General features: G+C 36.3%; 2 protein-coding genes across 13 annotated transcripts; both read left to right on the top strand.

The window, feature by feature from the left end:
- The first annotated feature begins 18641 nt into the window (after positions 1–18641).
- On the top strand, positions 18642–26027 carry LOC114310019 (uncharacterized). Of its 5 annotated transcripts, none has more exons than XM_082874979.1 (11): positions 18642–19033; positions 20814–20941; positions 22686–22823; positions 23120–23321; positions 23703–23984; positions 24060–24118; positions 24429–24465; positions 24563–24634; positions 24719–24869; positions 25038–25169; positions 25341–26027. In XM_082874979.1, the coding sequence occupies exons 2-11, from the start codon at positions 20821–20823 to the stop codon at positions 25758–25760; spliced, it is 1614 nt and encodes a 537-aa protein (XP_082731105.1). In that variant the 5' UTR covers positions 18642–19033; positions 20814–20820; the 3' UTR covers positions 25761–26027. The 5 variants fall into 5 exon arrangements, with proteins under 5 accessions (XP_082731105.1, XP_082731104.1, XP_082731106.1 ...); XM_082874978.1 differs by having other exon boundaries at positions 18729–19823; XM_082874980.1 differs by having other exon boundaries at positions 18732–19679.
- Positions 26028–34962: 8935 nt separating this feature from the next.
- Positions 34963–60471, top strand: LOC114310016 (RNA-binding ASCH domain protein). Of its 8 annotated transcripts, none has more exons than XM_082874987.1 (12): positions 34963–35364; positions 42226–42416; positions 42519–42579; positions 42714–42762; positions 44227–44281; positions 44664–44751; positions 45027–45145; positions 50016–50141; positions 50694–50787; positions 58444–58598; positions 58889–58978; positions 60355–60471. In XM_082874987.1, exons 1-11 carry the CDS (start codon positions 35142–35144, stop codon positions 58946–58948), a joined length of 1221 nt encoding a protein of 406 aa, XP_082731113.1. In that variant the 5' UTR covers positions 34963–35141; the 3' UTR covers positions 58949–58978; positions 60355–60471. The 8 variants fall into 8 exon arrangements, 7 of the variants coding, with proteins under 7 accessions (XP_082731113.1, XP_082731112.1, XP_082731111.1 ...); XM_082874986.1 differs by having other exon boundaries at positions 60334–60469; XM_082874985.1 differs by having other exon boundaries at positions 60320–60459.
- The last annotated feature ends 477 nt before the right edge of the window (positions 60472–60948 follow it).

Raw genomic sequence — 60948 nt, forward strand, 5'->3', positions numbered from 1 at the left:
CCATACCAGTTTCTATATTGTTGAGTCATACATTTTGTTCGGTGTTGGCCAAATGTGACATTCACAAAGGGCACTCCGAATTCAGAGGCTTATTCAACCCAAACGTGTCATTTACGGATAGGGCTCCGAATTCAGAGACTTTTTGTGTTGGCCAATCGTGATATCCACGAAGGGCGCTCTGAATTCGAAGGCTTGTTTAGATCAAATGTGGCATTCACAGATGGGGCTCCGAATTCGGAGACTTTTTGTGTTGGCAAATCATGATATCCACGAAGGGCGCTCCGAATTTGGAAGCTTATTCGACCCAAACGTGTCATTTACAGATAGGGCTCCGAATTCGAAGACTTTTTGTGTTGGCCAATCGTGATATCCACGAAGGGCACTCCGAATTCAGAGGCTTATTCGGCTCAAACGTGGGCATTCACGGATAGGGCTCCGAATTCGGAGACTTTTGTGTTGGCCAATCATGATATCTACGAAGGGCGCTCCGAATTTGGAGACTTATTCGGCCCAAACGTGTCATTCACGGATGGGACTCCAAATCTAGAGACTTTTTGTGTTGGCCAATCATGATATCCACGAAGGGTGCTCCGAATTCGGAGGCTTATTCGACTCAAACATGGCATTCACGGATGGGGCTCCGAATTTGGAGACTTTTTGTGTTGGCCAATCGTGATATCTACGAAGGGCGCTCTGAATTTGGAGGCTTATTTGGCCCAAACGTGTCATTCACGAATGGGGCTCCAAATTTAGAGACTTTTTGTGTTAGCTAATCGTGATATCCATGAAGGGCGCTCCGAATTCAGAGGCTTATTCGGCTCAAACGTGGCATTCACAGATGGGGCTCCGAATTCAGAGACTTTTTGTGTTGGCCAATCGTGATATTCACAAAGGGCGCTTCGAATTTGGAGGCTTATTCGGCCCAAACGTGTCATTCACGGATGGGGCTCCGAATTCAGAGACTTTTTGTGTTGGCCAATCGATATCCACGAAGGGTGCTCCGAATTCAGAGGCTTATTTGACCCAAACGTGTCATTCATGAATAGAGCTCCGAATTGAGAGACTTTTTGTGTTGGCCAATTGTGATGTCCACGAAGGGCGCTCCGAATTCGAAGGCTTATTCGGCCCCAAACGTGTCATTCACAAATAGGGCTCCGAATTCGGAGACTTTTTGTGTTAGCCAATCGTGATATCCACGAAGGGCGCTTCGAATTTGGAGGTTTTTTGTGACCAAACCATTATTCACAAGACAAGAAAGAAAAGGCATTGCATTAGAAAAATGAAAGATATATACAGCGAAAATTCAAAACAAGCTATCATACCGTACAAGTTTGCTTAGTGATAAAATTTGCTCAAATGTGTGGAATTCCAAGGATGTGGCAAACTTCTTCCAGCCATGTCTTTGAGCTGATATGCCCATGTTCCTATGATTGAGTCAACCTGATAGGGGTCATTCCAGTTGGGACCTAACTTTCCGTCAGCAGGATTCCTAGTAGCGGGAAGCACTTTCTTGAGGACCAATTCTCCAAGTGTATAACGACGTAGTTGTACGCGTTGATTATACGATTTAGTGAGCTATTGCTGATACTGCACCATGGAAGCAAGGGCACGGTCTCGACGTTCTTCAATCAAAGTCAAGTCTAAGGCCAACATCATGTCATTACGGCCCATGTCACAAACCTTCGATTTCAGAGTGGGTAGGCCAATCTCCAGAGGGATGATTGCCTGGGTTCCAAAGCATAGAGCGAACGGTGTTTCCCCAATGGATCGCCTTGGAGTAGTGCGATGAGCCCACAACACACTGGGCAGCTCTTCGACCCATCTACCTTTAGCTTTCTCCTACATTTTTTTGATGCCATCCAGAATGACTTTGTTTGAGGCCTCTACTTGACCATTGCTTTGTGGATAAGCCGAGGAGGAAAAGTAGGGCTGAATACCATACGTGTTGCATAATTCTCGATAGACGCCACAATCAAATTGTGTGCCGTTGTCTGAGACAACTACTCTTGGTATGCTGAATCGAGTTATGATGTTTTTCCTTACAAAATGCTTATAGTCGGTATCTCGAATATGTGTTAGTGCCTCTGCTTCGACCTATTTTATGAAATAATCTGTTGCGATAATCAGGAATCGCTTGTTCTCTGGAGCCCGTAGCAGTGGTCCGATGATATCAAGTCCTCATTGAGCGAACGGCCAAGGACTGGTGATAGAGTTTAACTCCTCGGCAGGCAAATGAGTTAAAGGGGACAACTTTTGGCATTGTTCACATTTCTTAACATAACATTCGGAATCTATTCGCATAGTCGGCTAATAGTATCCCTGTGTTACGGCTCGATGGGCCAAAGAACGTCCGCCAGAATGGGCACCACAGCTGCCTTCATGTATTTCAGCCAAGAGTTCCTCGACTTTATCCAGGTGAACACATTCTAAGTACGACCCAAAAAAGGATTTTTTGTAAAGTTTCCCCTGTGGATCCAAGTAGTATCGCATGGCTTTGTTTCGCAGTTTGTATGTTTCTTTCTTATCCATCGGGAGCTACTCTGAGGATAAGAATGCAGCAATGGGGTCCATCAAACTTGGACTTGTTTCAATGGTGTTAATCTGAACTGATTCAGAAAAGGCAATACTCGGCTCAGGAACGAATCCTACTTCGATTGTTCGTTTAATTTCTGAGTTGATAGCGGAGGCTAGGCAAGCCAGGGCGTACGCATGCATGTTCTGATCCTGGGTTATTTGATTCAATTCATGATGATCGAATTTCGCGACCAAAGAATTTACCATTTTCATATAGGCTGCCATGCGGTCATTTTTGGCTGCATATTCCCCTTTCAACTAGTTAATGACTAGTCTCGAGTCACAGAAAACAAGCAGACGCATCGCACCGAGGTGAAGTGCATTTCTTAGGCCGGTTAACAATGCTTCATATTCGACTTCATTTTTTGACGCATCAAGCCCAGTTTGACAGCTTGCTCGATTAGTGCCCCTTCGAGGGTCATGATTACTACGCCGGCCCGACTGCCACGTTGGTTGGATGACCCGTCACAGTACATCTGCCAAATGTCTCCAATATATATTCTCCAATTGGGCTTAGGTTGTACTTGATCAGACTTAAAGTCGGCGAGGCATCCCGTGAATTCAACTACAAAGTCAACGAGCACTTGCCCCTTGATGGAAGTTCTAGGCAAAAATTGGATATCATACTAGCCGAGTTCCAGAGCCCATTTCGAAACGCGCCCCGATGCCTCGGCGCTGCGGAGCGCCGACCGGAGTGGATAGTCTGTTAGTACCCCAATAGTATGCCCTTAAAAATAATGCATCAGTTTTCTTGCAGCCATAGCGAAAGCAAGAATGAACTTTTCCAAAGGAAGATAACGTGTTTCGGTGCCAGCCATTGCTTTGCTCACATAGTAAACTGGTCACTGCTCCCCAAGTTCTTCTCTTAACAGTACGACGTTGACCACCCGATCGGATACTGCCAGATATAAAATAAGCAGATCGTCTGCCGAAGGTGTTGCCAAGAGTGGTGCTGATCAGAGATAAGTCTTTAAGTAGTCCAAAGTGGCCTGGCACTCGGGAGTCCATTCAAAAGCCTTACCTTGCCGAAGTGTGTGAAAGAATTGTCGGCAGCGATCTGTGGAACAGCTAATGAACTTGTTGAGATTCCCATCAGCTTCTGAACCTCTTTGACCGACTGAGGAGAGCCAAGTTCTAGAATTGCTTTGATTTGCTTTGAGTTGGTTTCAATTCTGTGATGGTTAATGATGTAGACAAGGAATTTGTCGGATCCGATGCCAAAAGCACACTTCAAGGCGTTCAGCTTCATTTTGTACTTTCGAAGCATGCTGAATGTCTCTGCCAAATTCGCTAGATGGGTATGCTTTTCCTTGGATTTGACCACCATATTGTTGATGTATATTTCCATGGTACGGCCGAGTTGTTCCTTGAACATGGCAGTCACTAGTCTTTGGTAAGTTGCTCTCGTATTCTTCAGCCCGATAGGCATGACCTTGTAGCAATAGGTTCCTCTTGGGGTGAGGAATGCAGTTTTTTCTTGGTCCTCTGGATGCATGGCAATTTGATGATAACCTCTATAGGCGTCCAAGAAACTCATACGTTGATGATGTGCCGTGGCATCTATGAGTTGGTCTATTTTGAGGAGGGGAAAAAAGTCCTTGGGACAAGCTTTGTTTAAGTCCGTGAAATCCACACAAACAAGCTAAGATCCATTCTTCTTCTTTACAACCATGGTGTTGGACAGCCATGTAGGATAAATTACTTCACGAATTTCCCTGGCATCAAGTAATCGATCAACTTCTTTAACAACGGCCGAAGTATGCTCCGCGGCTGATCTCCGACTTCTCTGAATAATTGGCTTACATTTCGGATTAGCGTTTAAGCAGTGCTGGGCCACAAACAGATCCACCCCTGGCATCTTGTATGGTGACCATGCAAACACATCAAGGTTGCCGAGTAAGAAGGATATAAGCTCTTGCCTTTCAACTTCGTTCAGGGAAGCACCGATCATGAAGAACTTGTTAGGATTCCCATTAATTTCGACCCAATTCAGGGCTTCGGTTTCCTTTTCACATGGGGTCTTCCCAATGTCCTCAAGGCTCTCCCGATCCGATACCTTAATTGAATTCACTTTCAGCTCTTTTGGTCTCTTTGCAACAAGAAGTTAGCATGCCTGTGCCGATTTCTAAGAACCTCGAATTTGTTCGATACCGTACTCAGTCGGAAAACGAAGTAGTTGGTAGGTGCTCGGCATGGCTTGCATGGCACGCAACCAAGTTCTTCCCATTATGAGATTATATGGTAAAGGAAGTTTGACAACTAGAAATTCTACATGTACTGATCTAGTGTCCGCCCGAACTGGTAGTGTGATTTTGCCCAAAGGATACTCCGGGTTAGCATTGAAGCTGAATAATGGGTAATTGGCCGGAGACAGATCCGATTCAGTGAAGCCGAGTTTAACAAAAGTTTTTTAATACATTACTTCCGAAGTACTTCCTTGATCAATGAGAACACATTCAATGGTGAATTTGTTCACGCGTAGCTCGATGACAAGGGGATCAGTGTAGGGAAGAGTTACTCCAACTAAGTCAGTGTCATCGAAGCTAATCCTCCTAGTTTCATCGGGCCGTTTCGCTGCGCGTGATTGGCCTATATGGGCTAGTTTGCAACTGAATTGTATGCACCTCGGATGACGTCGGCAAGTTGTATATCATATGAATTACACCAAGTGAAGGTGAATCCGGCCGTAAGGCTACTGTGTTCGATGAATTATTCTTCCGGACGTGATGCACCAGCTGGCCATCTTGCACTAGCTCCTCCAGATGATCCTTCAGTGCATAACAACTGTCGGTGTCATGACCGTGGTCTTTGTGATACTCACACGTTTTATCCCGTCTCCTTGTATCGAGAGGTCCCATCATCTTGGGCGGCCACTTAAAGAACGGAAGATGTTAAACTTTTGACAAAATATGGCTGATCGGCTCGGTTAACTCCGTGTATTTCTTGTCTGAGCTCCTTGTGCGCCTGCTATCCACTTAATATTGTTCATTCGCTCGATGTGAACATTGATCATTTGATCGGTGCGGGTCATACCTTTTGTCTCGTTTAGCCTGATTTCGCGACTCGGGGCTCCTTGATGGCATGACACTTATCAGCTGAACAATTCCCGACGAAGCCGTCTCAACGACTTTCTGCCCGGCTTGGACCCCCAGGGCATCATCTTCCATTTTGCAATACTCTTCGACTTTCTTCATTAATGCCCAGACCGTTTTGAGGGGCCATCTGGCCAATAAACTGTGGAGGGACTATCAGGATGCAATCCCATCTTAAAGGCGGTGATGACCATGGCGTCATTGCAAGCATCATCTACCAGATTAAAGCATTTCCAATAGCGTGTCGAATATTCACGAAAGGTTTTTTCTCGTTTAATTTGCATTGCCCAGAGAGAATCAACTTGCTTTGGCTGGATCTCATTAGTGATGAATCTTGCCTTGAACGACTTTTGGAGTTGATGGAAGCTTTTAATCAATGTTGGCTCCAGTTTATAATACCATCTGACGGCCAATAGTCCCAGACTGCTTGGAAATATTCTACACATGAGGGCTTCATCGTCAGCGTGAAGTGTTATTGCTTGCTTATAATGACGAATGTAATCAGTGGGGTCCGATTTTCTGTCGTACAGGTGAACGACGGCACTTTGAACTTTTTGGGTAACTGTCACGACCCAAATCCGCCCTTATGGGTTTAGCACCGTAACCGGCCAGTAATCCGTGATTACCGAAGGCCTGCTTAACAGTCAAACAATAATACAGAGTACAGGGGCATGGCGGAAGCCAAAACAATAAATAGACAATGTCCAATGAGCTGTGACAGTCTGTATGCAAAAGGACTTTTCATATAGATTCACATTCAGAAACGAAACAGTATGTACAATATATACAATCATTCAAGACAGGGACTTAATCCCTATTAGAACAGTACAGTACAGTAACATTCAGTCTATACAGATTATAAGCAAAAAGGGAAAATCTAAAAATCCCCAAGCAGCCTCAGCTTGAACGGAACAGGAACCTCAAAATGAGGCACAAAGGTTAGCTTGACAAAACTGGAGTTTACCCTGACGCTTCTAGCAACGGTCCAGTGCCTGTACACCTACATATATATATGAGCAGTGAGCTAAAGCCCAGTGAATAACATAATGCGTAAAGAGGTTAAAAATGAATGTCCTTTCAGTATTCAAAACAGTCAATTGATTCAGTATATCAGTCATTCAGTCATAACAGTCATATGTGGTACATCTATTAGCAGAACAGTACAGTAAACAGTAGGTCTTGAAAGACCGAACAGTCAATGATGGGCATTACATTAGTAAATAGTAGTTGTTCCAACATGGGAACCGATAGAGATCTCTGTAACAATAACAGTAACAGTAACAGTAATTGCTAAGGATGCCAAATACAGTTCAGAATAGAGGACAAACATTCATTCAGTTAACAGTAAACAGTTCAGAAAATAGTTCAGTTAATCATTCAGAAAATATTCATTTTCGAACATATCTTTACAACATTGTTACTCACAGAGTTCTGGGCTACAGATAAGCTAGAGTGCATCTCCGGATGCCAACCCTACACAGTTACAGAGTGAACACACACTAAGCTACATAGTTGGGAAAATAGTAACTTAATCCTTATCTTGACTCGGTGTGGTTCTACATCAATATCCTCATTAAGATGCCTTAAACTAGGCCTAAGAATGCCTAGAATGGAATGAGGATGCAAAGATGCACTTTAAAAACATTTTCAGAAAACAGAGTTCCTGCTCGAGCGTCACTTACCCCGCTCGAGCGGACATGCAAACAAAAGTCTCCACTCGAGCGTAAGATTTCCCGCTCGAGCGGACTGCAAAAGTACTGGATGTGTGAAAATCACGCTCGATTGGGCACTCGATACCCGCTCAAGCATGTGACACAAGTCCTCGCTCGAGCGTCCAATACCCCGCTCGAGCGGACTGTAAAACAGTGCAAAGTGCTGGGAGCACGATTTTCCCGCTCGAGTGCCAGTAACCCCGCTCGAGCGGAAGTCCAAATTCTGGAAATTCCAAATTCGAACCTCAAGCTCAAAACCAAGTTTTAATGTACCAAATTCGATCCTTTTGGGTTAATTTTCTGGAAAACACTTCAAAACCCATAGTATAACATGTTTCAAAGATCAATTTGAGAAATCAAAGCCCAAAGGTAGTTCAATTAAATCCAATTTCAAGCCAATTTTCATGAACAAAGCTCAAACATGACATGCATGAGTTTAAACCAATTCAAAACTTCAATTCCATGCTCTAATGAGCCAATTTCTTCTAAAACATGGTAAAATCATGAACTATGATCAAAAGATGAACATGCATGAAGCAATCTCATGAACAATAACTTCAAAACTCAAGAATGGCAACATGCATGCATGAATTAAGCTACAATACAACATTATAAGCCATGTCTTGGCTCTAACCTTTAACAATCCTCTAAAACATGCTAGAAGTAACTCAAATCAAACACAAGAAGGTAAAAGTTCTACCTTATGTCTTGAATTAAAGGTCTAGAAGCCCAATTATGCACTTAACTTCCAAATCCCCTAAGCCTCCAAGCAAAATCAAGGTGAAAATAAGTTGAACTCACTTCTCTCACTCTCCCTCACTCTCTAGCCGGTTATACACTCAACAAGGCTGATGAAATGTACAAAATAGAATGAAGGCAAGTCTCAAATGTTCCATGTAGTAGGCCACTAAGTGGCATTTTGGCAAATAAGTCCAACCAGTGCAATTTAGTTTATTTTAATTTAGTTTAATCATACCAAATCACATTTCAAATAAATATGCCATAAAATCACATAAATTATGATTAACACATAACACTAATAAATTTTAGATTCGGCCACTGATAAGGCATTCTATTTGCAGTTTAAAGCATAAAACATGAACAGATAATTTAACAGTCAACAGATAGATATGCATTCAAACTAGCACAACCAATCAATCAATTTAGTGATTTTAGTTAATTCAGTCAATTATCATAATCAGTCTCAGTTTAACAGTGATCAGTGGTTTATCAGTAAACAGTGGTGAGGGTTATTACAGTAGCACTGCCCTTGCAATTCGTCGTACAAAGGAGTCATGTTTATCTTCCTCATCCGAATCATCACTCCTCCCTTGCTTATGCCGTACATACGGACTTCCTTCAGATGAGCTGGATACATCAACTCGTCCTTTCTTTCTAGGTTCTGGGGATGGTGAGTCAGAATCACTGTCATTATCGCGTTTTCGAAGTCTTTCTTTCCCGAAGGTCGACCCCAATCTTAGCATGTGGCCTGTTGGGATTTCGCCACCTCCAAGGCCAAATCCTGGGGCGAGCGCTTGTTCTCAGCCATCATGTTCTCCAGCTGCTGTTCATTTTGCTTTGCTTGATCCATAATCGTCTGCATTGTCTCATGCACTGATGTTGAGGGTGAGGTCTGAACTACTGAATCGAAGTTCAAGGCCCGTCGTGCGGCGATATTCTCCAGTCCAAGCATATTTCTTGGAGTGAAGTCGTCTCTTGGCATAATTTCGTCAGCGACTATCGGAGGATCTTCCGTTACACCTGCCATAGATGTGCTTGAGTATTCCCACAAACGGCGTCAATTATGGAGAGGTGGTTTGAAAATACTCTTGGATCTTGTAGAACGTTCTTGATCCTCTGATTGCCACCTGAAAAAAGATGAACACTCCAGTTGGGGGTGCCGAAATTAGCACTCCGACGAACAAGTTAGTATATGCTCTCTAATTAGCTTTTATCTCAAGTTTGTTTTATCTATTCTCGCATACCTCTCTTTGGTTGATGTTCCTCTTATTTATACTCGTGTCTAGTCCCAGGGATCCGGCCCACTTTTAATCCAGTGCACAACTGCTCACTCGGCCTTTCTGTCGTATGCCTATTCCCACTCGACTTATTGTACGGCTGATTCTATGGCCGATTTAAATATTTGGCTTCAGGACCCCCCAGGACAGAGCCGAATAGTATTTGTCCTGATTTTCTTCAAATATATTTGGCCTTCCTGAATATAAATTTATTCATCTCCCACAGGGACGAATTTTGCTTCCCCGCCCCGCTCCAACAGAACCTACCTCGATTATATTTATTAAATATATTTATATGTATATAATATATATTCTTTATTTATTTTTCATTATAATAAAGTTAAAATACTAAAATATTATACTTAATATTAATTTTTATTCATTTTGATTCTATCTTATATAATATAATTTTCAATAAATATAAATTATTATTCCTAATATACTATCTTATCAATCATTTTTATTAATATTTTCATTTTTTAACTTAAAAAATTAACCTGCCTCCCACTCCACACCTGCCCCGCTTCCATTACCTCCTTGATTTACCCCGCCCCTATTATGATACAAAGCGGGAATGGATTTCTATAGACCCGCCTCAAATCCAACTCGTGAGTATTATCCTTACATGTTTCATTTAGGAAGTTACAATTGTTAATTGAAGATTTAAAATACGAACAATGGTGGAGTATGAGAATGTCACGTTGGGTTTGTGATTTTACATGTTACATTTAGAAGGTTACATTATTCATAATTCAATGGTGGAGTATTGGAATCTCACATTGGGTTTGGGATGAAAAACATATGGGAATATCACGGTTGGTTCGAGATGTTACATGTTACATTTAGAATGTTACATTATTCATAAGTCAATGGTGGAGTATTGGAATGTCACGTTGGGTTTGAGATCAAAATCATATGGGAATATCACGGTGGGTTTGGGATGTTACATGTTACATTTACGTTGCGTTTGAGATGAAAAGCATATGAAAATGTCACGTTAGATTTGAGAATGTCACATTGGGTTTAAAATGTTACATGTTGTATTTAGGTTTTGAATTTCAAATTTCCAACCGTATAGATATGATCATAATCTATGGTAACATTGGATTTCCCATATATGTTATTGTCATTAATCAAGTTATTTTGAATTTCAGAAGCATATGAGAATGCCACGTTGGGTTTAGAAATGTCACATTGGGTTGGGATGTTATATGTCACATTTACATTTTGAATTTCAAAATTCTAACCATATAGACATGATCACAATCTATAGTAACATTGGATACCATTAATTAGGTCATTTTGAATTTCAAATTTCTAACCATATAGATATGATCACAATCTATGGTAACATTGAATTTCCTATATACCGTATTATCATTAATCAAGTTATTAATTAATTAAGATTGGGATTAGATGTATCCATAAAAAAAACCACACGACCTATTAGGTTACAAATTTTTTCATAGGACCATATCTTATATAGGTCTTCCAAATAGGACTTACAAATAATTTACCCATAATTTTATTTAATTGGCTAACTTCATCATTTTCATATGAAAAAACTCTAGGAACCCAGACTTACTCAGAATTTTCTGAGTGAGTAATTGTATGGTAGGAATTAAATTTGTATAGTATGGAGTTCATGTGTAAAATAAATTAGAATCATAAAATAAAAATTTTGAATAATTTCTAAATGTAAGGGTGGTTCTTAGTATTACTATTTTTATATACCCAAGTGGCCTATCTATTATGAGCTATGTTATTGTGGGGACATATTTTTTGGGTTGTCCACGTGGCTGAGGTTGTTAGCCTAGGTGCCACATGGATGGACCAAGTTGTCGAGAAATGATGTGATCATATCTGAACCCGAGATATTCGGATAGAGGACAAGAGTCCTATATGACATCATGCTACCTATTTGGATAGAAATGAGACTCTTGAGGAAGTTCATCTTAATCTGAATAGTGTGAGTTGTGATAGATGTTATCTTTGTAAAGGATAGAGTCCCATGAAGTAAGACTTCTAGGGGAAGTTAGACACTGATCATTATAAAAGTAAGACACCTTCGTGGGTCCAAGGTATGTTTTTATTTGTGATGCTCTTACTTATGCATTGAGTACTTAATATCTTTGAGAGATAAATTGACTGACTTGATTGTCGGAGTGCCCCCGAGTGGACGTGTAACGCCCAAACCTTCACAGGTCATCGATATTGTCTGCTTTAGGCCATGCCCGCACAGATTTGTTCTTCCCAGTAGGTCACCCATCCCAGAACTACTCCAGCCTAAGCATGCTTAACTAGGGAGTTTTGCTAGGGATTTCACCACTCGGGAAAAGGCCTCGATACTATACAAGGGTCAGGTTTTTACTTTTTTAGCCTAGGAACTCCCCCTCAATTCCCGATGTGGGACACCAGGACCTTACAATCCACCCCACTTAGGGCTGCACATCCCCGTGTAATAGCCTGCCAGCTCACAAGCCTACCTACATGCACTGAGAAAAGCCAGGGGCCCACACTTGGTACTCTTGAGAGTCGGCTCTGATACCATTTGTAACGCCCAACCCTTCACATGTCTTCAATATTGTCCGCTTTTGGCCGCACCAACACGGATTTGTTCTTCCTAGTGGGTCACCCATCTCAAAACTACTCCAGCCTAAGCACGCTTAATTGGAGAGTTCTCCTAGGGATTTCACCACTCGAGAAAAGGCCTCGATACTATACAAGGGTCAGGTTTTTACTTTTATAGCCCAGGAACTCCCCCTACATTCCCGATGTAGGACACCAGGACCTTACAAGACGAACCACCGCGGTATTCTCGTCTTCTTGTTACAGGTTATTGGGTTTAATCCATTCTGTCAGTGCTTTCTAACTGAGTTCCTCGTTTGATTATGTGGTCAAAAATTAACACCCATAGTTATGTTATATTTATCATCTACTTTGATAATTTATATTCATTACACTCTAATAGGTACACATAACCAAAAAAATAAATAACTATAATTGTCAGAAACTCAGATATTTTTTGTATTTTATTTTTAAAAAATTAATTTACAAACAAAATTTTCATAAATAAAATTCATACAGAATAAAATTCAGTAGCATTTCTACAATTTTAGACCATAAAAATAAATGAATCATATAAAATCACATCATTTTATATAATCGTTTTTATATAAAAAATTTAGAAAAAATTACCCAAAAATCCCATTTGGAAAAATGTTGCTCCATTTAGTCCTAAAAGTTTTCTTTCAAATCAATTAGTCTTTTTGTTTATGGTATATTGTGGGGTTTACTTGTTTATCCTTAAGTGTGATTTTGGTTGTAATTTTTCTTAATGTTTGGGTGGATTGGTTATGGTATGGTGTTAATTTTTGAAATTTTTGTGAAGGATTGTGTAGAATGATTTGTAGGGTTAGTGATGTTTAGCTATTTGATATGGGGGCTGATGTGGAATCATGGTGTTGTTGGTTGTTATTTATTTTTATTTTTTTGGTTTGATTTTGTGACTGATGTTTGGCTAGGTTTATTAAGGTATGATGTTATGTGTCTAATTTTTATTATTCGAATTGCGTAGAGTGATTTTTGAGGTTGATGTTATGTGTCTAATGTTATTGTGTTCTACCCATTAACGTCACACACACAAAAGAATACAAACATCACATTGAATGTGCACACTCACATACCAATCAACATACACCTAACATACCCAATTTGGCTAACTACACCTATGAACACTATCACAAAGACAAAAAAAATTCCCATAGTCATACAAAGAATCTTCAACTCTTGTTGCATTGCGTGTTTCTCCAACCAGCAACATATGCGTATGTGTTGCCCATAGACAACATCACAAAATGGAATGTAATGCACAGCAACACAACCTTCAAACCAATACATACATCAGCAACCAATAAAAAAAAAACAACACATTAACACTACCATATACATTTTCACCAATCCATACCCAAAAAACCAATACATACATCAGAAAACCATATACTACACACTTGTCGCCATGTGTTCCCGCAACGATCTCCGACATCGATATTGTGTAGATGTCGTATTTATTGCTAATGCATAGACGAAATGGTTATCACATCCAATGTCATGAAAACTGCAAAGTATTACTATAAATGAGGTTTTGAGAGGTATGCTAATGTTAATTTGGGAAATTAACATCAACATTACCAAACCAAACACGAATCCCAGAAATCACGTCAGTAAATCGCTGCAACATCGGAACAAAATCCAAAACCTTCCAACTTTACCGTCATAGTTCCGATCACGCAAGAGGGACAACAACAAAACACTACTTTTCGTTGTTGGACACTTTAGTAATTTTAACATTAACACAAACTCATATTTACCTTCATTATTTCAAACCTACATGCATAAATCTTGGGTTATAAAGTCTTTAACATTGAAATAGGACCTATCAATCTTTTAAAAAAAACATAGGACCAAATGATTTAATATTTTTAAATTTAGGATTTAATGATGTTTTATCCAAAATTTTATTTATATAACATTAGTTTTTTTGTTTTTTTGTTTTTCTGTTTTTCCTATGGTTTCCCCTACACTTCATTAAGATGGCTACAAATGGCATTATTTATTTGAAGGTGGGTGTCACAGTGTGCGCCGACTTTATGTCTGGGCCAATGAATCTTATGCGAAAGCCTTGTAGTTCCATTCTATCCAAGAAACTATTAAGGCCTTATTTGGGTTAAATTATATTAGTGTATTTTTTTACATAAGTATATTTAGGTCATATCAATTAATATTATTTTTCTATTTTTTTTACACATGTTTTTATAAAAAGTCAAAAAATACACTTATTTAAAACATTCCAAATCAATCCTAAATTGTGTAAGGTTTTTTTTTTTTTTTTTAAGTTTTAATGCAATTAAATTGTGTTAGTTATTATTATGAATGTTGTTAACAAAACACATGAGATTTTTAAAATTTTAAATATTGTATTTTGCATATTTTGATATAAATTGTACATGCTTTTTAAATTTAAATTATTTACCATATAACAAAACTCAATTATAGCAAAAGAAGTGATTATATTACATGAAAACCTTTTAAGTGTGGTGATTGAGAACCTTATTAATTAAGGCATACTACTGTATGATGGAAGGTTATGAATTCAACTCTTATGAAAAGAAGTTTAATGTTTATTCTCAAGTTTGATTTTAACATAGAGGCTATAATAGAATCAGATCTTTTACTCGTAATATTGAGAAGAAACAAATATCCAGAATCTGAAATATAAACAAATAGCTCAAAATATGATCACTTTAACAATTTCCAAATTCAAAATCCACATTGATTTGCTCAAATTCTCTTCTAAATCCATTTGATTAGAAAGAAATAAATGATAGAAAGTGAAAATGATAGAGAGTGAAGTAAAAATATATATATAATATAATATATTTTCTTGTATAAATTTGATTAGAATGAAAATTGTACAAGAAAATAGGAATTCTAATTATAACTAACTACTTTTATAACATATTCTAACTTTCTTGTATTTTTCAGTGTTTTTTGCAAGAAACTATAAGCTTATTTACCATGCTATTATAATCAACTTTTTTGTAACTTCCACCATTTTCATACTAAACAAACTCAAAAAAATATTATTTTTTTTTTCCATTTCTTTCACTTTCCACCATCTCCATTCTAACCAAATTAAGCCTATGACTCTTAAACTGCAACTCATTTCCATTCCAAGCTTTTTATCATATCAAAAGGATTACTTAAAATAAAGCTGCACAGCCAAATAATAATAACAGAAAATTAGCACATCATGTTAATCGATTCTCACAAGAAATTCCATTCAACTAAATGTCATTGTATCAATACTCCATGCCCATACCATATCATGCGCACCTAACAGTGTACAAACAGTTCCTTCAATTTGGGCTGTATCTTTTTGACTGTGCTTTAGTTTGACAAATTTAAGGAGAAAAGGTGGAGCACTAATGAACCATTTTTTCTTCGTTACTTTAAATTTAATTGCTCAATTTCTCAAATTTGGTGTGCTTTTGTGGTGTCTGCTTTTGCACATATTTGACGTTAACTTTTTGGATTTTTTTGGATAATACATATCTTGGTTAATTGGTAAGAGATTAATTATATAAATTTAATATATATATATATATATATATTCAATTGAACAACACAAAACTAAAAATCTAACAGCCACCAAACCCAATAATCACCACAACAAATAGTTTATACTTAAAAAAAATAAAAATAAAAATAAAAACCAACATAATGCATTAATTTGGGGCAAAACCCTAATAGCTCAATCGGAGGGACGGGTTGAATCGGCAAAGGTATCTGAGACGCCGTACCACCGCTGCTGCTGCTACTGCTAGCTATCGTCACTCGCTGCTCACCGTCGTCGCTCGCTGCTCTCCATCGTCCCCCCTTGCTGCTGCTGCCACTGGCGCTACTTGCAGACGTGAGAGTGAAAGAGAGAGAGAGAGAGAGATGGTACAGTATTTTGGAGATTTTTGAAATTGGCGATTTTTGAAATTGGGGATTTTTTTTGTTTAAGGGATTAGGGATTGGAGATTTGAGTTGGTGAGAAACAAAAGGGGGGGAATTTGGATAGAAAGAGGGGGAACGGAAAGAAAAGGAGAGGAGAGGCGGTGTGAATGATGTGGTTTTATTTTATTTTATTTTATTTTTTTTTGTAGTTAATGATTTTTTTTTATTTTTTATTTTTTTTTAGTTACTAAGGTTGAAATTTTATTTTTTTTAATTTTATTTTAATGAAAAAAATTATTATTTTTTTATTTGGTAGAAGTTGGGGTAATATTTTAATGAAAAATATTTTCCATTAAAATAAAGTTAATTTTTTTGGTCAATTAAAAATATTAAAATATTAATTTGGCGACTAACTTTTTTTTGGTCTGAAAAAATAAATATACGATGACTAATTTTTTTTTGGTCGCTGAAAATAAGTTTTTGGTGACCAAAATTTTGGTCGCCAAAGATAAAAAATTATTTTTTATTTTCCATTCGGCGACTAAATAGTTTTAGTAGCCGAAACTCAATATACGGCGACAAAAATATTTTTTATCTCTAAAAATAAGTTTTTGGCGACCAAAATTTTGGTCGCCAAAGATAAAAAATAATTTTTTATTTTCCATTCGGTGACTAAATAGTTTTAGGAGCCAAAACTCAATATACGGCGACTAAAATGTTTTTAGTCACTAAAAATAAGTTTTTTGGATATCAAAATTTTGGTCGTCAAAGAATAAAAAATAATTTTTTATTTTCTATTTGGCGACTACATTATTTTAGTAGCCAAAACTTAATATACGGCGACTAAAATATTTTTTGTTGCTAAAAATAAGTTTTTTGGCGACCAAAATTTTGGTCGCCAATTTCACAACCAACTTATTTTTTATCTTCCGCAACCAACTTATTTTTTGGTCGCAAAAATGTGACCTTTCGCGACCAAATTTGTAGTTGGTCGCCAAAACCATATCACTTTTTGCGACCAACTCATTTTTTGGTCAACAAAATATGACCTTCTGCGACCAACTCATATTTGGTCACCAAAAATAATGATCATTCGCGACTAATTAATATTTGATCGCCAAAAAGTAACTTTTAGCTATCAACTTTTATATTGGTCGCGAAAAGTGGTCGCTAAAAGTATAAATTCTTGTAGTAATGGAAAGAACTAATTTGCCATTAATAATGATTAACTCTCTAACCTCCTGAATAGAAATATATACAAATGACCGACTAAGCTAACTCATATTCCAGCAAATAGCTCTACATACACATAACATACCGCATAATGGATCACAAAATATTTGTACCGGTGTGGGTGCCATAGTGAGTCTCATCATTGTAAATGTTTCATAAATCTATTTTGTACAAGCATTTTTATAAGAACAATATATTCAAGTGGGCTAGTACGTGTAAAATATGTAGCTCATGAGACTACTTAGCATTAATTCGACGAATTATAAAATTTAGTAAGTTTGGGATTGAGAAATTGGGTCTAAATGTTTGTCCCAATTCAAGTGTGTAATATTGATGTTTTTGAATTTAGGTAAACTACCAATGGGTTCTAAAAAATCGACTTAATTCCCATCAAATTTTATTGAAAATAAGTCTTAATAAAATCATCGTTAAAAATAAATTTTTGTGAAGATTTTTTGCATATGTCATTAAAAATTGACAATTAGCAATTTTTTCATCACAATTTTTATAAATTGTCGCTAAAGTTTACAATTAGTGGCGTTTTTCTATGACAAATTTTCCAAACTATCACTGAAAGTTGAAAATTAATGACAATTTTATATAATTTTTTTAAACTATCACTAAAACTTATAATTAATAACTTTTTTTGTGATAAAAATTTTAAACTATCGCTGAAAATTAACAATTAGTGATATTTTTTAATAGTATTTAATAAAAATGTCATTAATTATCATAGGACATATGAGACAATAAATTCACTTATCAGGACCTGTACGTAAATTCTCTAATTTTTTTGAATTTGAAATAATATTGTATAATTTTTTTTTTGGAAAAATATCAAATCAATGGAACAGTCAAAGATTATTTACATTTTTATGATAATGCAACTTAAATGTGTGTATGTTGTAAATCCTCACTTTGTATCAGAGTTGCACCACAAGATTTTTTATTTCTAATGCAATAATTTCTCCACTGTTACATTGTTTTTGCAATTTCCCCTATTTTTTTGGGCATTCCGCACCTGGACAAGTAAAGTTGTGCTGACTATAGCCATGACCAAGAGCCCTTTACCAGACCAGAATTTATTTTTATTTTTTTATAAAAAAAAAAAAAAAAAAAACTTTATTGTTTTTTTGACTTCAATGTAGAGAGAGAGAGAGGGGGGGGGGGGGGGAGGGAGGGAGGGAGGGAGGGAGAGTTTTAGAGAGGAACAGATGCCTTCTCAGAAACCCGTTTCTCATTAGAAATGGAATGATATATAAATGAATGCAAATTAAAAAGAAGTTCAGGAGTTGGTGTTGCACTATGAGAAGTGGATTCAGTTGCCAAGAAACTACCTCTCTCTCTCTAGACATCATGGATTACAAATTGGTTATGACTTATGAGGGAGTGTTTGACACGGCCAACAATATTAGTGGACATTTTTATATTAACGTTGATGAGGATTCTAAATTGGGTTTTGTCTGCTAGAGAATTAACGAAATGTTTGAAATTCTAGATGTGTTTCTGGTGAAGTGTTTGACTTGATTTGTTATTGCTATTGAATTCTACATCTTTGAAGACTCAAATAAGGTAGGATAGATAGCATTGAAAATTTTAAATATCTAGATAGATACATCACCCTCCTACATATGTACATACGTACATACATTCATCTATACATACATATATAAGAATATGGTAGAGAATTGGAGAGAGAGAGAACCACAGAGGTTTTATATGTATAGTGGGTTTTTGAATTGGGTTGGTTTGTGTGATCAGAGAAGTTGAACGTATTTGAAGTTTCAGAAACTTTTGATTAATTAAAGCAGAGTACTATATTGTTAAGTGAAGCCAAAAAGAGAGCATGCACTGACATTGGCAGTTTGAGTTTGAGAAGTTTGATTGTCTCTCTCTCTTTGTTGTGAGTTCATGAATCTTTTTATCGTTGGGTATACTTTTCTTGGCTCTTTCTTTTCCTTTATATGTTCTTACTAGTTTCCACGTGTTATCTTTCTTTCTCTCTCTCTAACTTTTGTATTATGCAAAACTGTGAAGGAGAAAGTTGTTGATCCAAAAGTTGTTAATTTTTCTTTTTTAACTTTTTAGGACTCTACATAACCATAGTAGTAAAATGTTGATTTTTCGTTTTCTTTTCAAAAAGAACTATATTTCGGTAATTTATAAATAAATTTTTAAAATTGTGCCTTACTGGCACCATAGTGATTCTATTCAAATTGAGGTTGCTAGCTTTTAGAAAAGGGTTCTTATACCCACTTTAATTATCTTTTTCAAAAAAAGAAAAAGAAAAAAGAACTCAAAAAGAAACTTTTTCTAATTCACATTCATACCGCCTAATCGCTTTGAGGGTGACTTTATATTTTCACTTTCAATACTTTGTTCTGCAATTCTAATCATATAAAGCTTCATAGAGCCTTTGAAGTACTGTCATGAAACAACATAGTAGCTAAAACCCTCTCTCTCTCTCTCTCTCTCTCTCTCTCTCTATATATATATATATATAGATATATGTATGTACAATTGGGTATGTGTATATGAACTTTTTATTGGTGAGGTTCTCCCTCTTAAGTCTCTCTGTAAACTTTGATGGGTTAGGCTCTGCTTCAACCAAAGTATTTTGGGTCTCTCTTCTCTCCACGCTTTGATGGGTTAGGTTCTCTGCAACCAAGTTGAAGCAGAACTAGTTTGATAGGGTCTCTTTCCCTTTCTCTAAACTTAGATGAGTTACGTTCTTAAGAGTATCTCCAATGGCAAGTCATTGGATATGTTGTTGTCATAATTTAGTAGCAATTGACAGAAAGCTTATGACAGTTGTCAAATTTAACAAATATCAAAGCTTGTGTTAAATTTGACACAAGTTTTAGCAGCTGTCATAACTGTCATTTCACGACAAAAGCTTCCCTCCCTCCCTCACGTTTGCCATTTTTGCAGAACAAAAGATGGAAACTGGTGACCTGCCAAACGTTCCATACACACCAATTTCTGTGTCAAAATGGCAAAAATGACAACCCTCTATTGGAGCACCATTGCTATAATTTGAGCCAAATGCACTCATTGTCATAATTTGACAATGATAATGCTATTATAACATTTGCCATTGGAGATCCTCTAACAATGGGATATGTTAGTTTGTTATGTACTTAAAAATACAAATTGATTTTTTTTTTATCACTAACACAAAGCATAACTTTAAAAAAAAAAATTAGTGAGAAATTCTTTTATATACAGTATTAATCTTTAAAATAAAATAAAAAAATCAATAAGGTGTTTAAGCTTAAAATGTATTAGTCAGATTTATTTTTCTAAACATTTTAAATTTTAGTTGCTTCATTAAATAATTTTTTGAGTACATAACATTTCTATTTGTTTGTCTCATATCCTAAATTCAGGGGGTTTGTTGATGGTAATACATTAGTTAGGAAAGCATAATCGGAAATTAGGTCAATTCCAAAACATGTTAAACTTATAATTTTATCAAAAAAGTTTACCATCACAGAAAATTATTTAAAATATATATCAAAATTTGAAATTTATGGTAGATATTTAAAATTGTTGCCGTGCCGTTACACTTTAAATGAATCTAATGATTAAATATTGAATTCTAAGCATTTAAAAAATCATTCTTTGTAAAATTATACCATTGCTGATTCTATGAAATTACTCAATTTTAATTATTTTGACAGGTTAAACATGGGGTCCACAAATATGACGAAACTGACTGTTTCCCTAATTCTCATGGTGGAAATTTGGGCCTTAAATTTCAATGAAATTGAAGGTGGACCAACGACCACATTTACAAGCTCTCCACTTGGTAAGGACAAAGAAATTCCTTTTTCTTTAACTTTAGTCATATTCATACACATTATAACTGAAAATTATTCAGTACAGCACCCAAGCCCAGCAGTGGCCAATTCGGACCACAATTTTTTTTTTTTTTTTGATTTCTCAAATTCATGCCAATACTCTTGTATATGCTAATAATTAAAAAAATTTCCATTTTTAAAATTTCTCAAATTTATGCTAATACTCTTGTATATTCTAATAATTAAAAAAAAATTCAAAATTCCTGAATAGTGTAAACTATTCCTTCATTTTTTGAACTTCTTGAATTAAGTAGGACCTATGAAGCACGGACACGGATACGGACACGCATACGGACACGGACACGGATACGGGACACGGCAATTTCTAAAAAATGGGGACACGGACACGGCAGGGGACACGGCAAATTTTTTAATTTTTTTATAATTATTTTTATTTTAATGCACATTAATTATTTTATTTATTTATTATATTTTTTAAATAATGTGTTCTAATTAATTTTTTTATTTTATTTTACATATGTATTTATTTATTTATTTATTTTATTTATTTATTAATAAGTATATATTATTTTATAATATGTATTATATATTATCTTATAAGTATATTTATGTTATATAATAACTATTATATAATATATAACCATTGTATTATATATTATCTTCTAAGTATATTTATGTTATATAATAACTATTATATAATATATAATTATAATAGTTATTAGTTATAATATATAATAATAATAATAGTTATTATAATAGTTATTGTTATTATAATATAATAATTATAATAGTTATTAGTTATAATATATAATAATAATAATAGTTATTGTTATTATAATATAATAATAGTTATTATACATATATTATACTACTATATGGATAAAGACGGGGGAGACAGAAGAGAGAGGGAGACAGAAACAAAAGCGAGAGAGAGGGGGACCAGACCACCGATCGTGATCAGCGAGAGAGAAGGAGCCCAGCGATTGCGCGATCGCGATCAGCGAGAGAGAGGGAGACAGAAGCGATCGCGATCGCAAGGGAGGGAGAGAGAGAGAAGGCGAGAGAAAGAGAGCTCTGCAAATGCGAAGCCGAAGGCGAGAGAGAAGCTCTGAGTTGAAGTGCACTGGATCGTCGAAATGGACTGGATGGAGGTCGATTGGCTCGAGATCGAAGGCTGAGAAGTCGCCGACCAGGTTTGTACTCACTTTCTCTTTCATTTACTCTTCTCCCGTGTCCCATGGCGTGTCCAGATTTGGACACGCGTCTCTGCCGTGTCTCCGCCGTGTCCCTCGCAAAAAAAATTAATTAAATTAAGGGGACACGCCAGATGCCGTGTCCCGTACGTGTCCCCGGCGTGTCCCCGTGTCCCCGGCGTGTCCCCGTATCCGACACCGCCACGGCTTCCATTTTGGCGTGTCCATGCTTCATAGAGTAGGACAACTATCACAACTTATTTCAATACCAAATAATTCTCAAAACCAAAATTTCACTATGACCTAAAGAAAACAACATCCCAAAAAATAAAATAAAATAAAATAAAACAAAAAACCATACTATTCGTTAACCGTAAGATGATAGTAATTTAATGATCTTCTATAATTGTTGGGCTCAGACTGAGGTTTTAATTTTGAAGATCACCTTTGATTTTAAAGAAAAATCTGAGTTGAGCCACAAAAAATGTAACCATTGTCACTAACAAATTATGGTTCAATGATTTTGTGGTTTTTCTAGGAAGGAGTTTGCTTCAAGCAGTAAACATCTCAGAACCTATGAGACAATCAGATGATACTGTAAGAGTGGATCCTCTAAATCATTTCAAGAAATATAGAGGAGGATATGACATAACTGATAAGCATTATTGGAGTGCAAGTGTTCAATTCTCTCTCTCTCTCTCTCTGTCTCCTCCAAAACATCTGTTTGGTTGTGTTTTTGTTTTCATTTTTTTTCAGAAAAAATAAAAAATTTCTTTGGCAAACTGTTTCTGAAAACTACCCACTTTTTAGGAAGTATCAAAAAATTGTTTCAATCTTTTGAAACTGTTTTTTGCACAAACATAAAACGAAGTGTGTTTTTGTTCTTTTCACTATGTTCATTTCCGAAAAACAAAAGCACAACTTTTGCTTCCCCAAACAATAACTTTTCCTCGTACTATTTTGTGCAGTCAGCTATATTTACAGGAATATATGGATATGCCATTGGGGTGTTGTGGCTTTTATGTGGTTTGGTATATGGGGGATTTTTGCTGGCAACCTCTTTTTGTTGTAAAAATAGCAATAGAAAGCTGAAGAAGAAGAAGGGATCACATTGTCACAAGCAGTGGTATCTTTGGCCCATTCTTTTGGCAACATTCTTCACAGTTCTAGCAATGTAAGTCTATCAGCTCTTTAGTCCATATAGAATAGGGCTAATTATACTTTAACCGCTTAATCATAGTTTCGTGTCACTTTATCTTTCTGAACTAAAAATTGCAACGCTTAGACCATTATAATGAATATACCCTTTATAACAAATTACACTTTACCTCTGAACTATCATTCAATATCACTTTATCTCCCTTAGCTAAAATTCATTGCAACAGCTTGCAGATATTATGAATTTAAGAAACTCAATTGACAACAGCTTGTATTTGCAACAAAACTTCGTACGATGCAAAAAGATCTTATATACTACAATTATTTTCAACTTGTGAAAGTGATCAAATCCAATCACTATGACATTCTGAATGTACTATCCATTTTATCATGGCAGAGTCGCGACTGGATTAGTTCTGGGAGGGAATGCAAAATTTCATTCAAGAGCAAAAAAAGTGGTAGACATTGTCATTAACACAGCAAATGATGCATCACAAACCATATATAACACAACTGGAGCAATGAAAGACATCAGTACCAACTTGGAAGTATCTAATGGAAGTAGTAGTTATACAGGCTTGCTTACCTCCACATCCCAGAAGCTTGACTCTGAAGCTGCAGTTATACAAAGACAAGCCAAGAAGAACAGGCATGCCATTAACAAGGGCTTGAAGATAGTGTAAATCTCTCTCTCTCTCTCTCTCTCTCTCTCTCTCTCTCTGTGCATAACCATAATGTTTGTTTCTTTTTGCAGGTACATATTAACTGTAGTGATTATTTCATTCAACTTGGTTACTGTGCTTGCCCTATCAGGTGCATATATGCTTTTGAATACTTGTCCTTCATTCATTTTCAAATTTCATTGTTGAAATCAATTCCAAACCTACTTCAAATCATAACAATTGTCCATACTTACGTTACTAAGTACACCTATTCACGTGGAAAGTTTATATATGAAATGTTAGAAATTCTATATTTTGGTAATCTTTTTGAACTCGAAATGAAATGTTGAAATATTCACAATTTAGAACAACACACAGTGGTCAGCTTTCCTAAATTTTCAGTTTTATATATTTATCATACTGAAAGTAATTGTACTATGAATGAAATTTCTTCGATGCAGTGCTTGGAATCCTGAGATTACAAAGAGCACTTTATGTGTAAGTGTGCATTAAGTTTTAACCATTTGACTTCTTGGAGACCTGCTTGTGAAATTCATTTTCTTCATTTTCTCATAAAGTTTTTCAAATCATACAGGTTTATTGTTCTCTGTTGGTTGCTCACAATCCTGTGCTGGTTTTTCTTTGGGGTGTATTTCTTCATAGAAAAGTACAGTCAAATTATTTCCTTCTCGAGTTCTTAGTCTTACGAGAAAGAATACTTTGTTCTGAAAATAAAATCAATTGATTTCAGGTTCGAGGGAGATACATGCACAGCTCTTGAAGACTTCCACCGAGATCCTTATAATAGCAGCTTGAGCTCAATCCTTCCCTGTAATGAACTGCTTTCTGCAAAGTCAGCCCTGTCGGATGTCAGTGCTGGGATTTATAACCTAGTAAATGAGGTAAAAATAATGACATGTTTTTCAGAAAAACAAATTGAATCAATTTAATTCAAGTCCCTATATATTTTTCATTTATTTTTTTTATTTTTAAACAAATTGATTCAAGTTACTTCAACATGACCCCTTGATTCTACTCAATACGAAGTATCATCTTTTCATCTTCTACAGGTGAACGCAAACATATCAACATCATATCAAAACATGGTTCAAGTCTGCAATCCTTTCTCAGAACCACCAGAGTACCAATACCAACCAAATAGCTGTCCATCTAATACAATAAAAATAGGAGACATCCCTCGGGTATGCTCAAAGAAAAGGCACATTATTTTTCCATAACTTCAAGCTCATCATATTATATATATAAAAACATACATAAACTTACATATATTGATATGTTAAGTATGTCTTGACAAATACTTAAGAGTGACCTATGTCAATACAATCTTTTGTTTTCTTTTCTATGTTTTGAAGGTATTGAAGACGTATACATGTTCAGATGCGAATAGTGGAACTTGCGAAGGAGTGTTAATCTCCACTAACGATTTTAGAACAGTGGAGGCTTACTCAAATTCAATACAGACACTACTAAATGCATATCCGGGTATGGAGAATTTGGTACAGTGTCAGCCTGTGGAGGAAGCTTTTTCCGAAATCCTTCAGAGACACTGCAAACCATTAAAGAGACACACACGGATGGTGTGGGCAGCACTGTTGTTTCTCTCAATTATAATGGTGGCTGTGGTTCTAATATGGACCGTTGAAGCTCATTATCAGCAAAAACGTCAATTTTCAGATTGTTCGGTGAAATCTCATTCCATGGAAGCAGAATTGATGGAATCTGGAGTAGCTAAAGCAACTAGAAAGGATTCAAATCTTAATTCAGTACTGTAAATTAAGTACTGAGAAATTTCTCTAGAATTTTGTAAACATACACACAACAAGAGTTCAAAAAAATCTAGCAAGAAAAATGAAAACGGATCACAATTATCATCATGAAGAATTACATGATCGAAAAGATCTTGGTGTAGGGAGTTAGTTTTAGGTCTGATAACAAATTTTTGTACATATGATATCTATAAAAAGCCAAATATGGGGACAAACCCCTCAATGGCTTGTTAGGATATTTCAAGCAATTCTATACATTTCATATTATTCTAATTTTTTTTCATCAAATGTTGTCAAAAATCCATGTTATAGCTAAACAAATCATCCATTTTAGATCCTATTTATCCCAAAAAGTAAAAATAAAAATTAAAGTTTTACCATCAACATATCCATGGACTTGTTACTTGTAAACACTAAAGCATTTTTTTTAAAGCAAACTATAGCATGTTTTATATATTAAGAATAATGAAATTTGACTATGGAATCAATGATAACTCGAGCTTGGTTTATGTGGTTATAGTAATATCATGAAACCATCAGAACATGAAAGAGGAAAGTTCATAATGGTGATGAAAAATACACAATTAATTTCAAGAGCCCAGTTTAATCTGACTTAAAAACATAAATAATACAGAAAAAAAAACTAAAAAAATTATTGTATTATTTTTAAAAGCATCTTAGCCATGTTTATTAATGACATGGCAAAAGTAAACAAATTCTACAAAACTAGAAAGCCTTCGGCAATAGCCTTCTAGAACACGAGAAAAATTGCTAAATTCAATCAGGCTGCTCAACCCAATTGTGTCTCAAAATTCAAAAGCCCTGCCTAGTCGAGTTGATTTGGTTCGCAATCAAACCACAACTGAATGGAGCTAAGTCAAACCAAACTGTGCAATATCGGTTTGGTTTGGGTTGGGTTGTTTTTTTTTGTTTTTTTCTTGAGTAAATTACATTAACCTCCCATGAGATTTAAAGAAATACAAGGATCTCTCTTGACATTTTTTAAAGGAACATTAAAAGACAAAACCTTCCTCATCTGAATTGTTGTCAGCCAAATGCAGTTAACAAATAGCTTTTTTCTTTTACACTTTTACCCTTAGTTATTTAATATTTGAAGAATTTGGTCAAAACTCACTTATAACAAAACTTTAATGCATTAAGGATACAGCTCGGCTTATCCATCTTCAGAGTTTGGTATCATTTCCCAACATCAGGAGGAAGGTGCTCAATATTCATGTGATACAAATTTTAACCCACAATTTAAGACGAATCTAGAAAAGAACAAAAAAAAAAAAACTTTTTATAAAAATCAACAACTAAATAATATTTAAAAGTAGGGTATATTATTGACAAAGGATTTTTCTTTTCTTTCTTTTCAAACCAACCAATGCAAACATACTATTAAACCAACCAACAAGCATACAATTAAATGATTAGACATGTCATGCCAATAGAAGATGAGACTAGAGTATTGAATTTCTTATTTTATTAATTTAGAGACGAATATCTCTCTGCTTTTGATGTGTACATTGATCAAGCAACCAATTTAATCAACTAAATACACCACTTTCAAATTAAAAACTCATAGATTAAAACACAAATCATTTATAAATGATTAAAGATATGATCACTCATACTCTTTTACAAACATCACCCCAAAAAAATATTTTAAGCAATAAAGTAAGAGTTTTATATTGTAATATAATATAAATACTTTGATGTTCGGTTCTTTTGGTTGACTGTATAACAATTTACTAACAAAATTCTATTAGGCATAGCTTTGTGTTATCAAAAGAATAATAAATAGATCAATTCGATATTGAAATATTAGGTATTGGTGTGCCAAATGGGAATTTTATGAATTGAACAATTATGGCGAGTTGATGATTTCGGAGGGAAGTAGTGTCTATTATTCAGTTGATGGAAGTCTTGCTTTATTGCTTAAAATGGAATATCATTTCAAGCTAAAGAAGAGTGTTAATTGTTATAAGCTTCCCCAAGAACTTAAATGGAGAATGTGCAATTGGAAGCATTTAACAATGTTTAAGAGCTCATGAATTTTGATACATAAACAACAAAATAGATGTTTTCCTATTTTGCATTATCACCATTTCAATAAATACCCACAAGTTAATAGTCATTTGATGAATTAAACTTCCTCGTTTGGGAACAGGCTATTTTAGTAACTTTTTGACTTTTTACGAAACGATGTGCAGAAAAGTAGAGAGGTGATGTGACTAGTTTTAGTTGACTTTTTGGTTTTTTGGCTAAAATAGCCACTCCCCAAAACTACACAAAAGTGAAGACAAGATGATGTTTCAATGATGGATTCTATTCATGGGGATGTTGGTGTAATTAATGCAACATTGCTATTGTTTGCTCTAATAAAAAAAAAAAACATTAATGTTCTTTGTTGAGTTTGCAACCTCCCTATTTATAGTTGAACAATGAAGACTTGAGGTTTCACTTCTCTCCTTATTTATAGTTGTGACAATTAAATCCTTGCCCTACATTTGTATGCTCATCTTGTTGTATAAAACTATTTTCTAGAAAATTGTAATAAAATATCTTCAGATAACTATCTAGAGAGATCCTAGAAAAATAAAATACCTAGAAATTTTTATCTAGAGAAATATCTAAGGAGAAAATATACTAAAGAGAGAAAATGAGAGGTGTGGAAGTTTCTAGAGATGTGTGGAGAGTTGGTGTTGATTTTAAACATTCGCAAACAACATTTTGGAAGGAAACCTAAAGACATCGCAGGTGAAAGCTCATACATTTGGAAGTTGCTGCCTCTAATCTTGCTCCAATTATTATTATCTCGTTGTGTTCTTTATCGTAGAGAAGTTGGTATGTTCGGATGGCAGTCATAGATGAAAGTAGTTTCCCTCACTTGGATTTGTTTTCACAGTTAATCGATCTACATTGAAGCGCATCACTAGGAAGCATGGTATCATCCTGGAGTTGTTGGTCTGTTCTGTAGATTCAGCTTCTCAACTAGCCAATCTGAGTTGCTCCAATCAACATATCCGAAGAAGAAAAATGATTAGTCACTCGTTCACAGAAAATTTGACCACACGAGGGCATGTCCCACACCATAACACATGTTATAACCATATGAGATTAAGTTTTTGTTATGGATGGTCAATTTTTTGTGTAAAAGTAGTGTGTGTATACTTCAAATAGGTACCTCTTTAAGGACCAAAAACTGTTGCATCAAGGATTGAAATGGATGAGCAGCCCAGTGCAGAAAAGTATTGTACTATTGGCCACATTTGTTAATCTTTTCATATAAATTTGACACTTCAATATAAGGTCCCTAGCATTGTCGATCTTTTGAAGATCACATTATGAGGTCCAATTGGCAGCCAAATCGAACAACCAAGAGGATTTGACAACAACTTATCACAAAATGAAAAAGGAAAAACTTGTAACACAACTTCTACACGTGAAGGCATCTTGTCTTGGATGCTAAAACAGAGATGAGAATAGAAACCTAATTTATTATGAGATATAACTGCACATCCTTTTAGAACCGAAACATTTGAAGTAAAAACCATGTGGCTTTCATGAGACTGCAAGTACACGATCCTATGGAAACAAGAAAAGCAATTCTAAATTGACTAAGCGACAGATTGCTATCTTTCAAATGATAAATTGCAAAAAATTCAGGATCCCAGCAAAAGAAAGGCTACATCCAGAGATGTGTAGTGCTTCAATTCAAATTTCCTTCATCCTGCAATACAATACAATTCAACCATAAGAAGAAAAATCATGAGTTATTGAAAAGGAAAAACAAAACTAAAATAAAAACAATCTAAATAAAACAATAGAATTCATGGAAGCAAGGAAGGGCATTGAATATGCAGCAAATACATTTTGAAACTGTTGAAGAAAAGTGTTAGCAAATTACCAGACAGTTTAATTTTGGCATCATACAAATGGTAAGTTTCTAGGCATGTTTGGTTTGTCTCTCAAAACATGTTTTTGGAGAAAAAATTCCAAAATCACTTTTCTCTTTACTACACATCAATCAATCACTTTTCTCTCTTATCTCAATCACTTTTTCTCTCACACCCATCTATTCAGCTACAAAAAAATATCAAATCATTCCAAACTCCAACACTTAACACTCCAAAACTATTTTCAAAATATACAACCAAACAAAATTTCTAAACTCTATTCTAAAAATTATTTTTGAAATAATATCTCAAAACATAAACCAAACAAGGCCTCTGAATCTCATTATTAAACTTCCAAGCATCTAGGGATGACAACTTGTGAAAGAAATGAGGTTGGGTGGTGATTGAAAAAAAAAGGCACAACCCACCCAAATTGAGTTCTGTTAATTCTGTTAATCTGCCCCAAATATACAACCCATAAGGGCAAGCAGCTCAAGACAACAAGCATTTGTACTCTCTCACAAACTTATCGTCAGTGTGATAACTATATGATATATGATATCTGATTCTAAGTTGAAATTTCATAAATTACTTTGTTTAAGCCAGTTGAGTTGAGTCATTTGCCTGGATGATATACCACATTGGCTTTTGGAATGGGAGTTAGGTATGAATGCTTCAATAACAGGCCTCCCCACCCACATCAGCAATCTCACACTCTTGTAGCAATATGCATGCGCTGCGTGCACGCCACTTCATTCCTTCAGCCATTTGATTAGAGTCATGTGTCTTTGCAATTAATTTCAAACTGAACCGAATAGGGTGCAGAACTTGTTCCATGTAAGGGACTATATTTCTCTTCTCTCCCCAACTATCTAAGTTGGGACAGTTTTGGGGTGCAAGTCCTGATCCTCAAGTAAGGGTCTGGAGAAGGGTCACCCGTGTCAAACTGGAATGATGATTTCCATCCCCAGAAGCATTGATAGATATTTGATAGGAAAGCAAACTCTCCTAAGGCGGAAGTAATTACCAAAAGGAATCATGTAGACAATAGGTAGTGAAAAAGCATTTGAAATGAACATTGGAACTCACTCCATTGAACTTTTTAATGAGTTCGTTCAAAACCAGAGTTTAAATACAATAAAGGGATCTTCTAGTACCTAAGAAAACCAAATTTTAAGATAATTTGTGGTTCCATGGAAATAAAAGCAGCAACACATTCATCTAAGGAAACCTAATGTGGTAGTTCTCAAGCAAAATATTGATTAATTCTAGTGTACAAGATGCGGGTGAGTGGACAATATAGGCGGTGCTAGGCCTAAGTAGCATAGGATACTTCAATAAAGAGCCACATCCATGTCAGACACATTATGAACATGGAAACTTCATTGATACTTTTAAACAAGTGCCTAAGACTTCTTAGCGGTCCCCATAATTGAAATATAGATTTTATATAGTGAACTTGGCTAATAAGAGTAGCTCTTACACTTGAGAATAGGATTGGCATAGTAGAAGTTCCCAACCTTTTTTTTGAAGGGAAGGGGAGTGTATAGGAGGGGCAAAGAAGATGAGAAAAGATATTTTGACATCAAGTATATGGCCATCACAATTTAAGCATATGACAAAGACTCTCCAATAGAAAATAAAATGAAATTATGCATAATTGAATTATTTAAATGACATTTGTCTGATTAGTTAGCATAGAAATTTTAAATAATTATATTATCACATCCTACTCTCCTAGAATTTCATGAATTATGTTATGTCCATGCATGATTTTATCTCCATACATTATGAAAGCATCGCAGACAAAGTTACTAAAGCAATGTAATTGTTGCGTCAAAGTTGTATATCTAATTTATTTAAGTTTAAATGTTTGTATATGATTTGGTTTTCATACACAATAGATTCAAGATTCTCCATTTTGGGCACCGAATAGAGATTATCAACACACACAAACACATCCACTGTGCCCTAAGATAATACATTACACATTAAACAAATAGTAAATAACTGAGAACTGGGTGGGTAGAGAAGAAAAAAGCAAACCCTAGAAAATACAACCACACAAATGAACATTGAAATTTAGAAACAATTTAACAAAATTGAGAATTGGTGATCAAAACCCAGATTGAAAATTGAGAAATTTACCTGATGGGGGGTGGAATTGGAACGAATGACTGGTTCAAGGTTAGAGACTCTGGTGTCTAGGGCATCGAACTTCTGCTTCAACTGAGTGAAACAAACAAACAATACACATAAATCATAAATGAAAGTAAAATTATGCATAAAAAACGAGATTTTAGAAATGGGTATTTGGGGGAGAAGAGATTTAGTACTTGGCAAGAGAGAGATTGGCGATCGGACCAAATATCTTTGAAGACGAAGTGAGTGATTACAGCAGAGGCCGATGCGAATCCGAAGGTGAACCAAAGCAACCTTGTTCTCATCATTTTGTTCTTGATTTGATGATCAAGGGTCGGGTTTTGGTATGAACTTCTCACAGCAAATCCAACTCTTTTCTTGCTTCGGGGGTTTTAGCAAATTTTGCGCCTCTTTTTTAAAGCCTGTTTGATCAGTTCGCGTTGTTTTGCTAAACCGACCCCGTTTGGTATTATTTAATTTTTTTTTTAATTAAGGCCTAGTTTAGGAAGATTGAAAAAAGATAAAAAGTCAAAAAGTGACTATCCTATTTAAGTCACATCATCTTATTTAAGTCACATCACCTCTCTAACACATCACTTCAAACTCAACCCAAACCCAACTCATATTTCATAAAAAGTCAAAAAGTGCACTTATTTAGTCTTCCCAAACTAGGCCTAAATAAGTTAAAAATTATACGTTTATTTGTTTTGAGCTTAAAAAATTGTAAAAAAAAAAAAAATGCAAAAAAATGGATCTAAATTACAAAATTGCAATTTAAAGGAAAATTTTAAAATAATTCCACTATAAACAATCAGATAGAATATTTTATAATTTGATCAAATAATTGTAATTAATGTTAGAAAGAGTAAGATGAGGTAAGAGTTGTAGAGGACTCAGAATGAAAATATCAAAAATTTGAGAATGGTGCATAGAGAAATTAATAGCAGTCGATTAGGGTTGGAAAAGAGTGTCATCACCATAAGAGTGTATTGATGGGGTTGATTTTAAAGAGAATGAAAGAATAGAGAGAAATGGACGAAGTAGAGATAAAATGAAGAATACAATTGTAAATTTATAAGAATTATGCTCATTTGATTGTAATTATTTTGCAAAAGATCAATTTTAAATGAAATATTTTAGAATTTTCATCATGTTGTAATTTTTTTTATAGATATCTTTTTTTTTTCTTTTTTAAAAAATAACAATTTTAATATTTGTCAACCTTATTGATTTTGTAGATTTAAAAATTGAAAAAAAAAACCAATTTTATTTATTTGTTGGGATTCACTGGCTTGAAATGCAATGGGTCTTAAATTAAAAGGAGAATTTAAGACCTGTATTCGGGTCCCCATTGCTTCTAAGTGTGACATTCTTGCGTTTCTCTATTCCAGCTCGCTGATTCTAACGTTGGGGGAGACTTACCTAGGATTGGTGTCTGCCTAAGCCTGAGCTACGTCTTTTTTATTTACAAATAAATAAATAAATAAGTAAAAAGAGGAGAATTTTACAATATAAATTTCATATCATACATACTTTTAGTGACGTTATTTTCTTATTTAATTATGATTAATTTTATTTTCTAATTATGATATTATTTTTGAGATATTTAATTATATCTCATGTTTAGTTATAATTTTTTTTTTAGTTATAAAATACATCTGTACCATAAGCTTTTCCAAATTAAAATTATATAATTTCTAACACCCTCTCCAATCTAACACCAAATATTTCATCAAATTTAAATTTGATAAAAAAAAAAAAACTCACATTTTGCCAGCACCAAATATTTTATTAAATTCAAAATTTCTCAAATCTTTCATTAAATTAAAGTTAAATTTATATTTTATTAAATCACTGTTTATAACCATTGCAATTATGAATTATATTTACTACAAATTATCTTTATCACCAAATGACAGGCCAAATATTCCACCGATTATCACCCAGATGACCATTTCTTTATAAAAATTTATGATAAAAATTAGGGCAAATTACATATACCTCTCTTGAGGTTTAGCTAAATTACAGATACCCTTGAGGTTTCGAAAATTACAAATATCTCCTGAGGTTTATATTTTCATAATAAATTGCCCTCTGAAGTTTATATTTTCATAACAAATTATCTCCTAATTTGTTATGCAAATATAACCTTTAGGAGTATCTGTAATTTCTCAAACCTCAAAGGAGTATCTATAATTTTACTCAACCTCGAGGGTATATGTAATTTGCCCTAAACATTATATTGGCTGATCGTCCCCGGTTGCCCTCTCTGTCGACTAGGGGTGAGCAGCGGATATACCGATCCGCCAAAACCGACCGAACCGAACCGATCCGCCGCATTTTGCATGGATGCGTGATGACGAGCGGACGGTTGCGGATTGATTTTCTCCAATCCGCCAATTTGGCGGACGGATGGCGGATTTGAGATTCCTTTGGCCGCAACCGAACCGTCAAACCGCGAGCACTCCTAGTAATTTATAAGACTTTGTGTTTTTAGTTTGTTTAAATATTCTGTTTGTGTTTTCAATTAAAAAAGAATTTAAATATTCAATTGAAAAAAAGTTTTCAATTTAAATATCTTTTTTGAATTGAAAAAAATAAACGTATTATTTATCTATATTTTTTGGTTTTTAAATCTATCTCTGAAAATAATAAATAGAAAATATGATATATACTTGTTGGTTTTTGTTTTCAAAAACAGATATAGATATAACAATACAGAGACATACAATCTCTAATACTGCCCTGTTCATGGTTTTGGTAGTTTGAATTATTTTTATATTTTAAGAACTACAGATTATAATACTTTATGTGGATGAGGCATGCTGTAGTATGTGGATGAGGCGTGCAGTAATTGTGATATTCTAAAGTTTCAAACTTTCTTACTTTGGACGAGGCATGCAATGATTGTAATATTTTTTTAAGTCATTGACTGTAATACTTTATTTAATTTTTTATTTTTTTTTAAGAAGTGCACAAGTTGAATTATGTTGAAAATTTATAAAATTTTAAACCGCCAAACCGATTCGCATCCATCCGCTCAATCCACATCCGCTGGATTAACGGATGGATGCAGATTGATTTTCTCCAATTCACCAATATAACAGACGAATAACGGATTAGAAATTTCGTGACCGCAACTGACCCGCGCCCATCGCTACTATTGACCATTCAAAATCACTCCATTGAAATGCGCCAGTGATATCAAATTTTTTTTATTTTTATTATCAAATTTAAGTAAAATTTGATAGAGAATTTAAAATAAAACTCCATTATGTGATAGAGAGAAACTCGAGGGCTAGAAGAAAGACGGAAAGTCAAAGCAGTGAGACAACGGCAACAAATGGAGGAAAGCCACGAACACGATCATGAATGTGATCACCAGCCGCCACCATCTCCGGGAGTGAGTCCAGTCCAACTCAAGGACTGCATACAAGAATTTCTCAAATTCACACTGAATGGAACCCTTGTTGGCCTCGACATTGGGCTATCGAAAGACTACTGCTCCAATCTCCTCAAGGATGACCCAGTTAGCCCTAATCCCAATAATACCCCTCATACTACTGGTATGGTAATCATCAAAACTCCCAAGTCTTCAGTATGAATAAACCATTTGACATCAAATTATTTGCTTTTCTTTGCCCTTTCCCAAACCATTTTTTAATTCCTAAGCTAGTTGGCACCTTTCTGTTGGCTTTTGAAGGTTAATAGTGTAAATTTAAGCGTGTCAGTAAGAATCAATCAGTCCTTACAGAATTTTAATTACTAATTAATTATTAGACGATTGTGTTGAAGTTCTTTAACTCTCAATAAAAGTCACTGGTGGCTTGTTTTAGGAGAAATTTATAAGAAATAACAAGTACAGAACAATTCAGAAACTAAATTTCATTGAGTAAATAGGAACTTACAATGAAGTGACCCATCCTTAGAAGGTTTACAGCAATGACTACTTAAAACTACTCGTAAGAAATGAAGTGCAATATAGGAATTGAAGTGCCGAAAATGTAAAGAATTGAAAATGTAAAAACTGAAAAGAAATAAGAAGTAAATAAATTAGTTTCTGGATCTCTGAGTTCTTTACAATGCAGCCATGAATGGCTATTTATAGGCAATTTGTATGAAAAAAACTTCCAGCAATAACTACTCAACAACCACCTAAAACTACCCAATTTTCCATCTTCATTCCCACATTGCCACATATCCCTTCATGTCTTCATAACTTCCTTTAACCTCCAATTAATGCTTTATGTTCTCCACTTTGTCCTCCATGTTCTTCCACATTATACTCCATGATCCTCCACATTTTCCATCATTTTTTCACATATGTTTAATGATTCATAACTTCTCATAGCCGCCAAATGAGTAGGAGAATGTCACGTGTCCTGTAATTTATCAATAATAATAATAATAATAATTACAAATTTATAGTGCCAACATTACCCCTTGACTCTTTCAAAATGAGGAATCTCGAATTCATGAAGAGTTGGACATCAATTTAGACCATACTTGGCAATTAATTAATGTATTCGAAGGGAGACAAGCATTCGAAGGTTCTTTTATCATACAACATGATTCAATTTTGTTAAAAAAGAACCAAAACATTGCTCTTAAGGTGCTCACAGCATATTTTAGAAGCTTTAACAGCTTCGAATGCATAATAGCTACCTGCTTGGAGAGTTTATAAGGCTTCAGAACATAATTAAAATAAGTTCACATGCTTCGAATTTTAATGTGTATTTCGAAATTGGATTACTTTGCATGTGTTTGAAATGGTGAATTCTTAGCAAAATATCACCAATTTGATTTAGTCACAATACATGCCAATGTTATTTTCTTTGAGCCATTAGTAACAGTTGACCCTTCTATGCTTTACTTCGAGATCTTTGATGCATCATGAGACTATGGAAATTTCAAAACCTTTGAAGTATGATTCTTTAGACCTTAATCATATATTTTCACTTCCAGTTGCACTACTTTGAATTGCTTCGAAGTGATAAGCAACATACACACTCTTCAAATTACACTACTTTAAAGTGTTTTGCAGAGTTTTGAATTACCTTCTAACCAAATATATGGACCTTTGAAGAACTTTTTAGGGAGCTTCGAGCCACATTCGAGCTAAATATATGGAACTTTGAAGTGTTTTCGAGTTTCGAATTACCTTCGAACCAAATATATGGACCTTCGAAGTACTTTTACGGGAGCTTCAATCCACCTTCGAACTAAATACATGGAACTTTGAAGTGTTTTTGAGTTTCGAATTACCTTTGAACCAAATATATGGACCTTTGAAGTGCTTTTAAGAGAGCTTCAACCCACATTCGAACTAAATATATGGAACTTTGAAGTATTTTCGAGTTTCAAATTACCTTCGAACCAAATATATGGACCTTCGAAATGCTTTTGACATACCTTCGAAGCGAACATTATACAAATCTTGTAGGTAGGATTCCTTGATCTTCCAGTCAGTGTTGTGAAAAGCGCGCCTAGGCGCAAGGCGCAGCGAAGCACACCCATTGCGCCTGAAAGGGACCCAAGCAAGGCGCGTTTGAAGAGTCGCGCGCCTTGGACGCGACTTGGACCAGGTGCAACGAGGTGCAAGGTGCGAGCCTAAGGGGCTTTTTTTTTTCTTCTTCTTGAATCTGATCTAACGGCTGTGATCAGTGTGGGAGAGGCCCTAACTAGGATTACAACTCATGTAATACAACACGGCAGCTAGAAGAGTACACGAAAGAGAAGAAGAGTAAAGGAGAACAAAGCAAAGAGAAGAGTAAAGGAGAACAAACCTGGTCAGCGACAACTTTGATGACCTCCCTTCGACTTCGCCGACTTCTTCTTCTCGATTTCGACGACCTCCCGTCGACTTTGTCTTCTCAACTTTGATGACTTGAACTCCCTTCGACTTCGATCGCTCTCTCTATCTCTCTCTCCTTCGCCTCTCGCGAGCTCGCAATCTCTCTCTCTCCCCTTCGCCTCTCGCGAGCTCGCGATCTCTCTCTCGCTTCTCTCTTTCTATCTCTCGGCTTCTCTCTGTCTTATCCAGCCTCTATTTTACCTATATTTTATATATAAGTATATATTATCTTATATCTTATATAATATATATTTATACATATTAATAAAAAAAACACAAATATATGTATGTAAAATAAAAATAAATTATATTACACTGAAGTTATAAATTATTTTACACTGTTGGTAAAATATAAATTATTTGTAATTATTTTACACTGAAATTGCAAATTATATTAGACTGAAATTAGAAATTATATTACACTGGTGGTCTGTTTTTTTTCCTTTCTCTGTTAGGAAGAAAAAATTACAAATAATTAATTAATCACAAATTACATTACACTGAAATTACAAATTATTTTCCATTTATTTTCCACACCCTTTGTCTTGATTACTTTTTATTTAAAAAAAAAATTGTCTTAGTACTAAGATTGTGCACCTTGCTTCAATAAAGCTCGCGCCTCGCCTTGCGCCTAGGCCCCGAGAGACCTTCAGTGCCTTAGTGCGCCTTGAGCCTTTAAAAACACTGCTTCCAGTTTGAGCTATTTACAACAAAGAGCACATGAGCTTGGGAATCAATCTTCACCCAATTGTTCCAAAGCTCATTCTTAATTTCCCAACTAGGCATCAACTTCTGCCCATGTTTGGGTGACCTCACTTTGAGAATGGCTTCATAGATGAAATACAAAATTAAACCACTCCTTAAAATTAATTATGGTGTTATGTGGTTGTTCATAAAACCAAAAGATTTCAGAAATTGAAAATAAAATAAAATAAAATAAAGTTTAGTGGCCAATGCTTCTAATAAATTGGCCACTCTTAGCCAAGTTCTACCTTTCAAACGGTTAGTTTGTTCTTCAGTGCATCAAACTCATCAGAACAATATTTAAAGACGATTGTTTTATTAGCCATTTCATCAAAATTAAATTTTGATGTGGCCCACAAATCCAAAATAGGTTTTGAACACCAAAAGTCATGGCATAATATAGCCTTGGAAATTCAAATGCTTTGACATTTTCAACAATCTTAAATATTCTAAATACATCAACAATGGGTTGATCATCATCAATAATCACGTTTGGTCTAAGAACATATTCTTTGGCCAAATAACTTTCATTATTCATTAACAAATGAGACTTTTTTATTTTATTTTAGCCATTAATAGCTTATGAAAATCCTTCATAGATATGTTATTTCCATGGCTTGATTTTCTAAGAATGGGTTTTTTATCCCCCCGAGCCTTATATGAAACATCATTTTTAATCATATTTGGCTCAATATGTTTTTTAGCCATGTTATTTTCATAAGTTGGCTCTTTAAAAATGGGTTTTTTAACCCCCCGAGCCATTGATGACATCAACTCTTTCCTTTTGCCATTTTCAATACTAAAAGAATCTTGAAAAAATTCACCAATTCCGGCTATTAAAGCCTCAGTTAAAGACTTGGTAGTGAGAGTTGACAACTCATCATTCCATTGGCGAATGTCCATATCAAGTTGATGAATTTCTCCAATTAAATGGTGTCTTTTTTCTTCCACCAAATAATATCGGAAGGGATGAAGTTTATTTCATCAAGAAAATTGATCTCTTTTTGAAGATCCAAAATTTTTTGTTTACGCTAATAGATTTCATCTAGGCTATTTGAAATGGACGAATCTAATTCATTTTTCATTTCTTACACTTGACGTTTCACTGGATGTGGCAAAAATATATGTTGGCGTTTTTGGCTTTTGAAGGTTAATAGTGTAAATTTAAGCGTGCTAGTAAGGATCAATCAGTCCTTACAGAATTTTAATTGCCAACCAATTATCAGACGATTATGTTGAAATTCTTTCACTCTCAATAAAAGTCACTGGTGGTTTGTTGTAGGAGAGATTTATAAGAAATAACAGAACAATTCAGAAACTGAATTTCATTGAGTAAATAGGAACTCACAATGAAATGACTCATCCTTGAGAAGGTCTACAGCAACAACTACTTGAAACTACTCTTAAGAAATGAAGTGCAATACAGGAATAGAAGTGTTGAAAATGTTAAGAACTGAAAATGTAAAAATTAGAAGGAAATAAGAAGTAAATAAACTGATTTCTGGATTTGAGTCTGGAATCTTTACAATGTAGCCATGAATGGCTATTTATAGGAAATTTGTAGGAAAAAATTTCCAGCAATAACTACCCAATAACCACCTAAAACTACCCAATTTTCCATCTTCATTCCCACAATGCCACATATCCCTCCATGTCTTCATAACTTCCTTTAACTTTCAATTCATGCTCCATGTTCTCTACTTTGTCCTCCATGTTCTTCCACATTATGCTGCATGATCCTCCACATTCTTCATCATTTTTTCACATATGTTTAATGATTCATAACTTCTCATAACCTCCAAATGAGTACAAGAATGCCACATGGCTTGTAATTTATCAATAATAATAATAATAATAATAATTACAAATTTATGGTGCTAACACTTTCGAATCTAAATAATTGTATAAGAATTAATTTAGTTAAGGGTTTGGGTTAAAAAATCTCGTTTGGGATAGATTTTTTGGCTTTTTTATTTTTGTGAAAGAAAAAACGAAATAATTATGATTTAGATGTGATATTTTGTCTTATTGAACTAAAAAGTCTATTTTGTTCTTTTATGACTATTTTAGCCTATGAAGCATAGACACGGCAAAATCAGCGTCGTGGCGGTGTCGGACACGGGGACACAGGGACACGCCGGGGACACGTACGGGACACGCCATCTGCCGTGTCCCTTTAATTTAATCGTTTTTCTTTTAGGGGACACGCGTGTCCAGATCTAGACACGGCGTGAGACACGGCAAGGAGGGAGAGACAAAGGAGAGAGTGTGAAGGAAGAGAGTGAACAGAGACAAACCTGTCGAAGATCGAAGCTCCGTGAATCCGGTCGAAGATCGAAGCTCCAAGCTCCATCAGTCGATCGAACAATCGAACACCCCAGACGGTCGCGATCTGTCTCTCTCTCTCGCCTTCACAATCTTCTCTCTCTCTTTCTCTCTCGCGATCGCAATCGCAATTGCAATCGCGACCTCGACCTTGACCTATCTCCCTCTCTCTCTCTCTCTCCTTCTCTCTCTCCCTTGCTTCGATCGCGACCTCGAGGGTTTAGTTTTATTATATAATAATAGTTATTATATAACATATAATATATTTATAAGATAATATATAATACATATTGTAAGATAATATATGCTCATACATATTAATAAATAAAAAAAACACATGTATGTAAAATAAAATAAAATAATTAATTATTTAAAAAATATAATAAATAAATAAAATAATTAATGTGTATTAAAATAAAAATATTTATAAAAAAATTAAAAAAATTGCCGTGTGTCCATGTCCCTATTTTTTAGAAATTGCTGTGTCCCGTGTCCGTGTTCGTATGCATGTCCGTGTCCGTGCTTCATAGATTTTAGCCAAAAAGTCCCATTTTGTAATATGCCAAACGAAGGCTAAAATGCTAATGAGCAATGATTTTTAGGTTGAGTTGTATAATTATTTAATTATTTTTTTGTAACAATATTTTTTGTTTGTTTTTTTCAAAGTAAACTTTTTAAAAATATTTTACACTTTAAACACAAAAAAGTAAAAGTAATTAAAGATTAAAATAAAAAAACAAATTTTTTTTTTTTTAAATTTTTTTTTTTTCAAATTGTTTTACTTTGTTTTGTTCTTCTAGATTAAAGGGACTTGAGAAATAAATTATTATTATTTTTTTTGGGTTGAGACAAATTTAAAAAAAGTCACTAAAAATAAAACGGAAAAATAGAATAAAATATGATTTTTTTTAGCTAATACCATACAGTCTTAAAATAAATTTTTCTTGAGACAAATTTAAAAAAAATTTATTAAAGACAATAAAAATAAAAATAAAAAAAGAATAAATTGTGACTTTTTTAGCTTGTGCAAAACAGAGCCTTAAAGCATGTTTGGACACACTTGCATATGAAAAATGCTATGAACCACCTTATCAACTAATAATTTTCCCGATTGTGTTTATGTGGTGAAAATTAAATTGATGAAGTGTGGAGTCAATGAGTAAAATGAATTTGAACCATTGATTCTTTTTTTGGGTAAATTTTGGGGTGGATTTTTAATGTTGTTGCTTGCATATACTTATGTGGCAGCTAAGTGCTAAGAAGCACAATCACATAAACGTGACATGACAATTTTCAAAAAATGAAAAGGGACATGAACACACATAAATGTGCATAACTGCATTTATATGCATATGGAGGGAGATATAGATTTTTTATGCCTAGGGTGGGAGTGCTTAGTGCTGCACTAGCCAGTTAGTATTGCCAATGCCAATAGATAGCAATCTGTTAGTGAATGGCATTCTGATATGAGGAAAGGCATAATTTCTTCATTTTACTTGTATAGGTTTTTCAGAAGGGGTTCCCACATATCCTTTATACAAGCTTCTAGCATCGGCTCTGTACCATTCTATATCTTTTGCAACCTTCCATAGACCATATGACATAATGGCATTGATCCACGACGACACTTCTTTTAAGCAGAAGGAAGATGAGTGGATTGAATTGGTTGTGGAAAAGGGATCGGAATTGCTAAAAGTAAGTTAAAAGTGGTTATGATGTTATTTCCCGTTTCATCTTAATAATTAATAGATATATAAAGATGAGGCAAGTTTCTAATTATTACTGCATATGTATTAGGTACTGAAAAATGTAGACTTTGAACTTCATGTTCAAGAGCCTTTCTTTTCCCAGCTAAAAGGTATTATTAATGTGTTAGTGTCATGAATGTTTGTGCCTGCCCATGACTGTATTATCAATCCATGATTGTACTTGGAAATTTAAATTGTTTTTGATTTTTTTACTATTTTGACATCCCAGATGGCGTGAAAACAGATGGCGTGAAAACAGTTGAAGGAAGATGTGCTGTTGGTGACTATAACAGGTATGGAATTTTTTTAGGGAGACTTACGTGTAAGTCCTAATAGATGGACTTATTGTCCAATAGATCCTACGATAATTAATAGCATTTTTCATCAAACACTATTAAAAAAAGTCACTAATTATAAATTTTAGCGACAATTTAAAAAAATCGTTACAAATAACTTTCAACAATAGTTTAAAAAATTCATCACAGAAAAATGTCACTAATTGTAAGTTTTTACGACAACTTATAAAAACCGTAATAAAAAAAAAGTCACTAATTGTCAATTTTTAGTGACATATGCAAAAAATCGTCACAAAAAATTATTTTTAACAACAATTTTATTACGACTTATTTTCAATAGGACTTTATGGGAATTGAGTCCAACTATTAGGAGTTATTGATAGTTCATCCATTTTTTTAATCTTTTTTATATACCAATAATAACGTCCAACTCAGTGAAATTCTATTGCACAATTGAGGGCTGAGGTCAAGCTGAAACAGTTTCCTATATCACCTTGTTGGTTGCTATCAAGTTTTCCTTTTGCATGAGAAATGGAGCAATCTAGGGGGGCCTGTTGCAATGGTTGTGTGAGTGAGATGAAGTTGGCTACAATATTGAACACGGTTGCTTGGCAAGTGTATTGTCTCATCCAATTCCAAGGGCTACACTTCTCTTCCTAATTCTTGTTTATGTTTAACATAAAGCAGATTCAGCTCTCTGCTGTAATTATTGACTTTTGAACCATGAACTTCATGGTGGCATCTTTATTTTAGTTTCTTTTGTGCTGTGGGTAGAAACTTCATGGTGGAATCTGCTTACTTTAAGTCAAATATATAATTGGAAAAAGGTAAAAATTGATTACCACATACTAGATTGAATGGTAATGACATATGGAAAACAAAAATGACAATGGGGAGGGATAACAAAAAGCTAATGCAATAAAATGATGTAATAGGGCTCTCTCTCTCTCTCTTCCCTGGTGGTTGATGATAAATTCATGTGAAACCAAAACCAAGAGCTTTGCAAGACAATAAGTGTCAAACAATAATCTTTTTAGGGGCTTTATTCTTACTGAAAATTTTAGTCTTTAAAAGACGTAAAGAAATAACTGCCATGACTAGGCTCTATTGCATTGTTGGTGTTATCGAATTTTCCTTTTGCATAAGAAATGGTGCGATCTGGTGTGGGCCTGTTGCAATGGGGGTGAGAGATGAAGTTGGCTAGAAGACTGAGCATGGTTGCTTGGAAAGTGCATTATCTAATCCGGTTACTTGTCTTCTTCCCATCTTTTGAATTATTCTCAAGAGCTATGCTTCTCTCCCTGCCTCTTGTTGTGTTTAAAATAAAGCATATTTGGCTCTCGGTTCAAGGCTAGACTTGTTTTACGTGGTGCAATACTCAAGTTTTTTTATTATTTCTTCTGTTATGCAATTTTCTTTGTCATTTTTCTCCCTCTTTAATTGTGATTTATTTTGTACTAGAATTGTATCAGGAGCTTTGATTCTCCTTAACAAATGTTTGGTGCTTCAAGTTCAGGTGATAACATGTGTCATTCAGTTCTTTTTTTTTTCCTTTTTTGTTTTTGTGATGACCTGGGAACCCCCAAGGCCGAGCTCTTTGGACCCAACCCTACAAGCCAACCCAGGGGAGGATGTCGAGGAACCCACCCCGCACCTCCCAATTTCAGTCAAGGGCTATAAAGAGGCTGGTAGAGGTTTCAAACTCAGAACCTATGGTCACGCAGGCCGTTACCTTATCAACTCATTCAACCCTTAGGGTTAATTCAGTTCTTTCTTGCTGATAAAAACAAAAAAACAAACAAACAAACAAAAAAAAACAAAAAAGTCTAATTCAGTTCTTCTACGCTTTCTTTATGCGTACTTGCCACGTGAATCCGTGCACCTTTATTAATTTGCAGGATGTCTGCCGATATGCTTCATTTTCTGAGATGTTGGAAGCTGAGAGTCTAACAAAAGTCCTTCCTGGAGTAAAAGCCATTGAAGAAGGTAATTCTATCTTCTTTTTCTTTTGCACAGTGGGGGATGTTGTGTCAAGCTGTTTTTGGTGGTCTTGATTTTAAAACATTGTGTAGAGATTGTAAAACACTTCTGGTTACAAAGCATGGTGGCTTCTTGAATTCCATATTTGTATATGTTGTCAGAACAGAGCTATGACAAGATTCGGAGAGGATTATTGATGAGTGTGAGGTTCCCTACTTTTGAAGTATTTTCTGGATCATATACAATAGTCCACAAGTAATGTAGTGTATGCTTCTTTTCAGGTGTAGAAATCTACCGGAAGTTCTATTCGGAGGAGGAGGAAAGGTCAAATGGTGTTCTTGCAATTTGTGTTACAAAACCAGCTGCTCAGCCTTGTATTTCTTTGGCCAGCATTCTCTCAGTGAGTATGCTTGACCTAAGGTCAGTAAGTCTGATTGCATCATTGGATTGACATCACTTAAAAAAATCTTGCATTTGATCGTATCCTGTACAAGTGACAATTTTGATGGGTTATGGAATTTTGTCAATTCTAACTCCTGAGTATTCAAACATGATTACTCAGGTTGTGGTTTCTGCAATATCTTTAATGGTATGAAGAACATAATGGATAACAATAAGTTGTTTTTTTTAATTATTCCTGGAAAGATCTAAATATAATGATTCATGGCAGCGATGTTTCTATTGAAAAGCATGTTTCCTAATAAATGGTGAATATATTTATTTTCAGAAAGAAATGCTACTGACAGTGAGAAATTTTTAAAGGAATGTTTTTTATTTTTGTAAGAAATAATGTATAGAGAAAGAGAGAGAATAAATTGTATGTATTATTATTGATTGATATGTTGTTTTTTATTACAATGATTCATGATTCCTATATATAGAAGAGGGTGAGTGTGTAGTAGGTAAGGAGTAGGTGAAGTGGAGGTGGTAGTGGTGTAGTGGGTTAGGTTTAGTGGAGTAGGTGAGGTGGTAGTGGTGTAGTGGGTTAGGTTTAGTGGAGTAGGTTTAAGTGGGTGAAGTAGGTGGAGAGTAGGTGGATTTTAACAGCCCCCCGCAAACTCAAGGGGGATAGGAACTAACTAACTTGAGTTTGGAGAGAGTAACAAAACAAGAAAATACATAAAAATAAAAGAGGATAAGAGACACTGTATGGTCGTGTCAGACCATTGGTGAAGACACTGGATGGTGGTGTCATAACGTTGTAGAGGACACTGTATGGGGGTGTCATAACCATGTAGAGGACACTGTATGGTGGTGTCATAACGGTGTAGAGGACACTGGATGGCGGTGTCAGACCGATGTAGAAGACAGTTTATGGGGGCATGGCGGACCGTTGTAGCAGACAATGTTGTGACAGTTGTGGTGACAGTTTACGGAGTCTTGCTGGACCCTTGTAGAAACTAACCGGAATCAATGTCGGGACAGTTTACAGAGTCTTGTCGGACCCATGTAGAAACTAACCGGAATCTATGTCGGGACAGTTTACAGAGTCTTGTCGGACCCATAAAGGAGCTAACCGGAATCAATGTCGGGACAGTTTACAGAGTCTTGTCGGACTCTTAAAAAGTCGCACCCTCAAAAGGTGTGCCCAATCTTTCAAAAGGCGTGCCATCAAAAGGCGTGCCCAATCCATAAAAAGGCGTGCCATCAAAAGGCGTGCCCAATCCATAAAAAGATGTGCCGGACATGATGGCGAGGCACGTGAGTGCCTTGGCTGGCGCGCCCGTTTGTCGTCTGGCGTCAAGTGGCGCGCGATACGCGTGGCTGCCTCGCTATTTAACCAAGGTTGATGCTGAGGCTGAGGCAGACAAAAAACTTCTGAAAATCCTCTGAAAAAACTCTTCCTTTGCTGAGAGAGAAACTCTGTAATACTCTGTATCCAACCCTTCTCGGAAACACTCAGCAACCCAAAAAACATGGCCTCTTCTTCCCGTTCAGCTACCCAGAATATGGCCTCTTCATCTCGTGGTCTACTCACTCTCTTTCCTGACCTCAATGAGTCAACAAGAGAGAGAACTGGTGCGGTGGCCAGTGAACCTCAACCAAACACCTCTGGTTTTGCTCCGTTGAACTTTCCGATGCGGTCTGTGGAGCAAAGAATGGCAGTGCAGTCGGATGTGGAAGCCAATCAGTATACATTGAAGTCATGTGTGGAAACCATGACTGCGGTTACAAACTTGTCGAACCGGCTGCAGAGTAGGGCAAATGAGGTGCAGCAGTTAAACTCCCAGCTGGCTCTGCTCCAGCGCATGTATAAGGATGCGCGAGCAGAGATAAGTGTGCTAAAGTCAGAAAACAAGGAGCTGAAGCGGAAGGCCTCCGTGATGTTCCGATTTGGAGGGCCGCCATATGCTGCAGTGGAGGAGCAGGGAGTAGTGATTGTGCCCAGTGGAGTGGGAAACACGGAGGCAACACCGTCAAGGACCGCCCAGGACGGAGGCAAGAAGAAAAGACCGGCGGAATAGGCGAGAAGAAAAATCCCACTGTTCCGATTTGTGTTGGTTGTGTTTTGTTTTGTTTTGTGTTTTGTTTTATTTTTTTTTTTTATTATTTTTTTTTATTTTTTATGGTGTAAAATGCTGATCGGGGTTGATCCCCGGCATGAAGAAATGACAAGTTTGTAAAATGTTGTTTTTTTTTTTGTTTTTTTTTCTTTTTTTTTGTTTTTGTTTTGGGAGTGTTTTGTTGAAAAAATAAAAATAAAATGAAAGAAAACAAGGGAGAAAGAAAATAGATAAAAAATATTTATAGATGGATTATATGAAAAACATCAGTGCGATTGTTTCAAAATAAAGTGGGGTAAAAAAAGAGGAAAAGTGATTTGGAAAAAATAAATAAAAATAAGTGATTTTTGAAATCAAATGGAGGAGAGAGAGGGACAAACCCATGTGATAAAGTGGAGAGAGAGTCGGTGAGTGGGGTGCAAAAGGTGAAGGAGAAATGATGGATTGAAAATGGTTTGGGTCAAAAGTGGACACTGTTAGTGGGGAACATGAGTGCATTGATTATTTGATATAATAATAATAATAATAAAAATAAAAAGTTAGAACAGTTGGAGAGAATGAGTGGAGTATGGTAAGGGTTTCATCCAAAGCCAAAATTCCTGCAGCGAATCACTTCGCAAATCCTAGCATGAGCTTTTTCTCTTTCCGGGCTTATTCATGAATTTCCTGGTGATTTCAAGAGCCTCTGGTGGCATTGTGGCAGAGAACACCCCAACCTGGATTTTGGGTGGCAGCAACTGAGAACACCCCAACCTGGATTTTGGGTGGCAGCAACTGGAAAATATCATAGATCTGATTTTTAAAAACCTCGTGACAACATTTCATCAGCTTCATCCAAGACAAACATTTTGATGCAAACAGGGCGAAGTGATTGTCTCCGCAACATGTCAAACACACGACCAGGAGTACCAACAACAACATGAACCCCACTGGAGAGAATGCGCTGATCTTCGCGCACACTAGTCCCTCCAACACAAGCATGAACCTTCACACTTTGCTGGGCAAGTTCAAGAGTGGGTGGAAGAACCAAAGCTTGGCACTCAACCAAGCTATAATCTAGCTGCTGCAGAATTCCAGAGCAGAATGTTGCAGTGTTTCCAGTTCCAGACTGTCTCGTCATATGAGGTGAAGAATTCGTCTCCATCAGCCTCACACATGACTACAGTTGCACAAATCTTTGTTGATTTTATCAGCGGAATAGGTTGAGGTCCGGCGGGCGGCTAAGGTGAGGTTGCCGCCCGCCGGGGAAGCGAAAATACTAGGTTTTAAACCAGCTCTGATACCATGTAAGAAATAATGTATAGAGAAAGAGAGAGAATAAATTGTATGTATTATTATTGATTGATATGTTGTTTTTTATTACAATGATTCATGATTCCTATATATAGAAGAGGGTGAGTGTGTAGTAGGTAAGGAGTAGGTGAAGTGGAGGTGGTAGTGGTGTAGTGGGTTAGGTTTAGTGGAGTAGGTGAGGTGGTAGTGGTGTAGTGGGTTAGGTTTAGTGGAGTAGGTGAGGTGGTAGTGGTGTAGTGGGTTAGGTTTAGTGGAGTAGGTTTAAGTGGGTGAAGTAGGTGGAGAGTAGGTGGATTTTAACAATTTTGTTTGGTATTCAAAACTGAATCTTGTAGATCATAACACCTTCCTTTGGACTGAGCTTGTTCTGTTGGTTGACAATGCTGGATTCTGTACATCATGTTCATAGTTACTCCTTATTGTACCTTGTCAATGTTGGTTTATGGTGCTACCTTTCCATTATGGTGTGGACTGTGGATGGGTTGAGAGTAACGGGTTTATAAGTAAAATGTGACAGCATTCTTCTCACTTTAAGGATCATTTGTATCTTAAAAAGGTTTTTCTTCTCCCTTTTTCTTTCGTTCTCTCTTTCTTCCTTTTTCTCTTTTCTTTATTAGTGGACAATTTAAAATGGCTATAGCTTAATGCAAAATATTAGGATGTCAAATTGTTCTGAAATCTATATAACTGATGAGTGTTAAACTTGCTTGTATTACAATTTGCAAGTAAAAATCTAATATTACATTATTTAAACAAGTTTGTTTGCCTTTTATCTCCAGATTGGGAAGTTGTAAAAAAAACTTTTAAATAGGTGTATCACTTTCAGGTTCGTGTCAAGAACTAACCAACCCTAACCACTAACTTCGTGTCTGATTCATGTTGTGTCGAAAATTCCCACCCCTAGTTGGATGTCATGGAAATGTGAAGCAAAACTTCTTTCAGCCAACAGAATGGGAAAACATGTAATGTGATCCCAACCAACCATCTGGGGCTTACATGGGAGACCCCAAGTAATTGGGAGGTGGCCTTCTTGGTTTTGGTAATTATCCATATCATGTACATAATTGTGTTCGAAATGTTTGATCAAAGATGGACATGCCTCTATTGTTGTATGTATGTGCCCAAGGGTCCCTATGTGTCTGTGATATTTATGCCTTCATACAGTCAGGGAGATTATACAATCTTTAAAATTTAAAGATGCCATACATCATGGGGGAGCTTGCACTGGTATGCATATTAGTCCTACTTACAAGGAAATGCATGAGACCCCCAGTGGGGGTACTGGGGGTCTCTCCTGATTGGTCCAAATTTTTTTTTTTTTTTTTTTTTTTTCTTTTGGTTTTCATCCATTGCCAGCCCCCCACGTGGAGGTGGGGGTGCTGGGGGTCCTTCCCTGCTGGGGGTCTCCAGCAGGGCCGTACTTACAATGGTATGCTAAGCAGTTCTAACTTCAATATTTTCACATTTATTCAGGGACTGAGTTATGGGGGTCTCCAGAGGCTGCTGGGTTTTGTGCATACTGTGGGAACAACTGTAGAGGCACTTCCACCACCAAGATCAACTCTTCTCTCTTCGTTTCTGTTGCCACATAATCCAAATGTATGATGGTGACTTATATTTCATATCTTATCCTTTTTTCACTATACATTTAAAGGATGCATTTTCAATATCTTTGACTTAAGGAATTATAATGCTTGAAATTTGACTATCCAATATTTTCTCAACATTATTAAAAGACAAAAAGGACAAATTAGAAAGCTAGGAAATTTTGTTTTTGAGGCTAAATCCCTCTGGCTTCTACGTGAAAAGCTTTTCTGTATGGTGTGCACTATACATCAAAGTGCACATAAGCAGAGAGTCTCTGAAGTAGGGAAAAACCATTTGATGGGTTTAGTGTTGCAGGAACATAAAACTTCACCTTTATAATTTCTTTGAAATGTATGGTTAGTGGTTGATTATTGATGTGGTTTGTTGGTACTTGAAGAATCTTTTTGGGTCGATTTGCACAAAATGTGTTTGAGTTTATTGTTCTCCATTCATGTTGTTTTTAGATAACAACGCTATGTGAGTTTTTTTTTTTTTTTTTTCTTTAAAAAAAACAAATAAAAAGTTATTCTTCTTGACCATGTATTCTCTCTTTATTGTCTTGAGGTTGAAAGCTCTACCTTGACTGATGGAGCAAGGGCCTTGGCTAAGCATGTAAATAGGAGCAGCAGTAAATATTGGGGCACTTATGGCGGGAGTGGTTAGTTCCTTAAGCATAGCTTTTCAAATATTAAAACTGCCGTTGCTGTTAGGATCAAATACACACCCAGAAAAATATCACACACACACAGAGAACACAATATTTACGTGGTTCGGCCCAATGCCTACATCCACGGACAGAAATGAGAATTTTCACTAAAATGGAGCAAAATACAAAATACAGAGGAGGAGATGAAACTCACTCAACTCACAGCTCTCACTCTCCAATTTCTGATATCTCACATCCTCTCCCTCCCGTCTCTATTTATACACAAAAGGAGTAGGTGTGAGAGCCTTCATTCTTGACTTGGGTAGCCTCCATTCTTGACCCTTGCTATGGTTGGTGGCTGCCAAGCTTGACTTGGTTGGTTGCCTTCCCACGTTTTTTCATGCATGTGGGTTGGAACAACAATTCTCCCCCTCCATACCCATATGCATGACTGACTTCTCACTTGAAGTCCATCCCGGCAATGTCTCTGCAAATTTCGAGTTTGTCTCTCGAGATCACCTTTGTAAGCATGTCAGCTGGATTCTTATCTGTGTGGATCTTGGTCAGTTCCAATAACTGCTTGTCCATCACTTCGCGTATCCAATGATACCGAACATCAATGTGCTTTGTGCGAGAATGGTACATTGAATTCTTGCTCAGGTCTATGGCACTCTGACTATCACAATGTACCGTGAACTTTTCTTGTTTTAATCCCAATTCTTGGAGAAACCGTTTCAACCACAACATTTCTTTCCCAGCTTCTGCTGCGGCAATATACTCTGCCTCAGTTGTGGATAAAGCAACACACTTTTGCAGCTTGGACTGCCAAGACACAGCTCCCCCTGCGAAAGTGAACAGCAATCCTGATGTAGATTTCCTACCATCAAGATCGCCTGCCATATCTGAATCAGTATAGCCTTCCAAGACTGGTTTAGCATCTCTAAAGCACAAACACATTTTTGCTGTACCCTTGAGGTACCTCAGAATCCACTTGACTGCTTCCCAATGCTCTTTTCCTGGATTGGAAAGGAATCTGCTTACAACTCCAACCGCATGAGCAATATCTGGTCGGGTGGACACCATTGCATACATCAAACTCCCTACAGCGGATGAGTAGGGAATCGCCTCCATCTCTTGTCTTTCCTTCGTAGAGGAGGGACAAGAATTCTTGCTCAGCTTGAAATGATTAGCCAGCGGAGTACTGACTGGCTTGGCATCTTTCATGTTGAACTTCTCAATCACTCGTTCAACGTACTTCTCCTGTGATAGCCACAACTTCTTGGCTTTCCTGTCACGCACAATATTCATGCCCAAAATTTGCTGTGCAGGGCCTAGGTCCTTCATGTCAAAGGACTGTAATAACTCCTTCTTCAGTGATCTGATTGTTGTGGCATCTTGTCCAACGATCAACATGTCATCAACATAGAGCAGAAGTATGATAAAGTTTCCACCGGGAAATGTCCTGACATAAACACACTGGTCTGCAACAGTTCTCTTGTACTCATGACCTACCATGAATGAGTCAAACTTCTTGTACCACTGTCTCGGCGCTTGTTTGAGGCCGTAGAGACTCTTCTTCAATCTGCAGACTAAGTTTTCTTTCCCTTTGACTTCAAAACCTTCTGGCTGCTCCATGTAAATTTCTTCCTTCAGATCACCATGGAGAAATGCTGTCTTCACATCCATTTGTTCAAGTTCCAAATTCAAACTAGCTGCTAGTCCCAAAACTACTCGAATGGATGTCATTTTCACAACTGGCGAGAAGATTTCATCAAAATCAATACCTTTCTTCTGCCCAAAACCTTTGACAACCAATCGAGCCTTATACTTGACTAGCTTTCCGCTGCCATCTTTCTTCAACTTGAACACCCATTTGTTCTGCAATGCTTTTCAACCCTGGGGAAGTTTCACCAAATCATAAGTCTGATTCTTCTGCAAGGATTGCATCTCTTCTTGCATAGATTGCTGCCAGCTACTCTTCTCCTTATGATTTTGAGCTTCTTGAAAACTTTCTGGCTCCCCCTCATCGGTAAGCAAAATATACTCAGAAGCAGGGTATTTGGTTGACGGCTTAAATTCTCTTGTTGATCTTCGTAACTGTGGACCAACAGTCTCTGGTAGAGGGGGTTGTGGCTCCCCCTGCTCAACACCCTCTGCTTCTGGATCTTCTTCTTCTAGAAATCCATCCTGCAACTCTACATTATTGACTGCATGCTGCGGTAACTCTTCTTCATCAGTGGCATGCTGTGATGGTGCAGGGTTTGGAATAATTTCTGAAACATCATCAACTTTGGGTTTGGCTGGTTGCCCAAAGTCTTCAAAGGTCTGGCCTTCTTGAAACACCACATCTCGGCTTCGAATGACCTTTTTGTGTTTCGGATCCCACAATCTGTATCCAAATTCTTCATCTCCATAGCCAATAAAGATGCATGGAGTGGCTTTGTCATCCAGCTTCTGTCTGTGCTCCTTGGATACATGTGCAAATGCTTTGCACCCAAACACTCTCAAGTGAGAGTAAAAGATCTCCCTTCCAGACCATACTTCTTCTGGAATCTGAAAATTCAGTGGAACTGATGGCGATCTGTTGATCAAATAGCAAGCAACACGAACAGCTTCTCCCCAAAATGGCTTTGGTAGCTTTGCCATTTTGAGCATACATCTGACCTTCTCCACAATGGTTCGGTTCATTCTCTCGGCTATACCATTGTGTTGTGGGGTTCCAGGAACAGTCTTCTCATGCCGGATGCCGTGAGTAGCACAGTAGGCTTTAAATTCCTTTGACGTGTACTCGCCTCCATTGTCTGTTCGGAGACATTTCAGCTTCTTTTCAGTCTCCCTTTCCACCATAGCATGGAATGTCTGAAAATGCTGGAACACCTCAGCTTTGGTCTTTAAGACATAAACCCATACCTTCCGTGATGCATCATCAATGAACGTCAGAAAGTATTTTCTACCACCCAAAGATTCCACTTCAATGGGACCGCAAACATCAGAGTATACTCTGCTCAACAACTCTGATTGTCTTCTGGATGATGAATGGAAAGCTACTCTATGATGCTTCCCAAACAAGCAGTTGTCACAAGGATTTAATTTTGCATCTTTGGCAAAGGGAATAAGTGACTTCTTTGCCAAAATCTGTAACCCTTTCTCACTCATGTGACCCAGCCTTTTGTGCCACAAATTTGGTGACGTCTCATCTTCTGCTGCGTTGAGACTATTTGAATTCACCTCCACATGAGTCTTGTATAGTGTGCCAATTGCCTGTCCTTTGGCTACCACGAGAGATCCCTTTTTCAACTTCCATATGCCTTTGCCAAAGTAGTTCTCATAGCCTTGTCGATCTAAGGCTATCCCTGAAATAAGATTCAGGCGTAAATCGGGAACATGCCTGACATCTTTCAACACCATCGTGCACCCAACTTTGGTTTGGATATGAACATCACCAATTCCCACAATTTTTGAAAAACTGGAGTTACCCATTTTCACTGTACCAAAATCTCCAGCTTGGTACGTACTGAAGAACTCCTTCTGGGATGTAGCGTGGTAGGAAGCTGCTGTATCTACCACCCACTCGGTGTCGTTGTCTGACATATGGAGGCATTCTTCTTCTTCAACAGAGAATAATGCAATATCCTCTGAGACAGAAACTGCAGTGGTCCCATCTTCGGTCTTTGGCTGTCTATTGCCTTGTTGTTGTTCTCCCTTCAAGGCATAGCAATACTTCTTTATGTGACCCTCCTGGCCACAATGGTAACATTTGAACCTTGGCCGGCTCGTTCCTTCTTTGAATTTCCCTCTGTCTTGAGATCTTCCTCTGCTGCGTCCTCTGCTTTTGCTTCTTCCCCTGCCCCTGCCTCTGCTTTTATTTTCTGTGACGAGGGCATGGGATTGATCTCCACCCATTTCTTTCTTTCTTGCCTCTTCACTAAATAAGGCATCTGTAACCATGCTCATGGTCAGTTTCCCTTCTGGGGCAGAGTTGCTGAGAGACACCACCAATGTCTCCCAACTGTCTGGCAAAGAACTGAGCAGCAATAGGGCCTGCATCTCATCATCTAACTCCATTTTGACAGTTGTTAGTTGGTTCACCAAATTTTGAAACTCACTGGTATGTTCAGCAACAGAGATACCGCCTTTCAACTTCAAATTCACAAGTCTCCTCATCAGGAGGGCTTTGTTCCGAGCAGTCTTCGACTGGTACAGGCCTTCTAACTTTATCCAGAGAGCATAGGCATCAGTCTCCTGGGCGACATGGTGGAAGACACTGTGATCAATCCATTGTCTGATCTGGCCAATGGTCTTTCGGTTCTTCCGCTTCCAGTCTTCGTCTTTTTCCGTTGGTGGTTTAACGCCATTAAGCTCAATGGGGTCAAACAAATCTCGGCAATACAAGACATCTTCCATTCTAGGCTTCCAAATGGCATAATTGGAAGCATTTAACTTTATCATAGAACCTGAAGTCGATGTTGATTCCTCCATCATACAATAATGATCGTTGGCTGAAAAACAAGTTTTGCTGTGGAGTTCGGACTGGTCAAATTAGCCGGAAAAGCACTTCGGATTGCCAAAATAAAAACTTCAAATTTTTCAAAACTTATTTGCAAAATCTGACCGTACGGATGTGTCCGGAATACTCCAAATAGTTGGAAACCACTATTGGATCACCCAAATCGGATCTCAAATGGCTTAATCAAGCCAAAACAGATTGAATGGTTCAGATCGGCAGAATCTGGTGCGCCTGCGAAGCACCAGATTATTCCTTCGGTTCTGCTGACGTCAGCGGCTTGGTCAACTCGGCTCCAGCTCGGCTTGGGGCGCGCGTGCTGATGGCGCGTGTAAGACACGCGCTGGTTCCTCAGTCGTCTTCCTTCTTGAACCGCGCGTGGAGCGCGTGTCTGAGAGTGGGATCACGCGCCGGGTGCCTGAACGGCGCGTGTTGGCGCGTGATGAGAGTAGGATTCACGCGCCAACTTCCTGGGTCGCGTGGGAGCGCGTGCGGCCTCCGTTTGGTGTCTGTTTTATATTTCTGGACTCCTCTCGTCGAGTCATTGCTCCTGGTATGCTCAAAATCGGATTTCGAGCAATACGATTTCTGGGCAGTTTCGAAACAATACTCTGTTTTTCCGAAAAACGTACAACTTGGCTCTGATACCACTTTGTTAGGATCAAATACACACCCAGAAAAATATCACACACACACAGAGAACACAATATTTACGTGGTTCGGCCCAATGCCTACATCCACGGACAGAAATGAGAATTTTCACTAAAATGGAGCAAAATACAAAATACAGAGGAGGAGATGAAACTCACTCAACTCACAGCTCTCACTCTCCAATTTCTGATATCTCACATCCTCTCCCTCCCGTCTCTATTTATACACAAAAGGAGTAGGTGTGAGAGCCTTCATTCTTGACTTGGGTAGCCTCCATTCTTGACCCTTGCTATGGTTGGTGGCTGCCAAGCTTGACTTGGTTGGTTGCCTTCCCACGTTTTTTCATGCATGTGGGTTGGAACAACAGTTGCCCTGTTATTATCTCTATAGGACTATAATCTTCTTATAAATGGGAAAGTGTGATTGCACCTATTCTTATGGAAGTTACCATAGGCATTATTGGTTGTCAATTTGCAAGAGCTTGATTTGCAGTTTGAGAGTCACCTTACTATTTGGTCTTGGGAAATAATTATTGGAGCTTACAGAATATCATGACACAAAATATAAGAACATCAAGAAGTTTGTAGTGATATTTAGTAATAATTGTATAAGCCAACAAATGTACTAGCAACAGGTTGTAGCATTGTGAGACACATGAAAAACTATGAAGCACGGGCATGTCCCTAGGTGGACGAACATGTTTTTGACGCATATCGAACATGAATTTGTGTTGGACGTGTGCTGACACATTGGACACACATCTATGTTACTTGGAATGTAGATCGTTCCAATACGAGGAATTGAACAGGAACATAGTATGCCACGTTCTCAAAAATGTGGTATGATGAGGGGTAGTTTGTGTACATCATACTATTGGAATTTAAGATATTTATAAACATGAGAACAAATTTCTTTTAAAAATTAGACATTCTAATAAAATAGTCTATTACATTTCAAATAAATCATGCGATGACCCTTTTTTTTTATTATTACATTTTGTCCAATCAAAACTCCACTCTCTTTGGATTTTAGTTCATTATAGTTAATTTTTTTTTTTACCCTCCCAAGGAAATAAATTGGAAATAATTTTGGGATCCCTTTGGATTGCTAAATTTATTGTTTTAGAACAAAGGTGTACTATGTTTCTTAATGCTTTCCAGAACGTAAATCACTAGGGTATTAACGTTTTCAAGTAACATTGTGTCTATTCGTTACCAATTTTGTAAATTTATATTATAGCTGCACAAGTGGCAGACGTGTTGGGGACATGTAGGAGCGAAGGCACAACACGGCCAAGGGGGTCACATGACCCCCCTCAATTTTGAAAACTTTTTTTTTTTTTTTTTTGGTTATTGTCATCTATAAAATGTATTCTCTTTTTTTCTTAACATATTCTTTGGCTAAGGGTTTATTGTATTGTTCACAACAAGTAGTTATTTGATACTTTGGGAACACTATGTGGTATTGTTTATGCAGTAGTTTAAATCAATAGTGTAGCGAAAAATATTATAAATTGGATATAATGAACTCATTATTTTCAAGTAGTTGACATACCACTTAGTGTGATTTGTGATTTTTTATACTTCGAGTATCACGTAGGCAATGCCATATGGTACTCTAAGGCTGTTTAATAATTTTCATTCAAAACACATCATTTATAAGCAATGTCATCTCTTTAATATTTTTCTATCAAATAAAAACTAAATAGATTTTATAATAATTTGTGCTATAAATGATGTGTTTTTATTTTTTAAAATTAGGAATTTTGATTCATAATTTTTTGTGCTAATATTGCAAATTTACATCATCATCCCACACCGAGCTATTCCACACTATTATAGAATTTTGATTTGTTCTTATTAATAATGAATATGTAATTTTTTATGTTTAAATTTATCTCATAAAATTATTATTATCTTAATGTTGCTCATGATTTTTTTTTTTAAATAAAAAATTATAAATAATAAGTGCCCCCTCTAACTTAATTTTCTGACTCCGCCACTGGGGACGTGTGTTCTTTGTTGACACCACTCAGACACGACAGTGTAACTAGTGTAATTTTGAAAATAAGTCAAGTGTTCAAAGTAAAATAACTTTAGGGCTTTAGGACGGGAAAAAGGAAGAAAAGGCGCGAGGGCACCCTCACGTTAACAACTAGCTTTTAGGATTGAGTTCTACCCAAGACCATAACAGTATTGTGAGGCTGGAGACCACCAACAAGATTTCATTTTGTAATTTGAGGATGTTGATGTGCCAACATCAAGAGACTGAGCATAAGTTAATTGAATCAAAACATTTAATCACCTCAATTTGGTTGGTCATTCATCATATAATATGTGTAATCCATTGGATTGAGTTGTTGGATTGATGAGTTCGTTTCGAGTCTCCTTCATCGACAATGAACATGATTTTCATAACAAGAGAAATGAGCATGATTTTGTTTCATTTTTAGACTATTCATGTTGAAAATTTTCTTGATTCATCTCTTTTCTTTTCTTTGTTTTCCTCTCCAGATTCCAATAAAAATAAGCTTGCAAAGGATGCCATTAGTCACTTAATAGCCCATTGTTGCTGGCAGAATTTGCATATTGTTCCACCACATGGGGTTGTCTATGAGATTAGGATTGCTGATGGTTATGGTGCAAGGTGGTCTGAAGATGGAACTAAGGTATAGCAATTTTGGTAAATATACATTATGCATAGAATGGTGGTTAAAATTTGCATGGAACATCCAAGTGAATTAGCTGGGCTTCAGCTTGACATTTCTGAAATTTGAAGAGGTCTGTGTAAGTAGTAGTTAGGATCACTGAAACGCCCAATTTACAATGAATTTGTGTAAAATTTTTCTCTGATTTTCTCTAATCCTTTGGTAACGATCAAGATGTGCATATTTATTTTAATAGTAAGTTGGTTCTATTTTTTTAAAATCTATTGTAATGTATCTATGTACTCTTGCAGTTCATAGGATTCCTTGAGCCATACATGGAGGATGGCCACTCAAAAGGATGGAAGCACTAGCTTTACTCATGCCTTCTAATTCAACGCTAAGTGAGTGATGATCTAGTTATTTTCTGAAATTAATATATTATTAGTATATTATATATGAAGGAAGAATCTAATTCAACAATACTATTACTGATGATGGAGCCATATAAGGTGTTGGGTTGCTACTTTGGAGAATAATTTTGAGGGAGCTATGATGAATTTGATGATGACCTATTGATGAAGATGAGAGTGATTGGGAACTCTGCTCCAAAGAATGATGCTTTGGAAAGTATATCTTTGCAGGCCACTCTGTTTTATGGGTTTCTATCTGACAAAGATTGCATAAAATTACGCATTAAATTTAAAAAGAATCAAATGCAGGTAAAAGAGTCAACAAGAAAGTTGCTCTGATTTGCATTTGAACAAGCTTTGAATGATCCATCACAATCAATGCCTCCTCTAATGAACATTTAGTGTATGTAATTATCTTGTGGAGAATTGATTGTTGATCTGTTTACAAGATTCTCCAAGGCATATAGCATACGTAAGGAAAAGGACAATTTCTGTTTTCTCACTTCAATTATTTATGTTTTTTTGCTCACTTAATGATCGCTACATCTTATTCTTCTGGTATTTTTAATGGACGTACATAAAATATATTTATCTAGAATTTATATGTGCCCTTGATCTTTGTTTTTTAGTAAATCTGCTACATTCTACTACATTTAATGTTTCCTGTTGAACATCCTCTTTTTTTTGTTGTGTGTGTGTGTGTGTGTTGTTAGACTGAACAGTACCCAGAGTACAGGTTCTAGGACAATACTCTGTTATGCATCTTGTTATAGAATTCCTTTATTATTGTTTGCATGTTCAATGAGCAACTAAATAAGTATGAACTATGTTATTTTGAACTTCTGATGTTAATAACTGAGTTTATTTTATTCTTCTTTTTTTATTTTTTACTTTTTTTTCCTGCTAGGTAAAATTTGAACTAAGAACGACTGCACCACACCCACCTTGTAGCACCTAAACTTAGGGTTAGGGTTTAATGTAGTTTGTTTATGAATGCTGCCTTTGGAGTAAGATCAATTGCAGTAGCTTCTTTTATCCAATTAGTTACCATTGGGGAAAATATCCATTACACAGGATTATTCTAGGTAAAATATGTGCTAGTGAATAAGGGTTGGCATCGGGCTAGGCTGGGTTGGCCTGTGAAAATGGAACCCAAGCCTGCCTAGCAGGCTTTTCCTGACGGTTTCTGGTAGGGTCGGGCCACGTACCCAATGGGCTTGGTGACCGTTCAGCAGGCTTAGCTCAATGGGCCAAGATTTAAGGCCTATTTTTTGGATTTTTCATTAATTTTCATTTTTACTACTGTTTTTATAATTTTTGACGAGCTCGCAGGCTGTGTCTCACAGGTTAAGAGGTTGTGCCCACAGGTAAGCCAATGGGTTGAATCAAGCTTCAAACCCTATGCCTCGGCCGTCCAACTTTATTTGGGCCGGGCATGGCTCAGGCCAGGTAAAAGTCCACTGGACTGGGTGCACTGCGGGCCATTGGGCCCAATGATGACACATAGTAGTGAAGGCACCTAACATCGCAATTCTGGAAGTTGTTCCTTTGTTTCTCCTTTTGGGGGAAACATACCATGTGACTATTCTGATTTGGATCCCCTTGTCATTATTATTTGAGTGATGATACAATTTGCTGCATTATGGTTGTGAAACTCTGCACCTGTTTTAATCAAATCAAACTTAAAGCAGTACCTGTAAGAATGTTTAAGATTATATGAGGTATTTTAATTATTAAACATCCTATCAAATATATACATATATGTGATATATTAATCATATGCTAGTTGATGATGAGCCATGTAGTGTTGGACATGCATGAATCAGACTTGATCTGACTCCACTTGATGTTGATTTTGATTTTGATTTTGATCTTGATCCATTTCTTGTCATGTGGCCAATGGCCTACATAGATTCCTTTATTCTCTGCTCTACTATTTGGGAAATTCTATTTCGGCACAC

Source organism: Camellia sinensis, chromosome 6, assembly GCF_055761805.1.
Source record: "Camellia sinensis isolate YWXY chromosome 6, ASM5576180v1, whole genome shotgun sequence".
In the NCBI taxonomy this organism is placed as follows: domain Eukaryota; kingdom Viridiplantae; phylum Streptophyta; class Magnoliopsida; order Ericales; family Theaceae; genus Camellia; species Camellia sinensis.

Coding starts and splice junctions, on each gene's coding strand:
- LOC114310019 (XM_082874976.1), top strand. CDS start 20,782: ATGAAATTACTCAATTTTAATTATTTTGACAGGTTAAACATGGGGTCC. Junction 22,824..23,119: donor TAAGCATTATTGGAGTGCAA/GTGTTCAATTCT, acceptor TTGTGCAGTCAG/CTATATTTACAGGAATATAT. Junction 23,322..23,702: donor TTCTTCACAGTTCTAGCAAT/GTAAGTCTATCA, acceptor TTATCATGGCAG/AGTCGCGACTGGATTAGTTC.
- LOC114310016 (XM_082874987.1), top strand. CDS start 35,142: ATGGAGGAAAGCCACGAACACGATCATGAATGTGATCACCAGCCGCCA. Junction 50,142..50,693: donor TGTTGCCACATAATCCAAAT/GTATGATGGTGA, acceptor TATTGTCTTGAG/GTTGAAAGCTCTACCTTGAC. Junction 58,599..58,888: donor GGTCTGAAGATGGAACTAAG/GTATAGCAATTT, acceptor GTACTCTTGCAG/TTCATAGGATTCCTTGAGCC.